Raw genomic sequence first — 72089 nt, 5'->3', positions numbered from 1 at the left:
GTATCTTCATAGTCCGGGAGTCCGGCCAAAGGTCATAGTCCGGCCATCCGGACACCCCCTAATCCAGGACTCCCTCAGTGACCGTTATGTAACGAAGTTGGAGCATGAGGTATTTATTGGTTGTCTTCCTTATGAGTGGTGGTCGGGGACGAGCGATGGTCTTTTCCTACCATCTATCCCCCTAGGGGCATGCGTAGTAGTACTTTGCTTCGAGGGCTAATAAACTTTTGCAATAAGTATATGAGTTCTTTATGACTAATGTGAGTCCATGGATTATACGCACTCTCACCCTTCCATCATTGCTAGCCTCTTCGGTGTCGTGCATTGCCCTTTATCACCTCGAGAGTTGGTGCAAACTTCGCCGGTGCATCCAAACCCCGTGATATGATACGCCCTATCACACATAAGCCTCATTATATCTTCTTCAAAACAGCCACCATACCTACCTATCATGGCATTTCCATAGCCATTCCGAGATATATTGCCATGCAACTTCCATCATCGTCATATACATAACTTGAGCATTTATTGTCATATTGCTTTGCATGATCGTAAGATAGCTAGCATGATGTTTTCATGGCTTGTCCGTTTTTCGATGTCATTGCTATGCTAGATCATTGCACATCCCGGTACACCGGCGGAGGCATTCATATAGAGTCATATCTTTGTTGTAGTATCGAGTTGTAATATTGAGTTGTAAGTAAATAAAAGTGTGATGATCATCATTATTAGAGCATTGCCCCAAGAAAAAACAAGGCCAAAGAAGCCTAAATAAAAAAGGGGGCCAAAGAAGCCCGGCAAAAAAAGGAGAAAAAAGGGGCAATGTTACTATCCTTTTACCACACTTGTGCTTCAAAGTAGCACCATGTTCTTCATATAGAGAGTCTCTTGAGTTATCACTGAGGGAGTCCTGGATTAGGGAGTGTCCGGATGGCCGGACTATGACCTTTGGCCGGACTCCCGGACTATGAAGATACAAGATTGAAGACTTCGTCCCGTGTCCGGATAGGACTTTCCTTGGCGTGGAAGGCAAGCTTGGTGATACGATATGTAGATCTCCTCCCATTGTAACCGACTCTGTGTAACCCTAGCCCTCTCCGGTGTCTATATAAACCGGAGAGGTTTAGTCCGTAGGACGAACAACAATCATACCATAGGCTAGCTTCTAGGGTTTAGCCTCTCTGATCTCGTGGTAGACCAACTCTTGTACTACCCATATCATCAATATTAATAAAGCAGGAGCAGGGTTTTACCTCCATCGAGAGGGCCCGAACCTGGGTAAAAACATCGTGTCCCTTGTCTCCTGTTACCATCCGCCTAGACGCACAGTTCGGGACCCCCTACCCGAGATCCGCCGGTTTTGACACCGACATTGGTGCTTTCATTGAGAGTTCCTCTGTGTCGTCACCTTTAGGCCCGATGGCTTCTTCGATCATCAACAACGATGCGGTCCAGGGTGAGACCTTTCTTCCCGGATAGATCTTCGTATTCGGCGGCTTTGCACTGCGTGCCAATTCGCTTGGCCATGTGGAGCAGATCGAAAGCTATGCCCCTGGCCATCAGGTCAGATTTGGAAGTTTGAACTACACGACTGACATCCGCGGAGACTTGATCTTCTACGGATTCGAGCCACAGCCGAGCGTGCCGCACTATCGCGATGGGCATGATCTAGCTCTACCGCCCGACAGTGCCCAGAAGGCTGCTCAGGTGTCCGCTCTGACCCCTAGCTCGCAGCTGACTGCACCAATCGGGGATGGATGGTTGGACACCGCCTCGGGGGCTGCAATATCTACGGCGATCGAGATGAATACCAGCCTTGTCCTTTGCGAAGCTCGTGACTCCAAGGTGTCGGACTCCTTTCCGGACTCCGAATCTTCCGCACCCCTTCCGATCGAACCAGATTGGGCTCCGATCATGGAGTTCACCACCGCGGACATCTTTCAGCACGCGCCCTTTGGCGACATCCTGAATTCACTAAAGTCTCTCTCTTTATCAGGAGAGCCCTGGCCGGACTATGGTCAGCAAGGTTGGGATGCGGACGACGAAGAAATTCGAAACCCACCCACCACCCACTTCGTAGCCACTGTCGATGATTTAACCGACATGCTCGACTTTGACTCTGAAGACATCGATGGTATGGACGCCGATGAAGAAGACAAACAAGAACCAGCGCCTATAGGGCACTGGAAAGCCACCTCGTCATATGACATATACATGGTGGAACCCCAAAAGAAGGGAATGGCGATGGAACAACGGAGGATGACCCCTCCAAGAAACAGCCTAAGCGTCGGCGTCAGCGGCGCCACTCTAAATCCCGCCAAAGCAAAAACAGCGAGTCCGGCACCGGAGACAATAACACCCCGGACAGTGCCGAAGACAACCCCCTCCAGCAGGATTCAGCGCAGGAGGATGGAGAAGCCAGCCCTCATGAGAGAGCGGCAGACAGAGAGGTCGAGGACGACAATTATATGCCTCCCTCCGAAGACGAGGCAAGCCTCGACGACGATGAATTTGTCGTGCCTGAGGATCCCGTCGAACAAGAGTGTTTCAAACGCAGGCTTATGGCCACGGCAAGCAGCCTCAAGAAAAAATAGCAGCAGCTTAGGGATGACCAAGATTTGCTAGCCGACAGATGGACCGAAGTCCTGGCAGCCAAAGAGTACAAACTCGAACGCCCCTCCAAGAGCTACCCAAAGTGTAGGCTGCTACCCCAACTAGAGGAGGAAGCAACTAAACCTACATCACCAGCGTATGATGCGGCCGGTCGGCCACCCCGTGGCCACGATAGAGAGGCCTTTCGGCCCTCAACTCAAGCCGCACCCCGGCGCCGCTCAAAAAGTACCAAGGCACGGGGAAACGCGCCAGACCTGCGAGACATATTGGAGGACAAGGCAAGGCAAACAAGATCGATCTACGGATCGCGTGGGCGCTCCACGACACGTGACGATAATCGTCACGCCGGATATGGCAAATACGGCCAGGCCAAACACAACAGACAAAGCTCATCCGAGCTACGTCGTGATATAGCCCAGTACAGAGGCGCCGCACACCCACTATGCTTCACAGATGAAGTAATGGATCATCAAATCCCCGAAGGGTTTAAACCCGTAAACATCGAATCATACGATGGTACAACAGATCATGTGGTATGGATCGAGGATTATCTCCTTCATATCCTAATGGCCCGCGGCGATGATCTACACGCTATCAAATACCTCCCGCTCAAGCTTAAAGGACCAGCTCGGCATTGGCTTAACAGCTTGCCAGCAAAGTTAATTGGTTGCTGGGAGGACCTGGAATCTGCATTCCTTGACAACTTCCAGGGCACTTATGTGTGACCACCAGACGCCGACGACCTAAGCCACATAATTCAGCAGCCAGAGGAATCGGCCAGACAATTCTGGACACGGTTCCTAACCAAGAAAACTCAAATAGTCGACTGTCCGAACGCAGAGGCCCTTGCAGCCTTCAAACATAACATCCGTGACGAATGGCTTGCCCGGCACCTAGGACAGGAAAAGCCGAAATCCATGGCAGCCCTCACGACACTCATGACCCGCTTCTGCGCGGGAGAAGATAGCTGGCTAGCTCGTAGCGATAACATGACTAAGAGCCCTGGTAATTCGGATACCAAGGACAACAATGGCAGGTCACGTCGCAACAAGCACAAGCGCCGCATTAACGGCGACAATACTGAGGATACGGAAGTTAATGCCGGATTCAGAGGCTCTAAACCCGGTCAACGGAAAAAGCCATTTAAAATAAGTACTCTGGACCAGTCCAGTTTAGACCGGATACTCGATCGCTCGTGCCAGATACACGGCACCCCCGAACAACCAGCCAATCACACCAACAGGGATTGTTGAGTGTTCAAGCAGGCAGGCAAGTTAAGTGCCGAAAACAGAGACAAGGGGCTGCATAGCGATGACGAGGAGGAGCCCCGGCCGTCAAACAATAGAGGACAGAAGGGCTTTCCCCCACAAGTGCGGACGGTGAACATGATATACGCAACCCACATCCCCAAAAGGGAACGGAAGCGTGCGCTCAGGGACGTATATGCATTGGAGCCAGTCGCCCCAAAGTTCAACCCATGGTCCTCCTGCCCGATCACTTTTGATTGAAGGGACCACCCCACTAGCATTCGTCACGGCGGATTCTCCGCATTGGTCCTAGACCCAATCATTGACTGATTTCACCTCACTAGAGTCCTCAAGGATGGCGGCAACAGCCTGAACCTGCTTTATCAGGATACAGTGCGGAAAATGGGCATAGATCCCTCAAGGATTAAACCCACAAAGACGACCTTTAAAAGCGTCATACCAGGTGTAGAGGCCAGCTGTACAGGCTCAGTTACACTCGAAGTGGTCTTTGGATCCCCGGATAATTTCCGAAGCGAGGAGTTAATCTTCGACATAGTCCCGTTCCGCAGTGGCTATCATGCCCTGCTCGGACGAACCGCATTTGCAAAGTTCAATGCAGTGCCGCACTACGCATATCTCAAGTGCAATATGCCAGGCCCTCGCGGAGTCATTACGATCAATGGAAACACCGAACGCTCTCTCCGAACAGAGGAGCACACGGCGGCCCTCGCGGCGGAAGTACAAAGTAGCCTCTCAAGGCAATTCTCAAGTCCGGCTGTTAACCGTCCGGACACCGTCAAGCGCGCCCGGAGTAGCCTACAACAAGACCGTCTGGCACGTTCCAAGCTAGCATAGCAGTGCAGCCCCAACCCCAGCCCTCGCGAGATTGCGAAACCAGTACCACGCGTACATAATTACGCTCTGGAAATACCGTGGGCATAAGGGGAGGGGCACAACCACGGCATGCCCAGAATGCGGCTCAACCGCACTAGGGGCTCCCGATTTTTGCGATTTTTCTTTTTTTCCTTTCAGGACTCCACTATTCGGAAGACCTGTCCGGCAATACAATCGCTGAACACACGATGCAACAGCCAGGGAGACAGCAAGCCACGTCGAACGTCCAGGTGGTCTCTATAACGAGCTAAATACCTGTCTTACTTAAAGTCTCGCAGCTTGCCCCTGGAGGGGGACATGTCAAATAATCCCATCTCTTGCCTATCGCACTATTTGTATCGTTCTGCTTCCATAGCAGCCCTCTAATAAACAATACATAGCTCTTGTTTATTATTGCATTCATTTTTTTGTACATATGTTCAGCTATGACATTATGCAACCGTACACTTTGATACGGCCAATACACCAGGGGCTTAAGTTCCCCAAAATACGGTGTGAGAAGACCGAACACTCTCATGAGTGCGGCACCCTGAACTTATAGCATTATATGCATCGGCTCTGAATCATGTCTTGGGTCAATAGTTGGGTTTGCCCGGCTCCCCTGTTTTGGTACCTTACATTCCGCTATATCGGCTAAGGTAGCGCTGGGAGAACTACTTCTATTGTGCCCCAGTTGAGCTGGGTTAACACCTCAGTAGAGAAAGCTAAAACTGACTGTCATGATAAGGCGAGAGCCGGTCGCTATTTGCGAGGTTTTTCGAGTCCTTAAAGACTTATGCCGCTTAGAGCGAGGAGCTGGCTTTGTCCGGCCTAGGCGTGGATAGCGCCCCGAACTCGGTCTTCCGAATACTAGGGGCTTCACCAAAATTTAAAATTATAGAATTCTATGGCTAATTGAGAGTGATAAAGCATTATAAGTCTGATTGCCTTGTACGTTGTGCTGAGCGCCTCCCTCGATGGACCCAAGAATGGGAACAAGAGCGCTCAGGTTTATCCCGAACACCCCAGCACTCGTGGCATGGGGGTAGAAGCCGACGACTTGCATCTCTCAGATTTAATAAACGGCCTCACAGAAGGTAATATTTTAAATTCAAAAAGCGTTGCTTAGCGCATATGAACAAGTTTTCAGTGCACAGGATAAACATGATAGAGTTTACTCAAAAATTACATCCCTGGTACATTCATTCGCCACAAGACGGGCACCCTTCAGGACACCCTCATAATACATCTCGGGCCTGCGATGCTCCTTCCCCTCCAGTGGCCCTTCTGTCACCAGTTTCTCAGCATCCAGCTTGCCCCAGTGCACTTTAGCACGGGCAAGGGCCCTACGGGCGCCTTCGATGCATACGGAGCGCTTGATGACTTCAAGCCGTGGAAAGGCATCCACCAGCCGCCGCACCAACCCAAAGTAGCTCCCACGCATGACCTCCCCAGGCCACAGCCGGCCTATCAGGCCCTTCATGGCCTGTTCGGCTGCCTTATGAAGCTCGACCATCTGCTTCAGCTAGTCGCTCAGGGGCACCGGGTGTCCGTCCTCAGCATACTGGGACCAGAACACCTTCTCCGTCGAGCTCCCTTCCTCGGCCCGGTAGAATGCAGCGGCATCGGATACACTGCGGGGCAGATCTGCGAATGCTCCTGGAGAGCTCCGAATTCGGGTAAGTAATAGGTAATTTACTTTCACATGTTTGCTTTGCATAAAGAATGCCTTACCCGCCGCAATCTTTTTCATTGCCTCAATTTCCTGGAGGGATTTTTGGGCTTCGGCCTTGGCAGATTTGGCGCTTTCAAGTGCCGAGGCAAGCTCGGACTCTTGAGTCTTCGAGTCAAGCTCTAAACTCTCATGTTTTTTCACAAGAGCATTGAGCTCTTGCCGCACCTCCGCCACCTACGCCTCTTGTTTCTCTCGCTCGGTGCGCTCCACGGCCGCATTGTCTTCGGCCTTGGAAAGCGCTTCCTTCAGGGTCGCCACCTCAGTTGTGGCCCCCATAACATTCACGTTGGTCATGTCATTATTTGCAACCAGGTATTTTTATATATACTTACATAAGGTACTACATACCTTCCTTGTCCTCGAGCTGCTTCTTGGCACGGCCGAGCTCGTTCTCGGACCGCTCGAGGCTCTGCTTCAATGCATCGACCTCCGTAGTCAGTGCGGCAGAGGTCAGCAACGCAGCCTGCATTCCCATATTGACATATTTATGTTAGACTCCTGCTTATATCTTTTTAGATCCTTAGTCCGGCTTTTCTTTCCGAACACCAAACTGAGCATCAGGGGCTACTGTCTATGCGGTAACATTCTTACATGTTTTAAATACATACCTTGAAACCTGTTAGAAGGCTGGTACAGGTGAGGGAGTCCTGGATTAGGGGGTGTCCGGATAGCCGGACTACCATCATCAGCCGAACTATCATCGGCCGGACTATCATCATCGACCGGACTCCAAGACTATGAAGATACAAGATTGAAGACTTCGTCCCGTGTCCGGATGGGACTTTCCTTGGCGTGGAAGGAAAGCTTGGCGATACGGATATGTAGATCTCCTACCATTGTAACCGACTCTATGTAACCCTAACCCTCTCCGGTGTCTATATAAACCGGATGGCTCTAGTCCGTAGGACACAACAACAACAACCATTACAATCATACCATAGGCTAGCTTCTAGGGTTTAGCCTCCTTGATCTCGTGGTAGATCCACTCTTGTAAACATCCACAATATCAATATCAATCAAGCAGGACGTAGGGTTTTACCTCCATCAAGAGGGCCCGAACCTGGGTAAAACATCGTGTCCCTTGTCTCCTGTTACCATCCGCCTAGACGCACAGTTCGGGACCCCCTACCCGAGATCCGCCGGTTTTGACACCGACATTGGTGCTTTCATTGAGAGTTCCTCTGTGTCGTCACCGATAGGCTTGATGGCCTCTTCAATCGACAACGACGCAGTCCTGGGTGAGACTTTTCTCCCCGGACAGATCTTCGTATTCGGCGGCTTCGCACTGCGGGCCAACTCACTTGGCCATCTGGAGCAGATCGAAAGCTACGCCCCTGGCCGTCAGGTCAGGTTTGGAAGCCTAAACTTCACGGCCGATATCCGCGGGGACTTGATCTTCGATGGATCTGAGCCACAGCCGAGCGTGCCGCGCTGTCACGATGGGCACGACCTAACTCTGCCGCCGGACAGCACCTTGGAGGCCGCACACGAATCCGCTCCGACCCATAGTCCGGAGCCGATCGCTCAGATCGAGGACGGATGGCTGGACACCGCCTCGGGAGCTGCAACTTCTACGGCGATGGAGCCGAACACTTACCTTGTCCCGCATAAAGCTCATGACTCCGAGGTGCCGGACTCTCTGCCGGACTCCGAACCTCCTGCGCCCCTGCCAGTCGAATCCGATTGGGCGCCGATCATGGAATTCACCGCTGCGGACATCTTTCAGCACTCACCCTTCGGCGATATCTTAAATTCGCTGAAGCATCTCTCGCTATCCGGAGAGCCCTGGCCGAACTACGGCCAGGATGGTTGGGACGCGGACGACGAAGAAATTCAGAGCCCACCCACCACCCACTTCGTAGCCACCGTCGACGATCTAACCGACGTACTCGACTACGACTCCGAAGACATCGACGGTATGGACGACGATGCCGGAGACTATCAAGAACCAGTGCCTACAGGACACTGGAAGACCACCTCGTCATACGACATATACATGGTGGACACCCCAAAAGATGGGGACGGCGAAGAAGCAACGGAGGCCGATTCCTTAAAGAAACAGCCCAAGCGCCGACGTCAGCGGCGCCGCTCTAAATCCCGCCACAGCAAGAATGGAGATTCCGGCACAGGAGATAATAACACCCCAGAAAGTGCCGAAGACAACCCCCTCCAGCACGATCCAGCGCAGGAGGAGGCAGAAGCAAGCCCTCACGAGAGGGCGGCAGACGAAGAGGTCGAGGATGATAATTACTTACCTCCCTCCGGAGACGAGGCAAGCCTCGACGACGACGAATTCGTCGTGCCTGAGGATCCCGTCGAACAAGAGCGTTTCAGACGCAGGCTAATGGCCACGGCAAACAGCCTAAAGAAAAAGCAGCAACAGCTTCAAGCTGATCAAGACCTACTGGCCGACAGATGGACCGAGGTCCTCGCGGCCGAAGAGTATGAACTCGAACGCCCCTCCAAAAGTTACCCAAAACGCAAGTTGCTCCCCCGACTAGAGGAGGAAGCATACAAACCTGCATCACCAGCGCACAATACGGCAGACCGACCACCTCGTGGCCGCGACAGAGAGGCGTGCAAGCCCTCCACCAAAACCGTACCCCGGCATCGCTCAAAAAGCATGAAGCCACGGGGGAACGCGCCGGACTTGCGGGATATATTGGAGGACAAGGCAAGACAATCCAGATCTATCTATGGATCACGTGGGCGCCCCAAGACCCACGACGAATACCGTCGCGCCGGATACAACTACTCCGGCCGGGCCGAACACAGCAGACAACGCTCTCTCGAGCTACGTCGCGATATTGCTCAATACAGAGGCGCCGCGCACCCACTATGCTTCACTGACGAAGTAATGGATCATCAAATCCCTGAAGGGTTTAAACCCGTTAATATCGAATCCTACGATGGCACAACAGACCCCGCGGTTTGGATTGAGGATTATCTCCTCCATATACATATGGCCCGCGGCGACGATCTTCACGCCATCAAATATCTCCCGCTCAAGCTTAAAGGACCAGCTCGGCATTGGCTTAACAGCCTGCCCGCAGAGTCAATTGGATGCTGGGAAGACCTGGAAGCCGCATTCCTCGACAACTTCCAGGGCACGTATGTGCGACCACCGGACGCAGATGACCTAAGCCACATAATCCAGCAGCCAGACGAATCGGCCAGGCAATTCTGGACACGGTTCTTAACAAAGAAAAATCAAATCGTCGACTGTCCGGATGCAGAGGCCCTCGCTGCCTTCAAACATAACATCCGCGACGAGTGGCTGGCCCGGCACCTAGGACAGGAAAAGCCGAAATCCATGGCAGCCCTCACATCACTCATGACCCGCTTCTGTGCGGGAGAGGATAGCTGGCTAGCTCGCAGCAACAACCTCAGCAAAAACGCTGGCAGTCCGGATACCAAGGACCGCAATGGCAGGTCGCGTCGAAACAAAAACAAACGCCGCATTAACGGCGATAGCAATGAGGATACGGCAGTCAACGCCGGATTCCGAGGCTCCAAGCCCGGTCAACGGAAGAAGCCATTCAAAAGAACCACTCCGGGCCCGTCCAATTTGGACCGAATACTCGACCGCTCCTGTCAAATACATGGAACCCCCGAAAAGCCAGCTAACCACACCAACAGAGATTGTTGGGTATTCAAGCAGGCAGGCAAATTAATCGCCGAAAACAATGACAAGGGGCTACACAGCGATGACGAGGAAGAGACCCGGCCGCCGAACAACAGAGGACAAAAGGGATTCCCCCCTCAAGTTCGGACGGTAAACATGATATACGCAACGCATATACCCAAGAGGGAGCGGAAGCGTGCACTAAGGGACGTATACGCGATGGAGCCAGTCGCCCCAAAATTCAACCCATGGTCCTCTTGCCCGATCACTTTCGATCGAAGAGACCATCCGACCAGTATCCGCCATGGCGGATTCGCCGCATTGGTTTTAGACCCAATCGTCGATGGATTTCACCTCACGAGAGTCCTGATGGACGGCGGCAGTAGCCTGAACCTGCTTTATCAGGATACAGTGCGCAAGATGGGCATAGACCCTTCAAGGATTAAACCTACAAAGACAACCTTCAAAGGCGTCATACCAGGTGTCGAGGCCAGTTGTACAGGCTCAGTTACACTGGAAGTGGTCTTCGGATCCCCGGATAATTTCCGAAGCGAGGAGTTAATCTTCGACATAGTCCCATTCCGCAGTGGCTATCACGCTCTGCTCGGACGAACCGCGTTCGCAAAATTCAACGCGGTGCCGCATTATGCATACCTTAAGCTCAAGATGCCAGGCCCTCGTGGAGTCATCACGGTCAATGGAAACACGGAACGCTCCCTCCGAACGGAGGAACATACAGCGGCTCTCGCGGCAGAAGTACAGAGCAGCCTTTTAAGGCAATTTTCGAGTCCGGCCGTTAAACGACCGGACACGGCCAAACGCGCCCGGAGCAACATCAACCAAGACCACCTGGCACGTTCCGAGCACGCGTAGCAATGCGGCCTCAACCCCAGCCCTCGCACAATTGTAAGACAAACTCTCCGCGTACATAATTACGCCCTGGAGATACCATGGGCATAGGGGGAGAGGCACAACCACAACAGACCCAGAGTGCGGTTCGACCACACCAGGGGCTCCCAAGTGTGTCGCTCTTTTTATCTTTTATTTCTCTCTTTTTTATACAGAACTCTGTCCGGCGGCGAACCTGCCGAACTCATGATGCAACAGCCAGGGAGGGACAAAGGCTGCGACGAACACTCAGGTGGTCTCCATTACGAGCATTAAATTTGTTAAATACACCATTCCGCGGCCTACCCCTGGAGGGAGACGCCTTTAATTCGTCCAATCCCTTGCTTTCCGCACTATTTGTATCATTCCGCACTCATAGCATATCTTCTCGAATAAAATGCAGCACTTTTTGCCCATAATTGCATTACCTTATATATATGTTCATTTACGACATGTTGCATCCGTACATTTTGGTACGGCCAAATACACCAGGGGCTTATGTTCCCCGCATTATGGTGTGATAAAGTCCGAACACTTTCACAAGTGCGGCACCCCGAACTTATAGCATTATATGAATCGGCTCCGAATCATGTCTTGGGTCAATAGTTGGGTTTGCCCGGCTCCCATGTTTGGCACCTTACGTTCCGTTCTATCGGCTAAGGTAGCACTGGGAGAACCACTGCGATTGCGCCCCGGTTGAGCCGGGTTAACGCCTCAGTGGAGAAAGCTAAAACTGACTGTCATGATAAGGCGAGAGACTGGTCGCTGTTCGAGAGGTCTTTTCGGGTCCTTAAAGACCTACGCCGCTTCGAGCGAAGTACCGGATAATGTCCGACGAAGGCGTGGATAGCGCCCCGAATTCGGTCTTCCGAATACTAGGGGCTTCGCCGAAATTTAAAATTATAGAATTCTATGGCTAAGTGAGAGTGTTCAAGCACTATAAGTCCGGTTGCCTTGTTCGTTGTGTTGAGCGCCTCCCTAGATGGACCCAAAAATGGGAACAAGAGTGCTCAAGTTTATCCCGAACACCCCAGCACTCGTGGCATGGGGGCTGAAGCCGACGACTTGCCATCTCTCAGATTTAATAAACGGCCGCACAGAAGGTAATATTTTAAATTAACAAGCGTTGCTTAGCGCATATGAACAAAGTTTTCAGCGCACAGGATAACACATTGCGAATTTACTCAATAATTACATCCCTGGGGCACTCATCCGCAATCTTGCGGGCACCCTTCAGGACAGTCTTATAGTACATCTCGGGCGTACGATATTCCTTGCCCGCTGGTGGCGCGTCAGTGATTAGCTTCTCCGCATCCAGCTTGCCCCAATGCACCTTTGTGCGGGCAAGGGCCCGACGAGCACCTTCAATACAGGCGGAGCGCTTGATAACCTCCACCCAGGGGCACGCATCCACCAACCGTCGCACGAGGCCGAAATAGCTCCCAGGCATGGCCTCTCCAGGCCACAGCCGGACTATGAGGCCCTTCATGGCCTGCTCGGCCACCTTGTGGAGCTCGACCAGCTGCTTCAGCTGGTCGCTAGGGGGCACCGGATGGCCGGCCTCAGCATACTGAGACCAGAAGACCTTCTCCGTTGAGCTCCCCTCCTCGGCTCGGTAGAATGCGGCGGCATCAGACACGCTGCGAGGCAGATCTGCAAACGCCCCTGGAGAGCTCCGAATTCGGGTAAGTAACACGTAATTTACATTCACATGCTTGCTTTGCATGAAAAATGCCTTACCCGCCGCTATCTTCCTCACCAACTCAATCTCCTGAAGGGACTTATGGGCATCGGCCTTGGCAGTTTTGGCACTTTCGAGAGCCGAGGCAAGCTCGGACTCTCGAGTCTTTGAGTCACGCTCCAAACTCTCATGCTTTTCCATGAGAGCCTGGAGCTCTTGCCGAACCACCGCCACCCGCGCCTCCTGCTTTTCTCGCTCTGCCCGTTCCGCGGCCGCATTGCGTTCGGCCGCGGACACGGCCTCCTTCAGGGTCGCCACCTCGTTCGTGGCCCCTGCAGTACCCATGTTATCCTTGTTATTTTTTGTTGCAACCTAAATCCTTTTCTGTAAGGTACAAGTTCAAAGTGGTGTTACTCACCTTCTTTGTCCTGGAGCTGCTTCTTGGCGCGGCCGAGCTCTTGCTCGGACCGCTCGAGCTCCTGCTTCAAAGCACCGACCTCCGCAGTCAGTGCGGCAGAGGTCAGCAGCGCAGCCTGCAACCCATATTGACATAATTTTTTAGCAACCCTGCGTATATCTTCTTTTTTTCAGATCCTCAGTCCGGCTTTTCTTTCCGAACACCGAACCGAGCATCAGGGGCTACTGTCTATGCGGTATTACATTGCATATTTTTAACTTCTTACCTCAAAGCCTGATAGAAGGCTACTGCAGGCTTCGGTCAGCCCGCTCTTGGCAAGCTGTACCTTCTGAATCACCGCACTCATAATAGTGCGGTGTTCTTCCTCGATGGAAGCGCTCTGCAGCGCCTCCAACAAATTGTCCGGCGCCTCCGGTTCGACGGAAGCCACCGGCGTCACGGTCTTGCCCTTCGTGCGAAGGGGCCGCTGGCCGGACTCCGGAACCACTGCGGGTTCTGATGTGGAGTCCGGCGCAAAGTCCGGGAGGCCGCCTTGTGGCGCCTCCGGAGCCTCCCCCTGATGGGTCCCTTCTTGGGATCCCACCTCGGCGTCCTCGGTGTCGCGAGGGGTGGAGGCGGTCGGGATGGAGTCTACATCCGACGGAGCCAACGACCCGCTCGATGAAGCGGGGAGATCATCATTGGCCGGACTACAGGCAGCATGCGGCATCAGAATGACACTATGTGACGCAAAAAAAGAAATTATAAATCATTCAGGAATCCGGATACTTATGATCTCGCCAGAGGCCTGGCCCTTGAAGGACATTCTTCCTCGCTAACGTTGATGTTGGCGGAGCTGTCCGGGGGAATAGTCCTTCCCCTCTTGGACCCTTCGGCCTCCCCTGTTGGGGAAGCCTTCCTCTTCCTCTCTCCCTCCTCTGGGAGAGAGTCCTCTTTCTCCTCCTCGTTTTCGCGGGAGGAGTCCGCCCCGGAGTCGTTGAACACCTGAAAACGGGAACTCTTTCGAGCACCCGTGGCCTCCTTCTTGGCCTTCTTCTCCGGCACCATGTGCGGTGCTGGAACCAGCAGCCTCGCTAGATGGGCGTCTACTGGGTTTTCTGGCATGGGAGCCGGGCAGATAATCTGCTCCGCCTTCCTCATCCAGTCCTGTCAAAGGAAAAGGGGAAATTAAAACCCGCATAGAGTCAAACTATGAAAAGCAAGTGTCCCGTAAAGGGGTAGAATCACTTACCTCGTCGGCTTGGCGCTGCGAGCGAAATCCGCGATCTTCAGTCGCGGATGCGGGGGCTTCGGCGCCCTTAAACAGCACCCTCCAGGCGCCTTCGTACGTCGTGTCGAAGAGCCCGCTCAGCGCCTGGTGCTGTTCCGGATTGAACTCCCACAGATTGAATGCCCGCTCTTGGCATGGGAGAATCCGGCGGACGAGCATGACTTGGACCACGTTAACCAGCCTGAGCTTCTTCACCAGCTTCTGGATACAGGCTTGGAGTCCCGTCAGCTCCTCCGAACTACCCCACAGCAAGCCCTTCTCTTTCTAGGAGGTGAGCTGCATGGGGATACCAGATCTGAACTCGGGGGCCGCCGCCCACGTAGGGTCGCGCGGCTCGGTGATATAGAACCACCCCGATTGCCACCCCTTGACGGATTCCACGAAGGCCCCTTCGAACCAAAGGACGTTGGGCATCTTGCCCAACATGGCGCCTCCGCACTCCGCTTGAGTGCCCTTCACTACCTTCGGCTTGACATTGAAGGTCTTGAGCCACAAGCCGAAGTGGGGCTGGATGCAGAGGAAGGCCTCGCACACGACGATAAACGCCGAGATGTTGAGGATGAAGTTCGGCGCCAGATCATAGAAATCCAGGCCGTAGTAGAACATGAGCCCCCGGACAAAGGGGTGAAGTGGAAAACCCAGTCCGCGGAGGAAGTGGGGAAGAAAAACGACCCTCTCATGGGGCCTAGGGGTGGGGATGAGCTGCCCCTCGTCGGGCAGCCGGTGCGCGATGTCGCCGGACAGGTAGCCGGCGCTGCGCAGTCTTTCGATGTGCTCCTCCGTAACGGAGGAGGTCATCCACTTGCCTCCCGCTCTAGACATGACCGGGGAAGGTTGAGACGAGATGTGCGTGCTTGGGCGCTGGAGCTCGAGTGCGCGGAGATGGATAAGCAAAGGAGGAAGAAGGCGTAGGTGAAAAGGTGAATCCTTATCCTTTATATGGGCGGGCGAAGTCTACGCGCCCCCACCGGCCTGGTAAAACTCGCTTATCCCCCAAGCGTCACCATCAATGGCACGGTTGGGTTACCCACGTCCGTATTGATGAGAATCCCGGATTAAGGGGGAACACGATCTCTGCTTCGACAAGACGTGCCAAGGAAACCGCTTCGCTAAATGCGCTGAGGTGGTAGAGTAAAAAACGATTCAAGTAATGGCTTGGTAGTGGCGTGACGTCATGCCGCAAAAAACGTCAGCAGATTGAACTTGTGTATATATTATTCTCTCTACGGTGGAATGTGGAATTTATTTTGCAGAGCCGGACACTATCCTGGTGTTCACAATCTTCTATCATTCGGAGGAGGAACCCGCCTTGCAATGCCAAGCAATATACGCGCCGGACTTATCGTCATTGAAGCCTGGTTCAGGGGCTACTGAGGGAGTCCTGGATTAGGGGGTGTCCGGATAGCCGGACTACCATCATCAGCCGAACTATCATCGGTCGGACTATCATCATCGACCGAACTCCAAGACTATGAAGATACAAGATTGAAGACTTCGTCCCGTGTCCGGATGGGACTTTCCTTGGCGTGGAAGGCAAGCTTGGCGATACGGATATGTAGATCTCCTACCATTGTAACCGACTCTATGTAACCCTAGCCCTCTCCGGTGTCTATATAAACCGGATGGCTCTAGTCCGTAGGATACAACAACAACAACAACCATTACAATCATACCATAGGCTAGCTTCTAGGGTTTAGCCTCCTTGATCTCGTGGTAGATCCACTCTTGTAAACATCCACAATATCAATATCAATCAAGCAGGACGTAGGGTTTTACCTCCATCAAGAGGGCCCGAACCTGGGTAAAACATCGTGTCCCCTGTCTCCTATTACCATCCGCCTAGACGCACAGTTCGGGACCCCCTACCCGAGATCCGCCTTTTTTGACACCGACAACAGGCTTCTGTCAGCCCGCTCTTGGCGGACCGAACCTTCTGGATCACTGCACTCATAACAGTGCGGTGCTCCTCGTTGATGGAGGCGCCGTTAAGCACCTCCAGCAAATTGTCCGGCGCCTCCAGTTGGACGGAGGCCGCAGGCGTCGTAGGCTTGCCCTTCTTGCGAGGGGGCCGCCTGCCGGACTGCGGAATCACTGAAGGTTCCGGAGTGGTGTCCGGCCCAAGGCCGGACTTAGATCCCTCTTGGGCTTCATCCCCTTTGGGCCTGGAGTCCAGGAGGTCGCCTTGCGGTGCCTCCAAGACCACCTCCTCCTGGTTTATCCCCTTTTGGGACTCCACCTCGGCATCGTCCGTAGGGTGAGGGGAGGTAGTAGTCGGGAGTGAAGCGCTATTCACATCCGACGAATCCAGGGAGCCGCTCAACGAATCGCTAAGCTGAGCCTTGGGCAGACTGCATGATTGAATTCGGCGTCAGAAGGTACTGTACAATAGAGGAACGCCATGAGTTATTCTGGTATCAGGATACTTATGATTTTGCCAAGGGCATGGCCCTGGATAGCCATTCCTCTCCACTGTCGTCGGCTTCGGAGGCGTAGTCCGGAAGAAGGGTCTTCCCCTTCTTGGACCCTCCGGCCTCCCCAGTTGGGGCGTCCTTCCTGTTCTTTCCTCCCCCCGCTGGAGGGGGAGAGGCTTCTTCTTCCTCCTCCTCGTCTTCGGAGGTGGAGTGCGCTTCGGGGTCGTCGGGCGATGAATCCGACACCACCAGGCGCCGGGAACTCTTTCGAGTCCCCGTGGCCTTCTTCTTGGCCTTCTTCTCCGGCACGACATGAGGTGTCGGGGCCAGCAGCTTCGTCAAGCGTGCATCTGTTGGGCCTTCGGGCAAAGGGGCCGGACAGTCAAACTGTTCGGACGTCCTCTTCCAGTTCTGTCAAAGGAGCGGGAGTTTAGATCCTGCATAGAGTCAAACTATGAAAATCAAGTGTCCTGTAAAGGATAAAAACAAGCTTACTTCGGTGGCTTGGCGCTTTGCGCAGAATCCGCGATCCTCGGTGATGGGAGGGGAAACCTTGGAGCTCTTGAATAGCACCTTCTAGGCATCCTCGTGCTTTGTATCGAAGAGCCTGGACAAAATCTGGTGCTGGGCCCCGGGTCGAACTCCCACAAGTTGAAAGCCCGTCGTTGACACAGGAGGATCCGGCGAAAGAGCACGACCTGGACTACGTTGACAAGTTTAACCTTCTTGTTCACTAGCTCTTGGACGCAGGTTTGGAGTCCGGTCACCTCTTCCGGATTACCCCACAACAGGCCCGTCTCTTTCCAGGATGTGAGTCGTGTGGGGATGCCAGATTGGAATTCGGGGGCCGCTGCCCATTCAGGGTCATGCGGCTCGGTGATGTAGAACCACCCCGATTGCCACCCTTTGATGGTTTCCACGAAGGATCCCTCGAGCCATGTGACGTTGGGCATCTTGCCCACCATGGCACCTCCGCACTCTGCTTGCTGGCCGCCCACGACCTTCGGCTTGACGCTGAAGATCTTCAGCCATAGGCCGAAGCGAGGCTTGATGCGGAGGAAGGAGTCGCACACGGCGATAAATGCCGAGATGTTGAGGATGAAGTTCGGGGCCAAATCATGGAAATCCAGGCCGTAGTAGAACATGAGCCCCCGGACAAATGGGTGAAGTGGGACGCCCAGTCTGTGGAGGAAATGGGTGAGAAACACCACCCTCTCATGGGGCCTAGGGGTGGGGATGAGTTGCCCCTCATCTGGGAGCCGGTGCGCGATGTCGTTAGACAAGTATCCGGCCTTCCTCAACTTTTTGATGTGCCCCTCCGTGACGGTGGAGGCCATCCATCTACCTCCCGCTCTGGACATGATTGGAGAAGGTTGAGGTGGGAAGTGCGGACTTGGGCGCTGGAGCTCGAGTGCATGGAAATGGATAAGCAAAGGAGGAAGAAGGCATAGATTGAAAGGGCGGATCCTTATTCCCTTATATTGGCGGCTGAAACTATGTGCCCCCGCCAGCCTGGTAAAACTCGCTTATCTCCCAAGCGCCGCGATTAGTGGTGCGGTTGGGTTACCCACGCTCGTATTGATGAGAATCCCGGAATAAGGGGACATGATCTCTGCTTTGACAAGACGTGCCAAGGAAACCGCCTCGCTAAACGCACTGAGGTGGGACAGTAAAACGATTCGAATAAAGGCTTGGCCGTAGCATGACATGCTACGGAATACGTCAGCAGATTAGATTTGTGTAAATATTATTCTCTCTACGGTGGTATGTGGAACTTATTTTGCAGAGCCAGACACTATCCTTGTGTTCAACATCTTCTATGAAGTATTCGGAGGAGGAACCCGCCTTGCAATGCCGAAGACAATTTGCGCGCCGGACTTGTCGTCATTGAAGCCTGGTTCAGGGGCTATTGAGGGAGTCCTGGATTAGGGGGTGTCCGGATGGCCGGACTATGACCTTTGGCCGGACTCCCAGACTATGAAGATACAAGATTGAAGACTTCGTCCCATGTCCGGATAGGACTTTAATTGGCGTGGAAGGCAAGCTTGGCGATAGGATATGTAGATCTCCTCCCATTGTAACCGACTCTGTGTAACCCTAGCCCTCTCCGGTGTCTATATAAACCGGAGAGGTTTAGTCCGTAGGACGAACAACAATCATATCATACGCTAGCTTCTAGGGTTTAGCCTCTCTGATCTCGTGGTAGACCAACTCTTGTACTACCCATATCATCAATATTAATTAAGCAGGAGTAGGGTTTTACCTCCATCGAGAGGGCCCGAACCTGGGTAAAAACATCTTGTCCCTTGTCTCCTGTTACCATCCGACTAGACGCACAGTTCGGGACCCCCTACCCGAGATCCGCCGGTTTTGACACCGACAATCACTTTCTTATACTAGTGGGAATTTTCATTATAGAACTTGGCTTGTATATTCCGATGATGGGCTTCCTCAAATGCCTGAGGTCTTCATGAGCAAGCAAGTTGGATGCACACACACTTAGTTTCTAGTTTGAGCTTTCATACACTTATAGCTCTTAGTGCATCCATTGCATGGCAATCCCTACTCCTCACATTGACATCAATTGATGGGCATCTCCATAGCCCGTTGATTAGCCGCGTCAATGTGAGACTTTCTCCTTTTTTTTCTCCACACAACCTCCATCATCATATTCTATTCCACCCATAGTGCTCTGTCCATGGCTTGCGCTCATGTATTGCGTGAGGGTTGAAAAGGCTGAAGCACCTTAAAAAGTATGAACCAATTGCTCGGCTTGTCAACGGCGATGTGCATGATGTGAATATTTTGTGTGGTGAAGATGGATCATAGCCAGACTATATGATTTTGTAGGGATAACTTTCTTTGGCAATGTTATTTTGAAAAGACATGATTGCTTTATTAGTATGCTTGAAGTATTTTTGTCTTAATGTCAAATGATAGAATATTGCTTTGAATCACTCATGTCTTAATATTCATGCCATGATTAGATTACATGATCAAGATTATGCTAGGTAGCATTCCACATCAAAAATTATCTTTTTTATCATTTACCTACTCGAGGACGATCGGGAATTAAGCTTGGGGATGCTGATATATCTCCGTCGTATCTATAATTTTTGATTGTTCCATGCCAATATTATACAACTTTCATATACTTTTGGCAACTTTTTATACTATTTTTGGGACTAACATATTGATCCAGTGCCCAGTGCTAGTTCCTGTTTGTTGCATGTTTTTTGTTTCGCAGAAAATCCATATCAAACGGAGTCCAAGCGGGATAAAAACTGATCGAGATTTTTTTGGAATATATGTGATTTTTTGGAAGAAGAATCAACGTGATACGATGCCCGAGGGGGCCACGCGGCTGGGGGGCGCACCCAGGGGGTCAGGCATGCCCTGGACCCTCGTGGCCACCCCATAAGGCGGTTGGAGCTCTTCTTTCGCCGAAAGAAAGCTAATTTTCGGATAGAGATTGTATCCAAAATTCAGCCCAATCGGAGTTACGGATCTCCGGTTATAAAAGAAACGGTGAAAGGCCAGATCTGGGAACGCAGAAACAGAGAGAGTAAGAGAGACAGATCCAATCTCGGAGGGGCTCTCGCCCCTCCCACACCATGGAGACCATGGACCAGAGGGGAAACCCTTCTCCCATCTAGGGAGAAGGTCAAGGAAGAAGAAGAAGGAGGGGCGCTCTCTCCCCCTCGCTTCCGGTGGCGCCGGAGTGCCATCGGGGGCCATTCATCAGTGCAATCTACACAACACCTCTGTCATCTTCACCAACATCTCCATCACCTTCCCCCATCTATCTACAACGGTCCACTCTCCCGCAACCCGTTGTACCCTCTACTTGAACATGGTGCTTTATGCTTCATATTATTATCCAATGATGTGTTGCCATCCTATGATGTTTGAGTAGATTTTCATTGTCCTATCGGTGATTGGTGAATTGCTATGATTGGTTTAATTTGCTTGTGGTTATGTTGTTGTCCTTTAGTGCCCATCATATGAGCGCGCGTGTTGATCACACCATAGTGTTGATAGGACTATGTATTGGAGGGCAAGAGTGACAGAAGCTTCAACCTACCATAGAAATTGATGCATACGATATTGAAGGGGGACCAATATCTCTTAATGCTATGGTTGGGTTTTACCTTAATGAACGTTAGTAGTTGCGGATGCTTGCTAATAGTTCCAATCATAAGTGCATATAATTCCAAGTCAGGGATGACATGCTAGCAGTGGCCTCTCCCACATAAAACTTGCTATCGGTCTGGTAACATGGTCAATTGCTTAGGGGCAATTTTGCAACTCCCACCACCACTTTTCCACACTCACTATACTAACTTTATTGTGTCTTTATCTAAACAGCCCCTAATTTTTTTACGTGCTCTTTATATTCTTGCAAGCCTATCTAACAACTCCTACAAAGTACTTCTAGTTTCATACTTGTTTTAGGTAAAGCGAACATTAAGCATGTGTAGAGTTGTATCGGTGGTCGATAGAACTTGAGGGAATATTTGTTCTACCTTTAGCTCCTCGTTGGGTTCGACACTCTTACTTATCGAAAGAGGCTACAATTGATCCCCTATACTTGTGGGTTATCAGTTGTCGGCTCTGTTGCAAAACTTTTCACTGTCGTCCGATTCCAGAAGGCTATGATATTGTGATGGTAGATGAAATAACGGAGGGATTTGAGGAGCTCGAGCTAGACCACCCTACAGGTGAAGGGGAGACTATGACGGGTCTTGTTCTGAAGACTCCATGTCTATGGCTGTCGTGGTTTTGTCACGGCAGATGTCCTAGTGTGAGGACTTAGTCATGGAGCCATCACAACGTAGTTAGCTTAAAGGGGTTAAAGCGGGACAAAGGACGCAAGGAGTTTATACTGGTTCGTCCCCTTGTGGTGAAGGTAAAAGCCTAATCCAGTTGTGGTGGAATTGACTGGGTTTCGATGACCAGGGAGTGAATCCGCTTTGCCTGGCTCTCAATCTGTTGTTTCTTGTCCTTGAACCGCCGTCGGGTCGTCCCTTATATACAGGTTGACACCCGGCGGTTTACAGAATCCCAGCCGGCTAATAAACATGTCCGGCTCGGTTTCTATCCTTTCCTATCTTACAATACAAGTTACACATTATATGGTGGTTTATGTCTACGGGTCCTAATCCGCATTTGGGCCCTGGGCCTTCAGATTTCTATAGTAAAGCACCATACTCCTTGTCTTCATGGGCTTCAATGTGGATAACTCATTACGGGTATAACCCGGCCCCTCCTAGGCGGTTTATACTCAGCAGTTATATCCCCAACAATAGGCCCCAGATTGATTTGAACCTGTTCATCTCAATCTTCAACACTTAAGAAAAATTCCTTCTCCGCTTTGTCAGCAATGGCCGGAGACAATCGCCGCCGCTCCAGCTGCTCCCGCGTGTCGTAGCACTCTGCCTCCTTCTCCGCCTCGTAAGCAACAAAGGAAGATAGCCGCCGCAGCTCCGGCTGCACCGGCGTCTAGCAGTAGAGCCAGAGGCGGGAGGCAATACAGATTCAGTCCATCTGTCAAGCCTCTAGAGAAGCTACCATACGAGATGAACGTGGAGGAAAACATGAAGATCTGTGAAGCCCAAGTGAAGGACTTCTTTGAATGTGAAGAGCTATGAAACATCCACCTCCGGAGGAGAAGATAGATCCAGTGAAAGTTCAGCGCACTATCAATGCCCTGAAGCGACCACCACCGCCTCTGTCGGATGACAACCATGTCCATTGTCTTAAAAATACATTGCAAGAAGCGCGCCGGTCGGGAACTACTTTAGTTGACAAAACATTAGTAGAACGAAGAAGTGGGAAAAAATTCCCCAACTCAGAGAACAGGAGAACCAATTGTGCCCCCCGCTCAAGGTGTCTAGCGATATCGTCACAAATCTTCTGGGGATGGTGCCTGGTACCAATCCTAGTGATTACCTGCCCGACGATGCACATTTTGATGCAATGGAGGTGGACGAATTCAGACACCAGTACGGGAAGCCTCTCATAAAAGATGGAAGTCCTCCTCTAACAACGATGATGCGAAGATTCCATCAATGGTACATGAAAACCTGCAGCGAGTCTGGGAAGGATGCTTTGACGATGAGAATTAAAGATGACCACGACTTCATTGGACAAGATGTGTTAACTGTTGATTTTGATGAGTTTTTCCAGTTCTACAATATAAAGGCCCTCGACAAATCAATCGTGGCTTGCTACTGTCTGTAAGTACTACTTTCTGTAATTAAGCCTCTCTATATAGATCAGCTCTTTCATTGCATGTATATATAATTATGCTCACTATATTATGCAGATTGAACATCATCGAATGGAGGAAAGCACAAATCTATGACATTCGGTTCATTAACCCAAATATCATACATGAATTTACGGTTAAACACAATGTCTCAGAAACCAAGGACAACTTGCTACAATCGTTGCTAAAAAGTCAAAGCAATGATAAACTACTCTTTCCTTACAACTTCAAGTGAGTGTTACTGTCTTGTGCACATTTGGTTTCCCTTATTACTCAAGGTTATAGTAATGTAACTGATGAGTTATGCATGTGTGTGCAGGTTCCACTTCATTCTCCTAGAGATTAAGCTTGAGCAGGGAGAAGTAACCGTCTTAGACTCCAGATGAAAAGATCCTGAGGAGTCTGTAGACATGACTCGAATGCTCGAGAAGTAAGTTCAATCGATCATTATCGCACCATATCGGCAACTTTGTTCATTTCCTGATATCAAGTAATTATTTTCTTTGTTTGGCAGGGTTTGGAAAGAGTTCACCACAATTTCTCCGGGACTACCGACCAAGCTGCGATTCAAACACCCGAAAGTAAGTACTACTACCTAGTTCCGCACATCTCCCATTGATTCTAGATAGTTTCATCAATACCATTTAGCATGCCTGCTTATCACTTTGATTAACCTCTATTTCTCGTAAAGTGCTTGTGGCAGGAAGCCGTGAGTGATTTCTGTGGATACTACGTTTGCGAGTTCATCTACAACGCGCCGGCCTCTAATAAGCGGGGCTACTCTCTAAAGGAATATGAAGTGCGTAAGAAAAAATATTCATAATTTTATTTTATTACCATCATTTGTGTTGATGAGTTTCATTCATACACATGTATTGACCCTCTTCTTCAATTTAGCTCCGACAGATGCGGGATGACCTTCTGTTGGAAATATGCCCTAGAGGCAATTATAAAATGGTTATTATTATATTTCCTTGTTCATGATAATTGTCTATTGTTCATGCTATAATTGTATTAACTGGAAACCGTAATACATGTGTGAATACATAGACCACAACATGTCCCTAGTGAGCCCCTAGTTGACTAGCTCGTTGATCAATAGATGGTTATGGTTTCCTGACCATGGACATTGGATGTCATTGATAACGGGATCACATCATTAGGAGAATGATGTGATGGACGAGACCCAATCCTAAGCCTAGCACAAGATCGTGTAGTTCGTATGCTAAAGCTTTTCTAAATGTCAAGTATCTTTTCCTTAGACCATGAGATTGTGCAACTCCCGGATACTGTAGGAATGCTTTGGGTGTACCAAACGTCACAACGTAACTGAGTGGCTATAAAGGTGCACTACGGGTATCTCCGAAAGTGTCTGTTGGGTTGGCACGAATCGAGACTGGGATTTGTCACTCCGTGTGACGGAGAGGTATCTACAGGCCCACTCGGTAGGACATCATTATAATGTGCACAATGTGATCAAGGAGTTGATCGCGGGATGATGTGTTACGGAACGAGTAAAGAGACTTGCCGGTAACGAGATTGAACAAGGTATCGAGATACCGACGATCGAATCTCGGGCAAGTACTATACCGGTAGACAAAGGGAATTGTATACGGGATTGATTGAATCCTTGACATCGTGGTTCATCCGATGAGATCATCGTGGAACATGTGGGAGCCAACATGGGTATCCAGATCCCGCTGTTGGTTATTGGCCAGAGAGCTGTCTCGGTCATGTCTGCATGATTCCCGAACCCGTAGGGTCTACACACTTAAGGTTCGGTGACGCTAGAGTTGTTATGGGAATTAGTGTGCAGTTACCAAATGTTGTTCGGAGTCCCGGATGAGATCCCGGACATCACGAGGAGTTCCGAAATGGTCCGGAGGTAAAGATTTATATATGGGAAGTCCTATTTTGGCCACCGGAAATTGTTCGGGATTTTTTGGTATTGTACCGGAAAGGTTCTAGAAGGTTCCGGAGTGGGGCCCACCTGCATGGGGGACCCACATGAACGTGGGTAGTGGGGGCAAGGCCCCACATCCCTGGTCAAGGCGCACCAAGATCCCCCCTTAGAAGGAATAAGATCATATCCTGAAGGGATAAGATCAAGATCCCTAAAAAGGGGGATAACAATCGATGGGGAAGGAAATGATGGGATTTCTTTCCTCCCACCTTTGCCAACGCCCCAATGGAATTGGAGGGCAAGAAACCAGCCCCCTCCACCCCTATATATAGTGGGGAGGCGCATGGGAGCTTCACCCCTTTCCCCTGGCGCAGCCCTCCCCCTCTCCAACTCCAACTCCTCCTCAGTAGTGCTTGGCGAAGCCCTGCCAGAGAACTGCAAGCTCCACCACCACGCCGTCGTGCTGCCGGAGCTCTCCCTCAACTTCTCCTCTCCCCTTGCTGGATCAAGGAGGAGACGTCCCCGGGCTGTACGTGTGTTGAATGCGGAGGCGCCGTCCGTTCAGCGTTAGATCGGATCTTCCGCGATTTGAATCGCCACGAGTATGACTCCCTCATCTGCGTTCTTGTAACGCTTCCGCATCGCGATCTTCAAGGGTATGAAGATGCACTCCCCTCTCTCTCGTTGCTAGTATCTCCATAGATTGATCTTGGTGATGCGTTGAATTTTTTTTAATTTCTGCAACGATCCCCAACACCTCCTACCACATCATCGCATAAAAGCAATTCAAGAGGAATTGGCGGGATTCTTTCTTGACCATGTCATCAATAAAACCGGAGAATACCATGTGGAACTTGACTTCAAATGTTAGGGATTGTAAGAGATCTTATATTGTATATATGTAGCTAGTAGCGTCCGATAGATATAAGAAAACTTGTTGTTCGACCAATCTCTCGGAGAAGGAGGAGGTCAATCACTTCTCTCTGTATATGTTCATGATGATCTTGTATACTTAATGGTTTCCTTCATTTGCTTACTAGCTAGCATGTCGCGAGTTCTCTCTATGCGTATAGTACGTAGCGTCGACCAAGCACGGAGATAAGAGAGGTCACTTCTCTCTATTAGCTAGCTAACACAATATATGAAACCCCTAAATTAACCCTCCAAAACCCCCAACCCCCCCCCCCTCTTAAAAAAATAAAAACCTCAGCCCCTGAACTAATGACGCGTGGATGTTTTTTTGTCCCGGTTGGTGTTACCAACCGGGACTAAAGGCGCTCCTGCCTGGGCAAGCCGCAGCGGCCACGTGGAGCCTCATTTGTCCCGGTTTTAGTCCCGACCCTTTAGTCCCGGTTCCAGAACCGGGACAAATGAGCCTATGGAACTGTGACAAATGGGCTTTTTTCTACTAGTGATTGCTGCCAGCTGGCAGGCCAGCAGGTAGCCAGAGGCGGACGTCCCAATGAAACACGCGGCCGACGACGTGCCGGCACCATGCTCCTTGTCGGTCCATGCCAGCATTACCATGGACGAGGCTCGTGCTCACTACAATGACAAGAAGTTGGCTGAGTGGGAGGCCCCGTTCTGGCAGATGCAGGCAGACCAGGAGTACAACCTTTTTGCCTCTTTAATGAGCACCGGCGTGCGGAGGAGCAACTCACCGCTAGCACGACCATCGTGCCGGACGTGGACCTGGTCGACTCCTATCATAGCGCCCAGAAAATCCGCCATGACTGCTGGCGGTACCGCCGCCATCAGGCAGAGCTAGAAGTCGCTTTCAAGGAGGTCAACGATGCGGAGAATGGAGGCTATGACAAGAGCGAGGATGAGGACAATGTCGCCAGCTCCGACACGCCCGTGCCCTGCCATCACGACCTCGAAACCGACACATGTACAGGCACTGGCGACACGAGGAAGAGTAGAGCATGGGAGGTCCCCGGCGCTCGGGTCCCAGGAAGGCCATCGCTCTTTCACTCCCGCTGAAGCCAAGCTTGGTGGGCTCATTATCGCCGGCTAAGTAGCCGGTTGCAGGCTGCAAAGGTGGAGCTTCAGTTCCCGAGGCCCATGGCCTGCCGGACATGGGGAACTAGTGTTGGTGGCTATTTTGTCTAGGTTTGGAGTCCGGTCTAGGTCCAATATGTCAAAAAATTAAGGTTTTATGTAAAAATATTTTTTATTGAGATTCATCTAGTTTGTTTAAATATGCATGTATGCAGCGAACTTTGGATGGTTGGCTTTCGCATCAATGTTTGTTGACTGCCCCCCCCCCCCTCCCGGTCTGTTGAGAGATGCGGTGTCTGGTTTGCGGGGCAGTCTTGGAGACACCATGAGTCTTGGGCCAGATGGCGGTGGCGCCTGGAGCCTTCACCCTTTTGATGGCATCGTCGCGGAATTTCAGTCCCTCTCGGTGTACAATGGCCTACGACGTCGGGTTTGCCTCCCCCTAGAGTATCACGTCCAAGTCTGTGGAGTGGGTTGCATCTGTTTATCTCCTATGCTGTAGATGGGTCATGTGGTCCTTGTTCTCAGTCCTTGTTGTCCCTTGGCAGGAGCGGTTGCCCATGACCCGAAGTGTGGGGGCTATCGCTACGGTGAGACGGCCCCTCTTGGAGGTGGCTCGGTGTGTTCGAATCCTAGTTGTTCGGTGGGTTCTCATGGGGACTCAACTTCAATCCTCTTTAATAGTCTTGGTTGTAGTTTGTTAGGGGTGGACTCTCCTGTTTCTATTGCTGGGTGTTGGGTTTGTGGTACTTGTGCCACTCGCCCATCGTCATTATATTTCTTTCGACCTGGTTGTTGGAAGGTATCCTCACCACTTTGTATGTATGTGTCTTTATCTTTAAATGGAAGTACTATATGAAGTAGTGAGAACCTAAGTTTATATTGGATGATCAAAATTCCTATTAAATTAGTTCCAAACCTTCTTTTTCATTTTGTATATTCTTTTCAGAGACTAATAGTGTTTACATTTCGATCGGGGAAATTGCTTTGGGTATGCTATGTGTCCGACCGGCATACGACACTAGGATCCTACGTTCGTGCATTCAAGTGGTGATTTCATCTCATGGTTGTTTGCCAGTGTTAGACATCAGTCCTGCAGGAAATCTTCGTACGCCCAGCACTGCTCATCAATCTACCGTGTCTTTTGTTCCTCTACTGTTTATCTTCTATATCTAAATAGCTAGCCCCACTAAACTATTTCTCTCAACATGCAAACATGTCACCTCATCATGTAACATGCATGAAAAAATCCCACACACACTAACCTATTTCTCTAAACATGCAAGCATGCCACATCATGCAACATGCATGGAAAAGACTCACCTCCACATGCAAATATGCATGGGAAATTCCTTTCTATTGTGATATTTATATTTAATAAATATTATGCAACTATACAAAAATAAAACATATTTTCAGTTCTACCCCTTATATTATTACTCAAAATATTTTTGTCTCATACAAGGAATCTCATTGAAATGTGTTGCAAACTCTCTCGCAACAACGTGCGGGGTATCACCTAATTAATACTACGAGCAGAGAAACTATAATACCCGAGATATTTCATAATGTTGTGCTTTTTTTTTGAAATATCAATTCTCATAAACTTTGTCCAAATTTACGGAGAAATATCATCTACATCTAGAATGCCAAGATTATATGATTATAATGCATCAGCCCAAGGAAAAGGAGGTGGTGAGAAATTACAGGTTTCGTTCTTGATATCTTGGGCCCACTATCCGCCGGCTATTTAAACTCCAGCACCGGGCATAGCCGCATCCATTCTCCTTCGTTCCATTTCTCCTCTCCGCATCTCACCCTCCATGGCCTTCTCGAACTCCAAAGCCATTTAGGAAAACCTCTCGTCCGAGCAAAAGACGGAGATCGGCGCCATTACTGCCGGCTGGCAGGCCGGCAGGTAGCCGGAGGCGGACGTCCCAATGAAAGACATGGCCGACGACGTGCCAGCACCGTCCTCCTCGCCGATCCATGCCTATATTACCATGGACGAGACCCATGCTCACCACAACGACAAGATGTTGGCCGAGCGGGATGCCATGTTCTGGCAGGCGCATGCCGACTAGGAGTACGACACGTGCCGGCATTACCTTTGCCTCCTCGATGAGCACCGGCGCGCGAAGGAGCAACTCGTCACCAGCACGACCATCACACTATACCTGGACCTAGTCGACTCCTATCGTACCGCCCGCGAAATCCACCATGACCGCTAGCGGTACCGCCACCATCAGGCTGAGCTAGAAGCCTCCTTCAAGGAGATCAACGAGGCGGAGGATGAAGTCTATGACAAGAGCGAGGACGAGGACAACGTCACCAGCTCCACCACGCTCGTGCCCCGTTGCCACGACCACGAAGCTGGCACATCTACGGGTGTCGGTGGCAGCGAGGAAGAGTAGGGCATGGGAACTCACCGGCGCTCGGGTCCTAGGAAGGCCATCCCCTTCTCGCTCCCGCTAAAGCCAAGCTTTGTGGGCTCATCATCGTTCGTTGATTAGCCGCTTGCATGTTGCAAAGGCGGAGCCTCAGTTTCGGGGCCCATGGCTTGCCGGACATGGGGAATATGTGTTGGCGGTCATTTTAGCTAGGTTTAGAGTCCGGTCTAGGTCAAATATTCCAAAAATCATAAGGTTTTATGTACACCAAAGTTTTGATGAGATTCATCTGGTTTGTTTAAATATGCATGTATGCGGCTAGCTTTGGATGGCCGGCTTCCGCATCAGTATCGGTGAACTGCCCCCCCCCCCCCCCCCCGCACGGTCTGTTGACAGATGCGGTGTATGGTTTGCGGGTCAGCCTTGGAGACACCCTGAGTCTTGGGCCTGATGGCGGTTGCGCCCGAAGCCTTCACCCTTTTGATGGTATCGTCGCGGAATCTCGGTCCCTCTCGGTGGCAGATGGCCTACGACATCGGCTTTGCCTCCCCCTAGAGTATCACGTCATAGTCTGTGGAGTGGGTTGCATCTGTTTATCTCCTATCATGTAGATGGGTCCCCTGGTCCTTGTTCTCAGTCCTGGTTGTCCCTTGGCAGGAGAGGTTGTCCATGACCCGAAGTGAGGGGGCTATCGCTACGGTGAGATGGCCCCTTCCGGAGGTGGCTCGGTGTGTCCGAATCCTAGGTGTTCGGTAGGTTCTCATGGGGACTCGGCTTCAATCCTCTTTAATAGTCTTGGTTGTAGTTTGTTAGGGGTGGACTCTTCTGTTTTTGTTGTTGGGTGTTGGGTTTGTGGTACTTGTGTCACTCCCATGTCATCATTATATTTTTTTCAACCTGCTCTTTGGAAGGTATCCTCAACACTTTGTATGTTTGTGTCTTTATCTTGAGGGCGGAAGTTGGCAATGAAGAAGTGAGAACCTAAGGTTAGATTGGATGATGAAAATTCCTATTGAATTAGATCCAAACCTTCTTTTTCATTTTGTGTTAATTTTTTATAGACTAATAGTGTTTACATTTCGATCAACGAAGTTGCTTTGGGTATGATATGTGTCCGACCCGCATACGACACTAGGATCCTACACTCGTGGTTCAAGTGGCGTTGTCGTCCTGGGAATCTTCGTACGGCCAGCAATGTTCATCAATCTACCGTGTCTTTTGTTCCTCTACTTTTTATCTTCTATACCTAAATAGCTAGCCCCACTAAACTATTTCTCTCAACATACAAGCAGGCCACCACATCATGCAACATGCATGGAAAAAAGGCTCATCCCCACTAATCTATTTCTCTAAGCATGCAAGCATGCCACATCATGCAACATACATGAGAAAAGACTCACCTCAACATGCAAATATGAATGAGAATTTCCTTTCTATTGTGATATTTATATTTAATAAATATTATGCAACTATACAAAAAAAACATATTTTCAGTTGTAGCTCTTATATTATTACTCAAAATATTCATGTTTCATACAAGGAATCTCATCGAAATGTGTTGCAAACTATCTCGCATAGAGTTAATACTACGAGCAGAGAAACTATAATACCCTTTCTATTTCATAATGTTGTGTTTTTTTTTTGAAATGTCAAATCTCATAAACTTTGTCCAAATTTATGGATAAAAAACATCTACATCTAGAATGCCAAGATTATATGATTAGATTCATTATAAGATGCAGTTTTATACTATATATTTGGTATTACAGATATAAATAATTATCTCTGTAAACTAAATTTACAAAGTTTGATTGTTAATAAAAATCTACGCGTACTAGTGCATTATTACACAGAGGGAGTATAGAGCTTCGGCTTCAAAACACTTTAGTTTGTTCACTGTAGTATCTTCCCCACCTGCCAAGGACCAAGCAGGCTACACCAAATCTATGGTGCTTCGTTTTGCTCTTTGACTGTTGCAACTTTGGGCGTCACATTAACTCAGCTGCTTGCTCGTTTACTGTGCCGTGCGCTTGCTGCCTTTTTTCCTCTAGTCTCTCTGTCTCATCCTTTCTCCTCTAGTCTTCTCTTGCAGCCCTTCACCAGACACCAGAGAGAGAGAGAGAGAGAGAGAGATCCAGAGAGGTTTGTTCCAGGCGAACGCAGGCTGCTAGTTCGGCCATGGAGATGGAGATGGAGCTGCCCAATCTCAATGTCCCGGTGAAGAAAGAAATCGTTGTGCATAATCCAGGGGCCCAAGGAAGAGGAGGTGGTGGCGGCGCCATCACGGAGGCGTCGGAACACGGCACGAGGAGGACGGAGGCCACCGTGAGGATTGAAGCCAGCATGCTTGACTGCCCCATCTGCTTCTCCCCCTTCAAGCCTCCCGTCTTCCAGGTTGGTGTACTAGAGCAATTTCTGAGGTTTGGCTACTCAACATCCCATGAACTGAATCGAGTCTAGCAGCAGCTGCACGCACCGATTTTAGTAGTATTTTCTTACTTCCCTCCCTCAATCTGTCTAGTGCAAAGGCGGCCACCTGGCTTGCGGCAGCTGCGTCGCGAAGCTCCCCTGGAAGCAGTGCCAGAGGTGTGACCTCGGCGGCGACTTCCACGGCTGCCCCTTTGTGGACGCCTTCGTCTCCTCGGCCAGGATGAAGTGCGACCACCACGGCTGCGGCCGCCAGGTCACCTACCACAAGCTCGACGACCACAAGAGCGCGTGCCCGCTCGCGCCCTGCAAGTGCCCGGTGTCCGGCTGCGGCTTCGAAGGCCCGCCGCCGGCGCTCCGCCACCACCTCAGCGCCGTCCATTCCATGCCGGTGCACGCGGTTCAGTACGGCAAGGTGCTCCAGCTCGAGGTGCCCGTGTCGGAGCCGCGCCGCCTGCTGTTCGCGGAGGAGGACGGCCGTGCGTTCCTCGTGGTCGGCGGCTCGCTCGGCCTGGGCGTGCCCATCGCCTTGTCGGTGGTGTGCATCAGGGCGGGGGCGTCCCCGCCGCCGCACTACGTGGCCAAGGTGTGGGCGAACGGGCCGCCGGCGGCCGCCAACGACAGGACCGACACGGTCCGGGCGGACATCCAGGTGACGAGCAGCAAGGAGCCCGGCGCCGTCGCCGTGGAGGAGCTGACCTTCTTGACGGTGCCGCACAAGCTGCTTGCCGGGGCTGGCCCGTCCAGGACGGTGTCCCTCCACCTTCGCATTGACAAGATCACCTACTAAATGATTCTGCTATGCCTAGGGTTCTACTAATCTTGATACTAATAAGGCTTAGTCTAGTTTGGTTTAATTTAGCTTAACCGATGATGGATTTTGGTAGCATGCATCGATTCGTTCAACATCAGATGAGTACTTGTTAGTTCCCACATGATTAGTACAAGGAAGAGGTATCTTGTGGCTGTTTTTTTTTTTTTTTGACGTTAGTATCTTGTGGCTGTTGGATGTAAGATATTTGGGTAGCATGTAAACCAAATATATGCTGACTATATGTTTGTTAAGAAATTGTCCCTCCACGTTCGCATTGACAAGATCACCATAGTCTGACCCGCATGTCAATCTCAGCGCCACCACCGTTCAACTTGACCGAGTTCGACTAAATTAGATTAGTTGTGTGGTTTGGTGAATTATATGTTTGTGAACTACTTCCACCGTTCGGAATTATTTGTCTCGAAAATAGATGTATCTAGAACTAAAATACGTCTAGATACATCCATTTTCGCGACAAGTAATTCCGAACGGAGGGAGTATATGACTAAGAATGCAGTTTGTCAGCACACGTTAAGCCAACTCCACCGCGCGACCCCGTCCTGTCCGGAGCCCTCCGTTTGGGGTAAAACGGATAAACCGGGCGGCCCAGCGCGCGGGAGCAAACGGATTTTTGTCCGTTTTGTGTCTGTTTTCGATCCATCCGCGGCTCAAGTTTGCGCCGCTTTTGGGGTGAAACAGACACCACGTGGATGCGACGGCCGTCTGCGCGTGTCCTCCCCTGGCCCGCCCGTCGGTGGCAAAGGACGGGCCTTTTCTATCCGCCTCCCTCCCTCCCTCCGGCCGCATCCCACTCCACTCTTCTCCACTCTTCCCCACTCTTCCCCTCCCCGCCGCCGCCGCCGCTGCCATTGCAGCCGTGCAACTCGGACGCGCGCTCACCCAGCCCCTTCTCCTCGTCGCCGCCGAGCTACCCAACCACGGCCACCTGGTTTGCGCACCCGCCGGCCGGATTTGGGGCGGATCCGGTCGGTCTTGAGCTCGCCCGGCTGCGGGAGGCCGGGCCGCGCCATGGACTGACCGGGCACCTCGCCGGAAGGCCCTGGCAGGGCCGCAAGGCCACATGCAGGCAGTGGCTCGTCCTCTAGCCGCTCGGATCTGCACCGTCGGTGGTCCGCCGGCAGATACACGAATGGCGGCCGGCCGGGCTCGGTGCTTGCCCAAAAGCTCGTCGGCACACCGTTGCCCCTCATCAAGTGCGACCACTGCCCAAGGATGGTCATGCGCCGCGTGTCTACAACGCCGGAACATCCCGGATGGGTGTTCATCAAGTGCCTAAACGATGGGGTATGTGCTCTTTTTAGCTTCGGTTTGTGCTTTCGGATTAGACTAGTTGTGCTAACTTTAAGTTTTATTATGTAGAATGGATGCAAGTTTTGGTATTGGGGAGAAGAGTACATCGATATATTGATAGAGCCAAATTTAGTACATGTTCGTGCACTTTTAGCTAGCCTAGAGGATGTAGATGAGACAAGTGTACTTGTTGCTAGATTAGAGGCTAGGCACGATACTACGTATGAGGAAGCAAACATCGACTTCTGGCTTGAAGAAGAAAGGAGGGTGCAACGTCGAGCCTCCTCCACAGATCAATAATGAGTGCATCGAGAAGGCCCTAACCCAACTCAAGGGAGCAGTTATAAAAGTTGGATATCTTCTCAAATGTATTCTTGTGATTCTTGTTTTCTTTGACCTTGCTTTACTAGTCAAAATGTGATGATGTATTGTCATGTATCAAAAATGAATGATGAAAAAAAGTTTAAGGACTTGCAAAGAAATGTGCACGCGGACAAGATGCGGCCCGGATGCGTCCGAGCGCTGGACGCACGGCCACCGCATCCCGGAAATTGCCCGGACACGACCCCATTGCCCTACCCAAATGGACAGAATCCGGACAAAACGGACGTCCGTTTGGGGTCATGCGGTGGATTTGGCCTTACATCTGTTAAGTTTAGTAAGATCATATCCCACATTGTGTGTTTTGTAAAGCAATAATTACTTGTCAACTGGACCATCACACCCTCTCATCCGAAGAGGCACATCTTAATCTCAAGCGTTGGTTTTATTAGAGGGGTTGTACGTGAAGTGGAACCCAAAGTTATATTATCCCAAATAAAAACTCCACCTACATAGAAATACTTTAAAGATTAAAAAAAAGATCAGTTCTTTGAAAAGTTAAAACAAACATTATCGGCATGCTAAAATTATTGGCACCTATCTTTCCTTTTGGGGTATGCTCTGCTGGCTCCAACATTTGCCGCAATGGCCGCCCCAGTTTTCCTCTTAGGTCTTCACCCTCCCCTCTCTTTCATTATTTCCCCACTAAAACACACGGTGTGACCAGAAATAACCATGAAGGAAGGGGAGAGTCGTGCAACAAGGGTGAGTGCCAAGGAGGTGAAGTCGGAGTCGGAGAAAGGGGAGGTGACGATGCAGGACGAAGGCGAAGCAGGGGATGCGTTGGTGGCGGCGGAATCCATGGCACCGACGCAGATCGACGTGAGGATGGACGTGACACTCCTCCACTGCCAGGGCTGCCTCCTCCCACTCAAGCCCCCCGTGTTCAAGGTTATCTCTCCTCTCACACCAAAGCGACCAATTTTTTTGAAAGAACAAAAAAAACCTCTTTCTATATCTTTTTGAGAGGATTCCTTTGAGATCTTCGGAAGATGACACATTTATTTTATTTTCACGTGGATGCAAGACATTTGTTATCTTCTTCATCTATATTGTGTGCATCGCAGTGATGCAGAGACCAAACATTATACTCCTTTTGTTAAAACAAACTTGCGTGTGGTTGCGTTTACTGTGGCAGTGCGATGCCGTAGGGCACGTAGTATGCTACTACTGCCGTGCCGGGCACCGCGTGGTCTGCAGCCGTGCCAACACCCACTGCTGCCAGCTGGACAAGGTGGTCGGCGCCGCCAAGGTGCCATGCCCCTACAAGGCGTTCGGCTGCGAGCGCTACGTGGTGTTCCATGAGGCCGCGGACCACCAGCGCGTGTGCCAGTGCGCGCCCTGCACCTGCCCGGAGTCTGCATGCACCTTCGTGGGCTCCCGTGCGATGCTGGTCGGCCACTTCGCCACCCATCACCAGCGCCCCGCCGTCACGGTCCGCTATGGCCGGTCTTGGAGCCTGAGCTTCTCCCTGTCGCACAGCTGGCACCTGCTCGTCGGGGAGGAGGACCGCAGCGTGTTCCTCGTCTCCCTCTGCCCGCTCGGTGCGGGCACCGCCGTGTCACTGTTGTGCATCAGGCCGGACAGCGAGGCTGAGACGGGGCCCTGGTTCTGGTGCAAGCTCTCCATTGAGCGCCGTGGCGGCGACAAGGACTACGACCTAGTCCTCATGACCTCGCCGGTGATCAGCAACGCGCTATCCACGGGCGCTCCGCCGTCGTGCCAGGGGATGTTCTTGGTGGTGCCCCGGGAGCTACTCTCTGGCGACACACTCACGCTCACCGTTCGGATCGATCTGACCCCACCTGCCGTCGTCGCTCCCAAGTCAACTACTACACCGCAGGCCAGGGCGCCGAGGAGGATGCAGTGAAGTAAGTGTTTGATCTCCTTCATGTTATGGATGATTAGTGCAGCTAAGTTAGATGATTAGTATGAATGTATGACTAGAGGCTAAACCACACATGTGCAAGCTAATCAACCCAATCAATCAAGATTATGGTACAAGTTCAGTACTAATGCAACTAAGGAGCTGGGAAGGATTACTACTGGCTATGGATGATTAGTGTGAATGTATGATTATTCTGGCATCTGATGGTTAAGCTGTGTTTAGGCAATATCAGTACTAGATCAGTTTTGACTCGGCAGCAATGCAGCCAATATTTTAAATAGCGCGCTACAAAATATAGCGAGGCCCTTCTCTAAATGCTACACAAGTTATAGCGCGTTAATAGCGTGCTATATTTCAAAATAGCGTTTGCAAAAAAAATTCAAATATATCTAAAAATAAAGTATTTAAGTAACTAAATTTTTCATAGGAGCAAGCAATATATACATAAGGGCCAAATCCAGCACATAAAAAGGAGTGACAAAGGGATGAGAAGTGAGAACTAGGGTTAGCCGGTTAGGTCTCGTGGGAGAATCTGATAAAAGGAGTGAGAAAGCTAGTGGTCGTGGGTTGATTTTGGCCTGGTGGGCCTGCTGGGCTGTGCTTATTTCAGTTTTGCATGGTAACATTACAATGTTACAACGTCATAGCGTGTGTAGCGCGCTAATTACGCGATTAACGCCGTAGCGTCTGATTTTGCCAAAATGTAACGTCTCCCTTCCAAATATGATATAACTGTGTTATAACGGCAAAATAGCATGCTATTTAAAATATTGAATGCAGCTAAGCAATGGTAGCAGCAATATGTAGCTAAGCAAGGGTAGGAATGCTTCGCCCTTTGTTCTGAACAAATGGCCTAAATAGTGGTAATGCAGCTACTAGTTTGTATTTGATCTGAGTGTAGTGCAACCAATTGAAGTTAATCTGAAGATCCTGCACCAGAATTTATTCTGTTCTTTATAACCTGCAGCAGAGTTTGTATGGCAAATTATACATATTGTGAACCGTATTGTTCATGTTCAGATTCTTCAATTTTTTGTTCACATGAAAGGAGCTTCTATAAATCATTTTTTTCAGTTTGGCATGAATAAGATGCATGTAAATGTATCCTTCTGAAAAACTAACATTATTTTTTTCATTTTTATATCTGAGATATCTTTTCTTTTGTCTGTGAGCAAGCTGGACCTTATGCTCAAAGAACCTTAAAGTTCAACCGAAGATGCCATTGTGGACAGAGTCACATTTCAAAGAGTTTTCCCCCCTCCCGGGTCAAGTTGTGTGTTATTATCCATAAAACTGGGGACAGAGAATCATGCTTATTTTCAAGTTTGTATTCATGCTTCACATAAATCCTGGTGTGTTTTGATGTAAACCTTTTGGCATTCGGTGACTTGGAACTTTTATGTTTAATAAAGTGGTTGTGTGCATCACATGATGCAGAGGCCGGGGTTACCCCTTTCTGAAGAAAAAGAAAAGATGAACAACAGCTGTGTCCATTGTCCAACATAGTGTCGGATATAAGCTTTGATTTTTTTGTTGTAATTCATTTGTGAACACAAGTAAAATGTAGCTTTCGCACACCAAACCATAAGATTATTTTTGATTTTTTTCACAATGCAATGGGCCTCACAAATTCAGTCCAACCTCCAACCTGTTGGTTACATTGCAGCTACTACTTAGGGTGTGTTTGGCAGCCTGCACGAAGGGTGCATGAGCCCAAAAGTTCTCCATCGAACCCACTTTTCGCTGTTTGGTAGGGTGCATGGGCTCTATTGAGCTATGCTCAACTGATGCAAAAAAGCACCTCAGCTATGCTCAACCCAGCACCCCCAGCGAGGCAAGCCGGGGTCAGCGAGGCTGCCTTCGACCCACCGCTCCCTCGAACAACCACTCCTCCCGAACCCCACCTCTCTCCCTTGACCTCATTTTCTCTCGTGACCCCAACCCCCTCTCTCTCTCGCACAACCCGATGGCGGCGCCGCCGCCGCTTGTCTACCCCGCCGTTCGCCGGTCTATGCCGCCGCCGCCGCCGCCCAAGATCTTCCGATCTACCTTCCCCTTCCCCCGCCCCTGTTGCTCAGTCAACTCGCCGTCGCCCCTCTTCAACGTCGCCAGAGGTAGCACGCCGCCGCCGCTGTGAGGGGTAGCACCTCCACCCGCCGCCCCGTCTCCCCCCCCCCCCCTCCCCGCGTCCGCCCTTCTCCCTCCTCACTTCCTTCCTCTAACCCCCTCCATCCATCCTTCCTGCCATGTCTACCTTGTAGATCTTTGCAGTATTCCTCTCTTCCCTTCTGATTATGATGTTTAGGTGGTAAGAACGAGCACAGTAGATGTTTCCCTTTCATATGTTGTAGCTATTGTGCTCAGACTTAATTTTGTTGATTGCTTGTCATGCTGAAAAAATTTGCATGTGATAACTTTTATTTGTTTTTGTTTTTTTAGATGAATGAATTGGCAAGAAAACAAAGAAAATTCATTGTGAGAGGAGCTTGGTCTAGTTGATCTAGTGATGTTATATTGCTGAGATTTTGTTTCTAAGATGTTTTATTTCCCAATCATGCTGAGATATGACCAGTAATTTTTTCTTCATATTCATATATAGCCGAAATGATTTTTATTGTTCAGATTATGTTGAAACGGAGATGTTTATTGTTCGAATTATTAATGAAGTGTCGAAGTGTTGTTCGAAATTGTATTGGCGCAAAAAAATTGTTGATGCATCCTACCTCGTATACAGGCTACCAAACACAATCTCGACTCAGCATGTCTCAACACATACATCACTACCAAACAACTGCACATGCATGTACACAGCATGTCTATACTTGGCATGTCTCAAATGGGAACAACTATGCTAGGGTGGGAACAGCTACCAAACACACCCTTAGTTTCTCAAGTCCCAAACTGCATAAACTGTGTGCATTTCCCAAGTTTATTAAAAATATCACCTCATAATGCACATCCGAAACAGGTAGGCAATCTTTTTGTGACATTTAACAAGAAGCAGTAGCTTGGAAAGAGATTCTATTGCAGAAATGGAAACACAAATCGGGAGTAGTTTAAGCAAAAATCACCCACATTGTATGCAACACAAAGATGTTTGTCATCTTCCTACATCATGAAACCTACATTACTCCTCAAGTAAATAAAAAGATTCCCCAATTTTTCTACAATCTGTAAAAGCTTAAAGATTCTGTCAAGCAAATATTTCTCATCTGCCGTATGTTATTGAACGATCACTTCATCAGATTTTTTTTTAGTAAATTATCGCTTCATGAACGGTAGAGCGTTTATAACAAACCTTGATTGCATTTTCCAGCGGAAAAGCACTGAGTTTCCAAAGTTTTAATTTGGAATGGGCTCATTGATGTTAAATTATCAGAAAGTATCGAAAAATAAATAAATCAAGCATGTACAAGGCCTGCTACTCTTACATGGTAAACTGAACTTCATAACCTCAAGAGAAAGCCAAGTGAGGAACAGCACACATAGTAAAACCATAATACCGGAGATACCCAAGTGGGTCAGGACAAGTGCAAACATTGTTTGGATCTAGACTGGGCAAAGTATGCAAACTAGGCCAACAACATCAAAATGGTTTCATGGGGAGAACACATGCAGGTAATCAGGGGTGTAGGCAGAGCTAGCTAGAGGGTTTTTGATGATTCTGCATTGCTTGCAGAGGCAGTTGATTCTTCTGCAATCGACTCCCAGCTCTACAACAGCTTTTTGTTACACTTATGCTTATCTTCGAACCTAGGACTTCTCCTAGGGATTTCGGTATGGTAGTCCTTCTTCTTCCTAGGACGTCTCCCATACATCCTCAGCAGCCTTCCATTATCTCCTTCAAATGTCAGACCCTTCGGAGTCGTGAAAGTGGGACCTGCAGCGATAACCACTTATCTCTATCAGGCTGTCTTTGTTAATTCAAAAGAGGGATCAATGTTGCAATGATTGGTTGATATGGAACATTTTCATGATAAGCACACAACTTAAGAAACAGTGTGATAGAGAAGAGTGTAATTACTTGGGAATGGCACTGATGTTGGAGGAAAATTCTGTGTTGCAGTGGCATCAAGAGGCCCTTTCTCTGCAACCGAGAACGGTGTTGCAGTGGTACCTGTCATAGTATCTCTGGACCGAGTAGAGGACCATTCTTCAGTTTGGTCTGGCTGTGATGAGGGATGAGCCTCCGGAGCGGCCAAAGCGGGGCCTGCAGCCATGTAACAACTTTTTATCTCTATCATGGTGCTACTGTTAACTGAAAACAGGGATTGGCATTGCAATGGTTGTTTGATATGTGTACTATTATTATGATAAACACAAGAGGTTTTTGAACATAAAATGGGATAGAGAAGAATGTAATTACTTGGGAGTGGTACTGTCATTGAAGTGCAATTCTGTTTTGCAGTTGTATCAAGAGGCCCTTCCTCCATAAACATGGACCATGTGGTAGCTTGGATAGTATCTCTGGACTCGGCAGCCTCTTGCCTTCCATCACCAGCTTCGACAAACACCTCCTGCCTATCAAGCATCGTAGCCGGGGGCTGAGTCGGGATTTCATCCTGTTCAACATTCTCCTCGTCACTGCTCAAGTCAATGATATCATCAATCACGTCTATGAAGTCTATTATTGTCATTGTGCTGCTGAAATAGGTAAAAAAAAAGTGTGAGCAATGAATTAAGATATGAATGCATAGCATATTAAAGGTAAGCAACTAAGCACATATATCTAACTTACCTTCTACCGTGAAGTCTCTTAGTGCAAAAGAACATATAAGAACAGCATGAACCATTGACGACAAAATCTAGTGACACGATTTTCATACGGCTAATGTCAAACATTCTCATAATTTAGTCTTCAGATTCTAGAATGTTTGATTCCGCGAATGCTAGGCCCTTGTTTGGTTCCCACATGTCCGATCAATTTTACTGTGTAGATGCGGCTGTCAACTTCTTTGCTATACACTTTACGCAAAAAGAAAAGAAAAAGAACGTGATTGCCATATACACGAATAAAATAATTTCAGAGAGTTTCAGATCTGATCCGAGTCATAGGATAGGTTAACTTAAATCGAATGGTAGAATGGGAGTAAATAAATAAATAAAGAATGCAGGTTTAGTCTCAAAGAATTTATCTAAAAAGAACGAATCAGCAACAGATGAGATGCAGGAAAGCTTACTCTCTTCACCTCCTCCCGGACTAAAATCTGGCCTGCCTGCTTCGTCCGTCTGGCCAGTACGCTCTAGCGGAAGAGGCGGGGAGAATATATGCGGTCATGTGGGAAGAAGAAGAGGCGGCCGTGCTCTAGGAAAGAGGAGTCTAGACGTTTTGGGAACATATGCACGTATAAATGAAAGGTATTAATGGTTGGTCAAATCTGAATTTTGAAAAAAAAGTTGAAGTGTTTTGCCACCCGAGACAGCCGATTGATTTGCCTTTTCCCCACGCCATCATGATGCCCTCTCTTCTCCCAAGAGTCTTACAATTCACATGCATACTCCAACATTCAAGCATAACACACAGTTTTTTTTTTGCGAAATAGCATAACACACAGTTTAAGTTACCTGTTAGTCAAACTTTATTTTTAAAATGGTACTCCCTCCGTTTTTTTAGTCTGCATATAAGGTTTCGTCAAAGTCAAGCTTTGTAAAATTTAACTAACTTTATATTAAAAAGTATCATCATTCACCATATAAAATCACTATTATCAGATGCACCATGAAATGTATTTTCATACTATATAGTTTTAGTATTATAAAAGCTCATTTTTTTATATAAATTTGGTCAAACTTTATGTAGTTTGACTTTGACCAAATTTTATACGCGGAGTAAAAAGAAATGGAGGAGTATGTTGTCATCTTTATCTATTAAAATCACTTTATTATTATTAAAAACATCTGACAGGTTAATCCAAATAGAGATATGCATACCAGAAAAGTAAGCGTTGTGAGAATAACTAATCTTACGATCAAACTTTTGTTGTCTATCCAAACAAACTTTTGTTGACTAACCATGTTTGGATAGACGATTAAATAAAACAGTTAAGTCCAAATAGTAGAGAACAACCTGGATCGGTGTCGAGGAAGAGAAGTTTGGATAGGGTGTTGAAGTAATCTGAGAACGGCTTGACTATACGACAAACCTTCCTCAACACCGTCATAACTTATTGCAATCTACAGTGGTAAATCCTCACCAAGTGTAAAGTCGTGAATCGGTGATGCTAAATCCTCAACAAGTTTCGGCCGAAGTAAAATACAAGTGATGTAAAGAGCGCTGCCTGCAAAAGGTGAAAAGCTCATCGATGTCGCGGCGACCCTTGCCTTCGCTAGCTTGGAGTTAAGCTGATCCTCGACGCCGCACGCCTTTGCCAACTCGGAAGTCATTCAAATCCCCGATGTCATGATGCGTGTCGCCATCATAAAGCTCAGACTAATCACACATCATGGTTAGATCGCAAACAAGAGGCACTGCAAAAAGGTTTCTTTAAGATGAATGAGTAAACCGTCTTATTATTTCTTCGGGTCATTAAGGAATGTCGTGTAGAAGAATAAAAATATGGAGACATTGCTATGGTGGTGGCGGCAATGTTGGCTCTATAGGAGGAACTTGGCGGGTGGAGCGAAGCAGAACAGGATCCTCTGTCGTGGGAGTTCTCCCTCTCCTTTTCATAGTGCAAACTCTATGGGATAGGGCTTCGGGTTACAACACCTCAAATTCGACCGGGCCCCCTTCACGATTGTTCCTTGGTCTCACGTTGTGGGTGCGTCATGCGCTCATACCGGTGCTTGGCTAGCCATTTGGAAAGGTTGTCAACGGCCTTTTGTACACGGATGGAAACGATCTCCTCAATTTCTATATCTTGTATATGCCTCAAAAGTATATTTTTTGTGTGCCATGTAATTTTGTATATGAATCTAATGGTTTATTTTTCTTAAATATGTGAGTCATATTTTTTATCACAAATATAGGCTCGAAGTAGAGGCAGCCTAAAGTGCCTGGTCGGACTTTTGCTAGCGATTTGGTGATCCTTGTTGGAGTCGCCCTAGGATGCTAGGGTTGACATGTGGAATAGGGTGACATGCAAATTGCACTGCACACCACCAAACAAGAAGCTTGTGAACACATGGTGGCAGCTCACCTGGAGCGCCACAACATCATAACAGGAATTCACCACTCAAACTCAGACTAGCCACAATGGGAGTAACTTCAGCAGTAACATCGAGTCCAACTCAGCAAATTTGCTTATGTGGCAATGAGTTAATGAGGAGAGAGGTAGTTACAGTAACTTAGCTAGTTACTGTAACATCACATGTCCCAATGCAATATGAGTCTATAACCTAATAAATGAAGCTTTGCATGTTACCACATTTATGTTACTAGCCACTATGAAGGTAGTAACATAGTCTAGGGATATGTGTATGTTACTAGTGTATGTTACTATGCATTGTGGCTAGTCTCAAAGCATATGGAGAGAAAGAATCTCAACACATCAGAGGCATGCAAAACGATAGATTCGAACTAGCACTAGTTGCACAATAACTAGCAACCAGCACCAAACTCATAACCAAGTTCAAGAGTGCAGCAAAATACTACTCCCTCCGTAAAGAAATATAAGAGCGTTTAGATCACTAAAATAGTGATCTAAACACTCTTATATTTGTTTACAGTGGGACTAGCAAACAAAAGATAACAAGTCAACCAAATGGTAAACCTCCCAGATTGACCGGAACCAGAACAATGTACTTATAGCTTATTACTAGCATAGTTTCCGGTTAATACAATTCTAGCATGAATAATAAACATTTATCATGAATAAAAAAAATATAAAATAACAACTTTATTATTGCCTCTAGGGCATATTTCCTTCATAATCACCTATTGTTTTTAGTACTACAACAACTTGGCAATCTACGGTGGTAAATCCTCACCAAGGGGAAGCCGTGAATTGATGAAGCTAGATGGCTTGATCTAAACAATTTTCAGTCGAAGTAAAAAACATGTAAAGCAAAGAGCGTTTCCTGCAAATGGTGAAAGGCTCATCGGTGTCGTGACGCCCCTTGCCTTCGCTAGCTTAGAGTTACACCGATCATCGATGCCACATGCCTTTGCCAAGTCGAAATTCATTCAAATCCTCGATGTCACGATGCCGATCGCCATCACCAAGATCGGACCCACACAGATCATTGACGCTAGGAAGCTGCTCACCTTTGCTAAGCTCAGAGTCACGTGATCCTTGGGACAATGCCGTGAATCACCTGTACCAAAGCTTGGAGTCACGCGAATTTGTGACTGCATCACCCCCCCCCCCCCCCACACACACACACAAATGAATTTTATCGGACTACCGTAGTAAACCCTACAGTCACCATTCTTCGATGTGACCTTCCATGCCCCTGAAATGTGCCTCCTCTCTGGCGCACCTTCGGTGGATTGGGTATCATTGTCCTAGGACTAAGAAGAGACAAAAATACCAACTCATAGCATAAACATGCTACATATTCCGTATGAAGCACACATGTGGGCTGTGAGGACTACTTACAAATCTTGGTTAGTTCACAAACAAGAGGCATTGCAAAAAGGTTTCTTTTAGATGATTGAATAAACCGTCTTATTATTTCTTCGGCAATGAAGAAATCTCAAGTACAAGAACAGAGTTTCGGGGTTGCAACACCTCAAATTCGATCGGGCCCCTTCACAAATGTTCCTTGGTTTGACATCATGGGCCCGTCACGCGCTCATACCGGTGGTTAGCTAGCCACATAACAGAAAAACGACGAAAGACCTGATACTAGAGCAAGTTACGGATGGTAAAATAAATATATCAACTGCACCCGAGGTGAGCATACACATGGAAAAGAAAAGATTGCTGTATAGTGAGCTGCGGCCCACTAGCTAATACGTGAAGGCGAGTGATAGTTCAAACTCGCCCTAGTTGATAAATAGCCTGCTCGGTTTTGTTTGGGATATGCATACAAATTGGCCCCCTAATAAAGTTGCAGGGTACTGCCTTTGAGTAAGGATACCTAGTCGGGGGAGGGGACTTGTCGGTGAGTAAGGATGTCTAGTTGGAGGGTACTGCCTTGCGGGTGTATTTGGACCAACTCAACCAAAAGATAGTGTCTCCTAAGGGCGATGGCCCCATGTTCATTGTGCCACACATAGACAAACTGAGTGTGCCATGACATCAGAAGCTATCAACTTGTAAGCTAGCTCTTCATAGATTAGATCTACTCTAATCATCTTGTTTTTTTTTCTGGAATACTAATCATCTTGTTTATCAACAAAGATACGTAGGCAGAACATATAATTTCTACCCATCCAGGATGGACCTGTGTAAACACATTGATTGAAAAAACACTCACAACTTTCAACACGGACACAAAAGCAACACACCAGTCCTTTTTTGCGAGGGAACATTATAATTAATCTTGATCAGACACGACATAAGAATTGTTGATCACTGCTTCCATTCGAAAATGCAACCCAAAAGACATGCATCGCGTGCCTAGCAGTTCATGACCTGACATTTTCTGCTAGTACTACCATACCAGTACCAACTACTAGAGTAAAAGGCGGATGGATTACGGTTATCATGGATCATTCCTATAATAAGGTTATAATGAGACTTGGCGCCGTGGATGGATCAGAGCTTGTCAATGCGAACACCGAGGAAGAGGTCTTCGCTCTCGCTCCCAAAGTCCGGTGGCACCAGGAGGCACACCGGCGGCCTTTCACCGGGAATATTGCCGCTGCTGCTGCTCGGCACCGTGGACAGACGACGAAACAAATTTTCCTCCGTGTTGCTCGCAACCTCAGCCCAGACCGTGGACCTGAAGCGGGGCGCCGCCGCCGCCGTGCCCTCCCGCACGCACACCACCGACACAGCGGTGGCCTCGCCGAACTCGGACAGGGTGACGAGGAACAGGCGCGGGTCGTTCCGCTCGACGAGGAGGTGCGTGCCGCCGCCGCGCCACGGAGGCGGCACGGCGATCCTGAACGGGGTCCCGTAGCTGACCTCCGTGACCGGCCAGGAGTGGGCGGCGGCGATGTGGTCGAGGAGGGCCGGCGGGGAGGCCCACATGCTGCAGCCGTGCCCCGGGCAGTGGCAGGGCGCGAAGGCGCACTGCAGCGCGTGGTCGGCGGCCTCGTGGTACATGAGCTTCCTCCCGCAGCCGTCCGCCTTGTAGCAGCACGGCAGCTGCACGGCGCCGAGCGCGTCGTCCATGAAGGGGAAGGGGATGTAGGCCGCCGGCGGGTCGCACGCCGTGCAGCGGTCGCCATGGCACCTGCCGCACACCCTGTGGCCACCCTCGCACTGCACGCAGTCAGTCACAAATCAAGCTATTGTATCGATGGAGAAGAATCGCCGACTAGCTGCTAGACATGCATTACCTGGTGCACAGGAGGCCTGAGGGGAAGTTGGCATGCAAAGCAGAGATAGAAGAGCGGGTTCACCTCCGCGGCCACCCATGGAACCTGCATGGCTTCCTCCACCGCCAACAGCGCACCTTCGCCGCCTTGGCTCTGCCTCCTCTCTAGCCCTTCCTGCTTCACCGCCATGGGCTGCTCCTCCTGCAACCTCGATTTCTTGTTACTCGGCTCGCCGCCGTTCTCCATGGTTGGCAAAGGTGGAAGGCCAAGCAGAAAATGCAACACGGCTCAACTTATGCACGCAGTACTAGTAGAAGCCAAAGGGGTAAACGATGTGGCGTGTGAAAACAGCACAAAACACTTCGTGGGGACTTGCTCCACACAATTACTACTATGCGCCCATCAGCCACCCGCGTGATAGGCATTAACTCGCCTAGTACTACTGCATGCATACTCTTCTGAACACAGCACACTTTGTGAGGATTGACTTCAAATGCAAGGCTGCCTCGTACTCTGAGTCCAATTTTTGTGATCAACAAATGTGTGTTTTATACTAAAATATAAACCATTAGATTCATATTCAACATTGTAGTATACATTTTATGTGTCATGTAATTTATATTTTTTGGGTGAAATAGGCGATCAAAATTAGAGCAAATCTAGCAGACTCACCAAAAGCCATATGGAGCATGCTTTATAATTTTTTGGAGGTTTGTGTTGGGTCCGTGAGCAAACACAAATTCGTCAAATATAATATCTTTCTCAATGGGGCATAATGGGCCTGGGTTGCAAGAATAGCCGAAGAATCAAACCTTCAAGGAGACAAAGCTATTCCAGACGAAGTCGGCGAAGGGCGCATCAACCCGTCCAAGATAGCAGAATTCGAGGTCAGGTGCGTCTAGTGCACCAGTAGGTGCACCTAGACATAAGAGCAAATATAATAAGGTGAAGTAGGTGTATTACAAAACTACAAACAATATACTTCCTTCTTTTCTTTTTAGTTTGCATATAAAATTTGTTTGAAGTTAAAGTTTGTAAATTTTGACCAACTATATAAGAAAAAAATATCAACATTAACAATATGAGATCAATATCATGAGATGTGTCATGAAATTATTTTTCATACTATATAACTAAATGTTAATATCTTTTAACATAAATTTGGTCAAACTTTATGTAGTTTGACTTCAAACAAAATTTATATGCAGAATAAAAATAAACGGATTGATGAGTTGGAGAAGAGAGAAGAGAAGCGGGCTACAGATTAACAACCTGCTTCAACACGTGCTCATAGAGATTTTGTGAAAGAGAGAGGTGGGTCATGTAAATAAGTAGTACATATTTATATCTAAGTATTATACTTGCCGGCTATAGGTTTTGCTATAGATGATGTTGCAACATCATATGGCCATCAGTTGTTGAATAATTAACTATGCTCATCATTGCCAAACCACTGATGAATTTATTTCACACCAATACTTTCTTAAATTTAAACTTAATATTCTCAGATATTTTCTATAATAATAAATTCAAGCTTCATACTGATCACTAATAAATGTAAAATATGTAAGTGTAAATCTTCTTATTTTTTTCAAGTTGTTGTTGATATGAACATAAGAATGGAAATCTGGAGGCATACAAGATATACACTTCGAGGAGATCATTTCAATGCAAAAAATGTCATCGCCCAACTTTCTACGGTTTTTTTCTTCCAGTATATTGGGTATCTTGCCAATCATAGAGTCCCTTAGTTTTGTAGTATGTATATCCATACTTTGGTTAACCCATCATATGTTGAAAGATTACCCCGGCCTCTGCATCCAGCAATGCACACAATCATTTATTAAAATGAAATGAGTATCAAAGTAGGAGTACAATTAATATCTCCAGTAGCTAATCAAGATCAAGAAAGTAAACTGATAGCCACACCCGCGAAAATAGGACACCATGCATAAACACCTACCCTATAGTTACACCGCAATCCAAACTGTTTGTATGTAGTCCGTGTTACTGTCTCCCATAGGTTGCACCCAAAGACCATAAGCTCTTTCATTTTTGCATGGTATAGTAATGATCACATACGGATTCATCCACACGTTGGTAGATAACCTGTAAAAAGTACTCCCTCCATTCCAAAATAGATGACCCAAAGGACACATGTATTTTGGAGTACAAAGTAAGGCATCTATTTTGAAACGGAGGGAGTAATGGTATTTGTCCTGTTAAACACACAATCATTCCGAAAATTCTAGATAGCCCAAAGTAATGCACAAACTTCCATGCGAATTTGTGCCACTATATTAGGCTCAACCCCACCTAACCAGTTACCAAACAGATTGGGAATACTATTAGTTGGAGGTACATTAAAGGACACATGCATTTTTTTGCCACAATAGCTTGGCTAGTTGGAATGCGAGAAATAAATGTTGAATCGTTCCCTTGTGGTCATAAGCACAACACCGTTTACTCCCCTCTCACCTATTCCTTCCGTCCGGGTTTATTAGGCCTCTCAACATCACAAGCATGTCCCCTTTTATAAGGCCCCGCTTTGGAAAGGTGCATGCATGCAACTATTTTATTGGTTGCATTGAAAGTCATTGTTATTGGTGACATGACTGGAAAATCAATACATTTCATGTGTTATTTTTCATTGGTTGCATGCATGTGAGAGAGTGCATTGGGAGTGGAGTAGAAGAATTAATGTGAACAAATTACTATGTGCCTTGGTCTAAGAGAAGTTGTCTTTAGGCCTAATAAATCCGGACGGAGGGAGTATGTTTTACCAAGTTTAACTTCGTTGGTATCACAAGGCACATAAAAATCTTGTTTTTTAAAGGAACCTCTGTTTTCTAGATATGGATAGACCGGATTGGTCCATTATTAAGCAAGTTCACATACAAAGATTTAACAGAAAGCATGCCCGTATCAGAAAGGGACCGTCGGAATACATCTGGCTCATTAGAAAAGTTGACCTCTATCAACCTACAAACTTGCAACCATCGATCCATCATTTCCCAACTAGTGCCCGCCTGAATTGTATATTTAAGGGAACCGAACATAATATTGTACTCACAAATATGCGTCTTTACACTGCACAATATTATAAAGCGTTTGATAATGCAGATCTAGAGGCATCTCCCCAAATCAAGTATCCTTAAAAAATCTAGTTGTGTGCCCATTCCTAGTAATAATTTTACCATTGTTGAAGATTGTTATCTTAGTTGTCATCAAACCCTTCCAAAAGGGGGAATCATTTGGCTGTGCCATTACTTGCACTAAAGTTTTGGAGTGTCGATATCTTTTAAACCATAACTATAGCAACACCCCCTTCTCCCTAGAGGATAACCGATAAAACCATTTACTAAGTAGGCACTTATCTTCCACTTCTAGATTTTCAATCCCCAAACCTCCTTAGTCTTTTGGCCTACACAATATGCTCCACTTAACTAGACTGTATTTTATTTTATTCTCGTCACTTCGTCAAAAGAACCACAACCTATAGAAGTCCAATCTCTTCCGTACCTTAAGGGTATTTCAAAGAAAGATAACATGAACATCGATATGCTCATAAGCACATATATAGCTGATAAGTACGAGCATACCCCATAAGATATAAGTTTTCCCTTCCAACAACTTAGTTTTTCTTAAAACAATCTTCAATACATTTTTATTCTTTATTTGTTATCTTTATGTCATGAATTGGAATCCCAAGATAATTAAATGGAGGGACCCAATCTCATAGGCAAACAACTGTCTGTAGTTTTCATGTTCCTCCTTATCGCATCCAAAGCAAAACAGTTCACATTTATGGAATTTTATTTTCAGCCCAGACAGTTGTTCAAAGAGACATAAAAATAGCTTCGTATTTCTCGCTTTGGACATATCATGCTCCCTGAAAATTATAGTATCATCATCATAGTGTAGGATGGAGACACTCCCGTCCACGAGAAGTGGGATGAGCCCCCCTACCAGATCGTCCTCTTTGGCTCTACCAAATAGGATTGCCTTGCAACAATATTGAATAGAGTAAGGGACATCGGATCACCCTGATGCAATCCCTTTTATGTCTGGAAATCATGACCTGCATTCTCATTTACCTTGACCCCGACACTGCCTCCTTGTATGAAGGACTCGACCTGCTTCCTCTAGGCCGAGTTGAAACCCTTCCTACGCAAATCTTGTTGTAGAAATGGCCACTTAACTTTATTAGTAAGCCTTCTTAAAATCCATTCTGGAAACAACTCCATCCAATTTTTTTGAAATGAATTTGGTGTAAGGTTTCATGTTGAACCACAACACCCTTTAGAATGTGTTGCCCATGCTTGAAAGCAGTCTGAGTCGGCTAAACCATAGAATGTGCAACCTGCGTGAGATCATTAGTTCCCACTTAGGTAGAAATCTTAAAGCTAACTTTGATCAAACAAATCGGTCTGAAATGCTCAATGCAAACTGCTACATCCTTCTTAGGTAGCAATGTAATAGTCCAAAAGTTAAGCTGAAGCTGGCCATTAAAAAGATCATGCATCATGGGCATCAAGTCACCCTTAATAATCTCCCAACACTTCCAACATGGCACCTTATTATTCTTCATTTGTGCGATAGCCTCAAACACCTCCTTTTTCATAAAAGGAGTATTGTGCACCTCATTCTTCTTCGCACAAAGCTGTGGGATATCCTCCATTGGCCCCTCATCTAAAAACACAAAATTCTCTACCGAAGCCCCAAAGAGCTTTTCATAATAGAAATTCAATATATACAACTTAAGGTTCTTGGACCTACTATTGTACCCTCATCTTGTTCAAGTTAGACAATTTTTTCCTGTGTTTTTCATTGGCAATCGGATGGAGAAACTAAGTATTATTATCCCTTTGTACTACTTATCGTACCTTACCTCTTAGTGCCGCTTCTATCTCCTTTTTTCTGAGGATTTGTTTAATCTTTTATCAAACTCGTTGATGAGATTGAAAGGTCTTTTCTTTTCCACTTTATAAATCCCACTAGCATTTTTAGCCCAACCCTGTAAAAAATTTCTTAAATGCCAGATCTTATACTGCCACTTTTCGACATTAGACTCCTCCTCGGTTTTCTTTACCCCACTCCCTGGCTACCAATTCTAGGAAGTCCTCCCTTTCAAACCATGAGGCTGGCCATAGTGGGAGTAACATAAGGCTGGTTGTAATGGAGAGTATCATATACTAGTATCATGCATATGATACTAGTGTATGATACTACCTCCCTAATGCATAGTATCATATATTAGTATTATGTAGTACTTTATTTATTATCATGCATGACACATAGTAACATAACATTTATTATGATACGGTATCATGATATGATACTCTACTCTCTCTTTCTTCACTTAATTCTATGACACATCATCAAAATTGCCTAGTTGACATGCATGATACTCCCTCCTTTCCGGTTTATAGGGCTCAATTCAAAAATCTCACCAATCAAGGTAGATGGTGAGTGGTGGAATACTTTTTATAGTTTTGCAAAAGCACCTAATTAATGCTCTTGTTTTCCTCAAAAAATTATGTTTATCAATGCATTAATTACAATGCATGCATGCATGCATAAAGTACATGCATTGGTCAATTTCCTCTTAATGCTTGCATGTAATAATTTAATGCACCTGGAATCTGAACATGTGATGGAAAACAACCAAATTGAGCCTTATAAAATGAAAAAACTAAAATTTTGAGATAAGCCCTATAAACCGGAAAGGAGGGAGTACTAGGTATGATGCTAGCATTAGAACCAGCCTAAGACTACCCACAATGGGAGTAACATAGGTAGTAACATCACACATATCTAGATAAAATAGATGATGTGGCAAACAATAAATGAAGAAAGAGTCATGTGGTAACATAGCTAGTTACTACTAGTATGAGTAACATCACACATATCAAGGCAAGATGAGTCTATAGCCTAATAAATGAAGTGTTGCATGTTACCACACATATGTTACTCCCTATAGAGGTAGTAACATACTCATGTTACTACTCTATGTTCCTACCCATTGTGGCTAGTCTAAGTAGTATCATGCACTTGGGACTCACAAACATGCTTATATGGCAGGCAATTAAAGAAGAGAGATATGGTTATAGTAACATAGGTAGATACCATAACATAATAAATGTGATGCTACTATCTGTCATGCATAACAATAAATGAGACCATCTATGATACTAGTCTATGTTGATATGCACTATAGAGGTAGTAACATAGACTAGTAACATTTGCATGTTACTAGTCTAAGTTACTTCCCACTATGACCAGCCTGATAGTTTTTTTAAACCACAATAGTTTGAACGGCTTTTGTTGCCAATGTGAGTCGCGTCGCCGGAGTCAACAAGAAGGGTGGTATGATCGGGCAGACCCCTTTGTAATGCTCGCATTGCTTCGCGACGGAATCAGAAAGTCGGTTAATACGGTCACTATATACAAGTTAAGGTGATTATACGGTCACTGACCTGCCGTATAGCGTCGTATTTTATCCATGTTGACCGGGCAAACATGCTACGTGACCATGTTCTCTCTCTTCTCCCACGTGAGACCCACCTGTCAATGGGTGGAGGAAAGAATCAAATAGGAGAATAAAATTCTGACGGAGCGGGGGATTCGAACCGGTACACAACGTGCATGCGATAGCCAACTGAACACCGGATGTTTTGTATCTTAATGCAGAGCGACAGTTTTTTTATACAAATAAGAACGCACGCACGCACGCAACACATGACGTACACGCAATATATTTTGCTTTGCTCGCTGTGGTTGCCGTGGTTCACAGATATAAAAAAATGCAATTTTTGTCGGAGATGGAAGATGATTTTGAGATGAAATTCGAGCATGTAGTTCTTTTTTTCGTTCAAATGTTTGTCTTTAGAATGTATGTACATATTTATACACACAAAACAAATTTTCATGAAGAAACATGAGAATTGTATATACATACAAAACAAATGTATAATAGTTTGTAAGGCATCTGCGAAAAAAATGTGAGAAAATATTTATTGACGCAAAACAATTTTTTTCTGCAAAAAAAAGCACACAAAACAATTTTCCAAGAAGAACTAATTGCAATGGGAAAATAATTGCAACTACAGTATATAATTTTAGTATCCATAAAAAAATTAATTTTATGTGCACAAAAGCACCGCTTCTATATTATCTGGTAAGTGCAACGATGCAGGAGCTCTATGTGCTCCCTCAAGAAAAAAAGGAGCTCGATCTATGTGGTTTCTCAAAAAAAAATGAAAAAAAAAGAGCTCTATGCGCGCCGTGCGTCGTCCGTGTGCATGCATGCATGTGACCATTATTGTATAAAAATTGCTCACACTGTTTGCAGCGGCCAACTATTCTGTGTTCGGGCGGCTAGCGCGGGGTAACTTTAGTGTGAAGCTCGAGGTTCAAATCCCCACTTCCCTAGAATTTTATTCTCCTCATTTCTCCTTCATTCACTGACAAGTAGGTCCCACATGAGGAAAAGAGGGCGTGTTTGACCAGTCAGCACAAATACGAAGCTATATGGCGGGTCAGTGACCGTATAATCACCTTAACTTGTATATAGTGACCGTATTGACCGACTTTCTATGTAGGATAACCAAAGTGAACTCGCAGTACAAGTTCGAGTACCGTGAGTGAATTTTACTCTATTCTAAAAGTAATGTTTGACTAACAATTAACTTAACTGCTTGTCTCACAGCCAAAAAAAAAGTTAACTTCTTTGTCAAGCTTGAATTTTGAAATAGCTGCATGTAGTAGATGTATTGGGAACATAAAAAGTAGTACTAGTATAAAAGATATTAATGGTCGGTCAAATTTGTGCTGTGTTTTTTGGGAGTCTCACTAGTTGAAAGCTTTGCCACCCGAGACAGCTGAGTGGGTGCTGATTGGTACTCCTATGCATTGTCGAAGGTGCTGGTGATGGAATGCTAGAAGCTGCCGAGTATGGAAATACTAGTATGCAAGCTACTACATTGTCCACGTTGAAGGAGAACGGGCCTCTTGATACAACTACGATGCAGAATTGCACTACAATGGCAGTACCATTCCCAAGTAATTACATTCTTCTCTATCCCATTTTCTGTTAAGTTGTGTGTTGAAAATAGTACATATTAAACCACCATTGCAACATCAATCGCTGTTTTCAATTAACAATGGCACCATGATAGAGATAAGAAGTTGATACATTGCTGCAGGCCCCACTTCGACGGCTCATCCACCTTCATTACAGCCAGACCAGATTGAAAAAGGGCCCTCTACTCAGTCCAGAAATACTATGACAGGTACCACTGCAACACCATCCTCGGTTGCGGAAAAGGGTCTTGTTGATATCACTGCAACACAGAATTCCCCAACAACAACACTACCATTCCCAAGTAATTACTCTCTTCTCTATCACATTCTTTGTTAAGTTGTGTGATCATCATGAAAATGTTGCATATCAACCAATTATTGCATCATCAATCCCTATTGTGAATTAACAAAGACAGCATGATAGAGATAAGTTGATATCACTACAGGTCCCACTTTGATGACTACGAAGGCTCTCACATTTAAAAGAGATAATGGAATGCCGCTAAGGAAGTACGGGAGACGTCCTACGAAGAAGAAGAACTACCATACCGAAACACCTAGGAGAAGTCCTAGGCTCGACCAGACTCGTAAAGGTAGTAAAAAGCTGTTGTAGAGCTTGCAGTCGAGTGCAAGAGGTCCCGTAGCATCGAGCCAGCAGAAGAATCAACTGCCTCAACAAGCAATAACGAGTCTTCAAAAAAGCCTATCGGTTGGCGTTGCAAACTAAGCTAGGTTGTCAACTGGTCACTGGATATGATCCCCCATGAAACTATTTTGATGTTGTTGGTCTAGTTTGCCTCCTGTGTCCTTATAAACCACTGTTGTCGCGTTTTTAGTGAACACAATTTGTATGTGTGACGCTGCTAGCGCTGCGCCGTCTATCTCAGGAATATTTTTCCTTTTGTCCTGGACAACTTGGGTACCTCGTGAAGTTATGGTATTAAGGTTTTACCTATGTGTGTTAGTCATTAAACTTTTAGAGATTGTAGAAATGTAGGTTATCAGATAATGTAGGCAGATGACATCCATCTTTCTGTTGCATACAATGCAAGTGATGGTTTGGTTAAGCTGCTCTTGATTTGCATGTCCATTTCTGCAATAGAATCTCTTTCCAAGCTGATACTTCCAGTAAATGTCACAAAAAAGAGTGCGAACATGTTTTGGATGCGCATTATCAGGTGGTATTTTCAATAAACTTTGGGAAAGGCACAAAGCCTCCGCAGTTCGAAAAAAAACCTCTGTAGTTTGGGACTTCAGAAACTAAGTAGCTGAAAATTGTCGCAACCTGTGACGTAACCAATTAACAGGTTGGAGGTTGAAACTAATGGACTGAATGTGTGAGGCCCACTGCATTGTGAAAAACTTCAAAAAAAATTATGTTTTCGTATGTCAAAGCTACATTTTACTTGTGTTCACAGATGAATTTACAACCAAAGTCGAAGCTTATATCTTACGCTATGCTGGACACAAATGTTGTTGATACATCGTGTGATACAAACAACCACTTTATTAACACAAAGTTTCTTCCTAGCCCGACCTCCACGGTACCTACTATCTGGCCCGTTGGCCTGCTTCGAGATTTGTGCTGAAAAGGAGCATCACGGGCGCCAGCTGTTCCCTGTAGTGTCATTAGCAGGTGCGGACTGCATGCAGTTACTGACCTGTGCTCTCTGTGTGGACCAGCCCTCTCTCTGCTGTCCGCATGCAGGCACTGTAGCCACGTGAGGTTGCCAGTAATTGAAGTAGAGAGAGAGAGTCTGCGCAGGCAAAATTGAGAGAGAGAGAACGTTGTTGTGCAATTGTTTTTTCAGAAGATTTTAACTCCAGCGTGCCAAACCAAACGGACGTCTGGTTTGGTCGGATTTTGTCCCTTTGGGGCGCCGATGGGTTCGCCCATGTCCGCGTTTGTCCGACGGGTCGTGGGTGCGCCCAACGCGCGGCCGCACCCCAAAACCTGTCTGGGGTGGACGTGAATAAAAAAGTTTAAAAACTAAATGAAATGACTAAAAAAGTAAATAAACTAAGTTAAAAAAACATAAACCATATATATAGGGGTTACGGCCACAAAACGGCCCAGTTTATCAGTCCACCTAAACGGCCAAGTTCGTAATTAACATAAAACAAAAAAGAAAATGCCTCCCGTGCGCTCCTGCTCCTGCCGCGCCCATCGATGCCGTGGCCGACGCCGCTCACGGGCCGCCGGTGTCATCGTCGTCGCTGACCAGGTCGACGTAGGCCGGCAGCGTCCAGAGGTGGGCCGGCGGTGCGTGGTAGATGGGGGCGGGCTGGACGGCGGGAGGTGCCTGCACCACCTCCACCCGCGGCGACGCCTCCCGCTCCGGTGACCGCGGCGGCGTGGGGCGCCAGTTCACGCCCACGGCGTCGGCCATCTCTTCTGCCGTGCACGACCAGCCCCACCCCTGGCCAACCAGGGCCGGGTGGAACGCGGCCACCGGCGGCTCCTCCACCACCTCCTCCTTCGCCACCATCTCGAGCTCGGGGATGGCGACCTCGCCGGCGGCGGAGCGGGCCATCATCTCCTCGAGGCCCTCCCACTGGCGCTCGCCGTGCGTGCGCATGGAGTCCTCCATGACGCGCGCAACGAGACGGGCCTCCTCCTCCTCCGTCATGCGAGGAGGTGGTGGTGGCGATGGAGACGGCGAAGGCGACGGCGTGGGCGTGACGTCGCGCACCCGCCTACGCCCGCGCTCCAGGGAGCAGGCGCTGCGCGCTCCTGTCGTGGCCGCCGCGTCCCCGTCGAGGTGCCAGAGAAGAACGACGCGCGCCTGGTGTCGTGCTCGTCATGAAACCAGGTGTCCCAGAGCCCGGAGTCGGGGGCGTACCTGGCGTCGTAGAAGAGGTCGTAGGGGAGGAGGCGGCGGCGGCGCTCGATCTCCTCGTCGCGCGCACGACCGCTCGTCGGGACCGGCGGGATGGGGACCCGGTCGGCGGAGAGATGTCTGTTATTGGGGAGATGGACGTCACTCCAGGGGAGCGGCGTCCTCGTCTCCCAATAACGGCGGCACACCGACGCGCGGATGTAATGCCGGTCGCGCTCGCCGGCGGACGTGGGCGCGATGGAGAAGGCGGGCGGCGCGGGGGCCCGGCATGGTGGCGATGGCGACGCGGGCTCCTCTTTCTTCACCGGGCCGCGGCGGCGCCCCGGCGAGGAACCAGCCTCGCCGTCGCGCTTGCCTTTCCGGCCGTAGTTCCAGAGGCCCATGGTTGCGGACGCCCGGCCGGCGAGTTTCTTGGCTAGGGTTTGGGAGCAGGCGCTGTCGGGTTTCGAGGAAGCCGCGGGGTGGCGTGGGGCAGTGTGGACGACGACCCATCCACGCTTCCCACTTAAAGAAGGACGGCGACCGTTCGACGTGCGGATGACAGGTGGGGCCGCCCGCTCGTGCGCATTGATGTTGGCGGGTGGGAGGTAGGTGGCCGCCTGCCACGCGGCCCCGGCGCGGACGAGGCGCGCGTCCGTTTGGTGTCCGCCGCGACCCAAACCCGATGCAAGTTTGCGCTCAAAATGGGTCGGCCCGGACACAAAACGAACAGGATGGGTCCCGTCCGTCGCGCGCTGGGCCGCCTCGTTTGTCCCTTTTGCCCCAAACGGACAGGGCCGGACAGGATAGGGTCGCGCGGTGGAGTTGGCCTTAAAGAGAGAGAGGGGTATGCACGGGATGACAGAGAAAGGAGAGCATAAAGGCAGAGAGAAAAGATGGGCATGTAAGGGATGACACAGGAACAGTCTGTGAAAGTCAGAGGCATATGCAAATGCAATGTCATAAACAGTAGCCCCAAACGAGGCATGGCAGCGATGCAACTAAGCTAACACATGCAAGATATATATTCTTCTTCTCTTTAATCTTGTTTGTTTAGGCAGAGGAACAGTATCCAACAATATATGTTATAGGACGTACGCTCCTGCTAATTTATTCCCGAAATAGTACGTCGCTTTCCGTCAACGACAACCATATATTGACAAATTGACAAAAGGAGAAGAGCTTCGTTTGTGTGAGAGAGAAGTATGAGAATTTTTTATCTGGCATGTACTGTAGCCATGCAATTGCGGTGTCAGAATCGATACTGAGCTAGCCAGCCATTCAGTTTTTTACTCATGTGGTTACTGTTGAGGTAGGCCTGCAATCCTTGTTGTAGTTGTATCTGGCACGAATCTTCACGCACCGGAGCCTCATTTGGACGGTTATGATAGTGGGTGCCGTGTAGCTCGTCCTACAAAAAAACTTTTATTAAACATAACAGATTAAAGTCACCGAGTACCAAAAGGTTTACATCAAAACGTACGACGATTTATGTGAACCATGAATACAAACTTTGAAAGAAGGATGATCCTCTGTCCCCAGTTTGATACACAATAACATACAACTTGGCCCGTCTCTGATGACTCTTTGAAATGTGACTTTGTCCACATTATCACCTTCGGTCTGAATTTTAGGGTTCTTTGAGCATCGGGTCCGGCCTGCTCACAGAAAAAAAATGATCTCAGATACAAAAATGAAAAATGATGTTAGTTTTTCAGAAGGATACATTTACATGCATCTTACTCACGGAATTCTAAGAAAAATGATTTACGGAAGCTCCTTTCATATGGACAAAACAGTGAACAATCTGAACATGAACAATACGATTCACAAAATGAATAATTTGCCATACATACTCGGCTGCAGGTTATAAAGAAAAGAATAAATCCTGGTGCAGGATCTTCAGATTTCAATTGGTTGCACTTCACTCGGATCAAATACAAACCAGGTTCTGCGTTACTACTATTTAGGCCTTTGTTCAGAACAAAAGGTGAAGGTATATTCATATTAATCATCCATACCCAGTAGTAATCCTTCCCTGCTTAGCTGCATTACTAGTTTACTACTGAACTTGTTACCATAATCTTGATTGGTTAGGTTGATTGGCTTGTACATGTGTGGTTTGGACTTGCAGCGTGTGTCCATGATCTAGTAGGTTTGCTACTTTCTAACCATACATTCATACTAATCATCTAGTTTAGCATGCACTAATCATACATTAAATATGGATAACATTTCCACAAAAGAAATATGGATAATAGGAACGAGATCAAACACATACTTCACTGCATCCTCCTCGGCACCCTAGCATGTGGTGTAGTTGACTTGGGAGCGACGGCGGCGGGTGGGATCAAATCGATCCGGACACTGAGTGTGACCGTGTCGCCGGAGAGCAGCTGCTGGGGCGCCACCAAGAACATTACCTGGCCCAACCCCGGTGCACCCATGGACAGCGCGTTGCTGCTCACTGGCGAGAGGTCATGAGGACTAGGTTGTAGTCTTTGTCGCCGCCACGGCGCTCCATGGAGAGCTTGCACCAGAACCGGGGCCCCGTCTCGGCCTCGCCGTCCGGCCTGATGCACATCAATGACACGGCGGTGCCCTCACCGAGCGGGCGGAGGGAGACGAGGAACACGTTGCAGTCCTCCTCCTCGACGAGCAGGTGCCAGCCGTGCGACAGGGAGAAGCTCAGGCTCCAAGACCGGCCGTAACGGACCGTGACGGCCGGGCGCTGGTGGTCGGTGGCGAAGTGGTCGACCAGCATCAGCATTGCGCGGGAGCCCACGAAGGCACCTGCAGACTCCGGGCAGGTGCAGGGTGCGCACTGGCACACGCGCGCGGATGGTCCGCGGCCTCATGGAACACCACGTAGCGCTTGCAGCCGAACGCCTTGTAGGGGCATGGCACCTTGGCGGCGCCAACCACCTTGTCCAGCTGGCCGCAGTGGGTGTTGGCACGACTGCAAATGGTGCGGTGCCCGGCACGACAGTAGTAGCACACTACGTGCCCTACGGCATCGGACTGTCACATTAAACACAACAGCACCCAAGTCATCAGCTTCCAGGCCTCGTTTCTCACTTGCAAGTTTGTTTTAACAGAGGGCCAATTCCATTTCCCCCTAACTTTGGCCCGACCTCATTTTTACCCCCTAATTAAAAATGATGCTCAACTATATCCCTCTTCCGTTAGATGGTGTTATGAAAATACCCCGGTCAAACAGGTTTGACAATCTTCTAGATGTTTTCTGGACATGGTTGCCCATGTGTGCATTGCCACTGACATGTGGGACTATTGTTGGAAAAAAGACTCTCCATATGTGACCTACATGTGGGACAAGCTCATAGTAGATGACAAGTGGGACCCGGCCTGAAAGTCACATGGGCCCATGTTTGGTGCTTTGATATTTTTGTAACTAGCTTAACAAATTATTTGGAGGGTGGCCCAACTGATAGAGGCTGATTGGGACAGTGTTAAGTTAATAGGTAATTAATCTAAGTTAATTAGGTCACACAGGGGTCCCACCTAGCTAATAGGAAATTAACTAGGGGAGGGTGAAATAATAGAAGAGAGGGGAGGGTGAAGACCGAAGAGGAAAACTGGGGCTGCCATTGCGGCAATGTTGGAGCCAGCAGAGCATACCCCAAAAGGAAAGATAGCTGCCAATAATTTTAGCATGCCGATAATGTTCGTTTTGACTGTTCAAAGAACTGATCTTTAAAGTATTGCTATGTAGGTGGAGTTTTTATTTGGGATAATATAACTTTGGGATCCACTTCAGTACACCCCCTCTAATAAAATCAACGCTTGAGATTAAGATGTGCCTCTTCGGAGGAGAGGGTATGATGGTCTAGTTAAAATATAATTATTGCTTTACAAAACTCACAATATGGGATATGATCTTCCTAAATTTAGCAGATGTAATGTGGCTTGACAAATTGTGTTCTTAGTCATAGAACTTGTCGTGCCGGAACAATATAGTTCACAAACATATCATTCACCAAATTTCACAACTAATCTAATTTCGTCGAACTCGGTCAAGTTGAACGGTGGTGGCGGCAAGATTGACATGCCGTTCAGACTATGGTGATCTTATGTCATACTCCCCCCTTCCAATGAATAAGGCAAGGCGTGCATGCTTTCCCAAATTCAACTTTGATCTTAAATTAAGTCAAATATATATATATACTTTCGACTTGAAAATTATACCACTGAAAACTTCTTTTTAAAACAAATTCAACGGTATAATTTGATCATATATCATCTATATTTGGTTGGTCTAATCTATGGCCAAAGTTGAATTTGGTATGCGTGCACATCTTGTTGATTGGAATGGAGGGAGTAGGATTCAGCATGTGTACCTACTAGGCTACTACCTAGGCACGGTGATACACAGGATGGGCAAAGCCGACGCAAGCAGGCAGGAGACATTAACTAAACACTCTGAAGAGCAGCGGTGGATTTTGGAATGGCCTAGTTGGAGGCTTGGACCAACGGAGAGATTTAGTACCCATGCCTGTAAAAGCTAGGCTGGAGAGTTTGCAGCTCGGACCAATCGTCAAGCCAATCACCGGGATTACAACAACCACACATGCTATGGAATACAAACTATAAAAAGTATTTCAACATCCCCTGTCAATCAGAACTTATCTAAGTTGAGATTGCCTAAATGCTTCTTACTGTCGTACTGTCAATGGTTTTGTTGTTGAAATATATTGCCCACCTCCCTCCATTAGTTCGGACTTTTGGATGAGTTGGCTGGTGCATGAATTCAATATGGTATCAGAGCCAAGAGGTCTTGAGTTCAAGACCCTGCCAACGCAGTATTAAATAAAACGATTCTGCGGCCTACATCGATCCCACGTCTAAGGACTAAAATAGCCTAGACGTGAGGGGGAGTGTTGAAATATATTGCCCACCTCCCTCCTCTCTACACCGTCTCCGCCGCCGCCAACCCATCATCTACTTTTGGACTCCTCGCATCATCCGACTCCACCGAGCTATGGCATCGTCGATTAGGTCATCCAGGTCGTGACGCTATGTCACATTTATCAAAATAGTTTGCTATTCCTTGTAATAATGCAGCTGTTTCAGTCTGCCATGCGTGTCAACTTGGCAAGCATGTTCGTTTGCCGTTTTCTAGGTCTAAAACTTTTAGTGTGGTGCCTTTTCAGTTAATTCATTGTGATTTGTGGACATCTCCTATTCTGAGTAATTATGGTTTAAAATACTATCTTGTTATTGTCGATGATTACTCCCACTACATGTGGACATTTCCTCTCCGCCATAAGTCAGATGCAACCACTGTGATTACTAACTTTGTGGCATTTGCACGCACACAGTTTGACCTTCCCGTTGTTGCCATGCAAGCCGACAATGGCACTGAGTTTGTCAACTCCACATTGTCCACCTTCTTTACTGGTCACGGCATCCATCTTCGCCTTTCATGTCCCTACACATCTCCACAAAATGGAAAAGCCGAGCGTGCTCTTCGCACCCTCAATGATATTACTCGTACACTTCTCTTCCAAGCCCACATGCCCTCCTCTTATTGGGCTGAAGCTCTTGCTGCTGCTACCTATCTTCTAAACCGACGACCTTCTCAGCCTATTGGGTTTTCCATCCCATACGAGCTTCTTTATCGCATGCCCGCTTCCTATGCCGAGCTACGTGTTTTCGGATGCCTTTGCTACCCAAACCAATCTGCCACAGCAAAACACAAATTATGCCCTCGCTCCACTGAATGTGTTTTTCTTGGATACCCCTCCTCACATCGTGGCTATCGTTGTCTTGATCTTTCAAGTCGGCGTATAATCACTTCTCGTCATGTCATTTTCGACGAACATACATTTCCGTTTGCTAGTATTAACCCTGCTCCTTCCGCTACATCTCTCGACTTTCTTCTGGATTTAGTAGCCACCGAGCCACCTCCATTCACTCCTTCCCTCACGCATGCTCCTGTTGCACCACATGCACGTACTACTGATCCACGTACTACTGCATGTCCTAGCTCAGGTGCTAGTTCCTGTCCTAGCTCGCCCATGCATCAGCCACACTCACCAGCACCTGATTCTCCTCCTATGCATGCCTCGCCTACCTCGGCCAACTCTCCCGCACCTGTCGCTTCGCCGGCGCAAGCTGCTGCACCAGAAACCCAGCCAAAAACCCAACGTGGACGTACTGTCTCTCGCACCGAACCAGCCACCAACACACACCATATGCTGACACGCCTCAAGCATGGCATTGTCCAACCGGTTGATCGCCTTAATCTTTCGGCTGTTCACACCTCCATTTCTCCTATTCCTAAAACATACCGGGGTGCCCTCCATGATCCTAACTGGCGTAGTGCAATGGCTGATGAATATAATGCACTAATTCATAATCGCACATGGACCCTGGTTCCTTGTCCGGTTGGTGCTAATGTTGTTTCAGGTAAATGGATCTTCAAGCATAAGTTCGCATCTGATGGTGGCCTTGCTCGCTACAAGGCTCGATGGATGGTTCGTGGCTTTTCTCAGCAGCCGGGCGTCGACTTCGACGAGACATTTAGCCCCGTCGTCAAGCCCGCCACCATCCGCGTCGTCCTCACCATCACGGCTTCTCGTGGCTGGCCGGTTCACCAACTCGATGTCAAAAATGCCTTTCTCCATGGCACAATTGACGAGGTGGTGTACTGTGAGCAGCCCCCTGGCTTCATCGTCTCGGCTCGTCCTCATCACGTGTGTCGTCTTCACAAGTCGCTCTACGGTCTCAAGCAGGCTCCGAGGGCATGGTACCAACGCTTCGCCCACTATGCTCATCGCCTCGGCTTCGTCGCATCTCTTTGTGATGCTTCTCTCTTCATACTTCGACAAGGCGATGAGCTTGCGTACCTACTGTTGTACGTTGATGACATCATCCTCACAGCTTCGAGTTCGGATCTACTACAGCACATCACCGACCTGCTTCACCGCGAGTTCTCTATGACGGATCTCGGGGATCTATCCTATTTCCTCGGGATTTCAGTCTCTCGCTCGTCATCGGGGATGTTTTTATCCCAACGCCGTACGCCATCGACCTTCTTCACCGTGCCGGCATGCTTGATTGCAACCCGTGTGCCACCCCCATCGACACTCGTTGCAAGCTCTCCACCGATGAGGGTCCTCTCGTTGACGATCCCACAAAGTACCGCAGTTTTGCCGGTGCACTCCAGTACTTGACACTGACACGTCCTGACATAGCTCACGCTGTGCAACAGGCATGTTTGTACATGCATGCACCATGGGAGCCGCATCTAAACCTTGTAAAGAGGATTCTTCACTATGTCAAGGGCACATTGGATCTTGGTCTTCGCCTCCACTCAACACCGGCTACGTCTCTCACGGCCTACTCCGACGCTGACTGGGCAGGTTGTCCCGACACTCGTCGCTCCACTTCTGGCTACTGTGTTTACCTTGGGGATAACCTTGTGTCATGGTCTTCCAAGCGCCAGGCTACAGTCTCCCGCTCCAGTGCCGAGGCGGAGTATCGCGCAGTGGCCCATGCTGTAGCTGAGTGTTGTTGGCTCCGTCAGCTTCTTCATGAGCTTCATCGACCCCTCCACTCCGCGACCATCGTCTTTTGCGACAATGTCAGTGCTGTCTACATGGCCTCCAACCCTGTGCAACATCGCCGCACGAAGCATATTGAGATTGACATCCATTTTGTTCGTGAAAAGGTGTCTGTCGGGCAGATTCGGGTTCTTCATGTGCCATCGTCTCAACAATTCGCTGACATCATGACGAAGGGTCTACCGTCTCAGCTCTTTTTGGACTTTCGGTACAGCCTGTGCGTTCGTCCTCCCGACGCACTGCCTGAGGGGGGATGTTAAAGTAAATATCCTGTATATTTGGCATGTAATCAGCCCTTGCCGTATTATCGGATTGTATTCTGTCTATGATTGATACGGCTGGGTCAAGTCCTTGTTTCCCAAGGCATCTGTACATGATGGATATATATACTAATATGAGCTGATCGCCCAAGCGTGGCGTTTCCCTCAATTCTCCCTGTCTCTCTTGTTTACATTTGTAAACCTACAACTTGATCTCTTGTAGGTATACAACGAATGTTGAGCAACTTGTTTGCTACTCTTTCGCTGACAACGTGGTAATCCACTTCAATATGCTCAGTACCTGCATGAAACACATGATTAGCTGACAGATAAATGGTACCAAAATTATCACCATAATGTTGCTGCTTTGGGTATCAAGCTCTTGCAATAATGACTGAACCCAGATTACTTCTGTTGTTGCATTCTTAAGGGACTTGTACTCTGCTTCGGTGCTGGATCTTGACACTGTAGGTTGTTTTCTTGCACTTGTACCCGGCATCACCTCGCCACCGACAAGGCGGAGGCCATATAGGACGGCCCGATTATATCCCGTTTGGTTGGTGTGGTAACTAAGGTTGAATTGGATGAGTCTATACTGGGTCCATGTTTTATAACTTTACAGCGTCTTCAGGCAAATCAAAGTCCCATTTCTCTAAAAAAAACGTCCAAGAAGACAGAGATTACCAAAATAGCACGTGTAGAATATTTACAGGATACCTGGTCTTAAAAACTGTCCATGGCCACTACTCCCAGGATTACCTTGTACTCCCTCCGTCCCATAATGTAAGACGCTTTTTGACACTACCGTAGTGTCAAAAAACGTCTTACATTATGGAATGGAGGGAGTATCTTTTTGGGTTTTGTTCGATTGAGTTTCATTTGTGCCTACTCTTAACTATAGGAGCGAGTGTAAGCAAGACCTTCTACTACGCATCTTGGAAGCACCGTGTTATCATTTAAAGATTGGGACACACCTTAGTGTACATCATTTTTCCTGTTCCTCCCCACGAATCATCTTTAGCGTTACTGTTGTTAGTTTATTTGGTTAGTGTACAGTCATGCTTTGGATGCTTCTAGCCAGGACTTGTTCGATTCAATATGTGATGAATTAGTTTGCAACATTTCAGGAAAAAGAAAAAATAGTATGCAATGTTGCCGCCATAGGGTCTATAAAACAATAACAACCTGGTCTAGCTGTAGCAAAGTGTAGTCTACAAACTCAATGATTATCGAGTATTTGTAAAATAATCCTCATGTGTTTATATAAAACAATTCATCATGTACTCCCTATGTCTTATAATATAATATGTTATAACATTCAATATGCTCACATATTAGATATAATAACATCTTATATTATAGACCGGAGGGAGTATTTGTTAATTCATCACATGCTTGAAAATAGTTCATGCACAGAAAATATAGGATGGAAAAAGATGAACAAAAAATGAACGAAATAAAACTAATAAGAGAAATAAAAAAGAAAACCAGCGGAAAATCTGGAAGAACAAAGACAAGAACCAGTGGAAAACTGAGGAAAAGAAAAAACTCAGGTTCCAAGATCCCTACCCGTTCTTTTTTCGAAAAGGGGCACTTTATTACTTAAAAGATTTAAGCATTACACCCGGCCTCTGCATACCTAAGATGCACACGGCCAAAAAATATCCTCTCATACAAATGAAAATAAAAAGGCAAAATACAAAGAAACGTAATTCATATAACGCCTAAAGCGGAGGGGGGCCAGTCCTAAGATCAAGCTGCCACTCATCACTACTAGGAAAAACCTTATACACAGAATCTTACCAGCAGCGCTCTTCAAAATACGACGCTACTGCTATATAGCAGCAGCGCGTGCCAGAAAAACGCGCTGCTGAAAGAAAAATAGCAGTAGCGCGTCCTCTCTAAACCGTGCTACTGTTCTAATTGGCATGACCTCGCCGTCAAGCTAGTTATAGCAGTAGCGCCCTATTCCGTACCGCACTACTGCTATAGATGTTAGCAGTAGTGCATTTCTATAAAGCTCGCTACTGCTATAGATGTTAGCAGTAGTGCATTTCTATAAAGCTCGCTACTGCTAAGTTCAGTCCACAAGTTTAGTCACACCTCGCTCCGCGAACACGATGTTTACCACCTTAAATATGTTACTTCTCAAACTATCACAACCACTTGGTCTTCAGTGAACTCTATGTGTAGAATTTATGGCCGCAATATGAGTCTTCTCCGGTTCCTACCGGAGAGGACTCATATTGACAATTCAGATCATTGATGGCCAATATATTTTTGCATTGACACACAATGTATTTTTGCATGCTTACACTTAGCAGCAGCGCTTTTTATAGTAAGGCGCTACTGCTAGCTCAACTTAGCAGTAGCGTGTATCCTCAACCAGTGCTACTACTATTCTCCTTAGCTGCAGCGCTTTTTCAGACACGCGCTACTACTAACCCTACCTTATCCCCCCACACGGCCGACCCTCTTTCCCACTCACTCTCCCTCTCAGTCACTCTCTCCCACGTCGATACCCTTCGTCGTACGTCGCCGCCGCCGCTGTTGTCCGCCCGCCACCGAGGTACTCCTTCCTTCCATCCCTCCTCCTCCCACCGCGCCCTCCTCCCTCCGCCTGCGGCCGCCCCCTCCTCCCTCCTCCATCGACAGCCCTCCTCCCACCGCCCCTTCCTCCTCCTCCCACCGCCCCTCCCTCCTCCTCCGGCCGGCCCCTCCCCCTCCTCTCTCCTCCCTCCCTCCCTTGTCTCTGTTCTTGCAAATCGTAGGTAATTTAAATGTAGATTTTAGAACGTAAACTGTAGGCTTTTTAACAGAATATCTTTTTGACTATTTTAGGTGTTTTGAATAAAATAGAAGTAAGAAAATTTAGGGTAGAACTAGGGTAGTAGAATTTTTAGCAAGTGTTTAATAGAAATAGTTTATTTAGTAAGTGATTAATATGACTAGTTTATTTATATTAAGTTCTTAATAGAACTAGTTTATTTAGTAAGTGCTTAATAGAACTAGTTTATTTATAGTAAGTGCTTAACAGAACTAGTTTATTTAGTAAGTAGTTAATAAAACTACTTTATTTAGTTAGTAGTTAATAAAACTAGTTTATTTAGTGTTAGGATTATATATAAGATATTTTCAAATGTTTTTTTTTCATATTTTCAACCATTGAAATGCAATGACCATCGATAAGTGGCCTATGTTTTGCCGGAGTGTTGATTAATTTCCGTTCTGGCAAATTTCAGGCGCTCGATATGTCCTTTTTTTAGCAAAGGTCATGCCGGATTTTTTGGGTTTTGTCGTCGAGTTATAATCTTTGAATTTTAAACACAGGAGATGTCTGATGACGATGGGATCCCAGAGTGTGGGTACTGCTACGATGACCGGGGTGTGTGCGATAGGTTTCCTCACCTGCAAAACGATAGGTTTTTCACCGTGAAGCTAGAAAAGACCTTCGATGTTTGTACGGTATGCAACGACAAGCATTTCATCATAATTAATATCATCACTTGTGCTTCTTTTGTTCAACGTGTAATTTATGGATTTTTTTTCAATTCGACTAGTACATCCCATGCCATGCTAGACCATATGTATTGGAGAAGCTTGGTTTAGGTTTAGATGACTTTGAGAATGTGGAGACAAGGAGGGCTCACTTAAGAACTAAACATGGTTATGAGTTTCTGGTTAAGCTGTACAATGCGGTTGATCGCTCCCATTTCGGTTGCTCTAATTGGGAAGCTCTCTGCAAGGCATATGGATTTGAGGAGGGAATGCGAGTAAGATTTGATATTCGTCCCGAAGATTATGATGATGATGATAATATCGACATCTGGGTGGATGTGGATATGCCTCCAGTTTTACCTAGATGTGAGTTTGTCAAACTAATTTGTTAAGTTCAGTAATTTATGTTGTTAATTTAAAAATATTTGGTGTTCTTCTGTACTAAACTTATTTATTTATAATTGTCAGCTTATTTCTTATCTTCAAGAAATGCTCGGAAGGTAGTAGACAACACATACTACAACTATGACTCCAAGCTTAATTGTGAGGAGAAAGGTTATCTTGTCTCGTTCATAGAAGATGTTGAGGCCTGCAAAACCAGCCACTCTATCAGCCCAAATTATACTAGATACGTGCCACTAGTCCATAAATTTCTTGATGGTAACTTCATTGCCAAAAACTTGGTAAGATTTTGTTAATGATGGTAACTTCATTGCATACATTATTCTTAAGTAAACTACATTGCTAACTATATATGTTACTATTTCGTTTTTGAACAGAGGCTCCCGAAGCAGGTTGTGCCTGACATGCTATTTACCGAAGGTGATATGCATATGGTTAGCTTACGACCAACTCCTTCGAAGGCTTACTATACTGCATTACTCGATTTCTTCAAATGATGGAAGGCTCAGAATCAAAGAACGGAGCAAAGTGATGAATGCGCACATGCAAATAATTGTAGACAAAATGAATGTGCACAAGCCACAAGTTGGAGATAGGTTTATGTCCATTCTCCATTATGCTGAAGGACTGGTTTATCCGTTTTATGGTATTTTATCTAGGAGAGAGGAGTAGGTCCTAAGTATTAAGAACAATTAGTTAGTGTTGATTATATATGACTACAATGTCTTAGACTTGATGGTGATGCTGAGTAGGAGTAGTGATTATGAGTACTATGATGATGATGATGAGGAGTTGTTATTATAACTAGTGACGAAGTTGTTATATGATGTCTCATCATGGACAAAAATGATGATTATGAGGAGTTATATGACAATGATATATTATGATGATAAGTTGTTAATGATATGATGATGATGATGATGATGATGATGATAAGTTATTATGTCATTGGGTGAAAGAACCATGGATTAGTTTCAAATGGATGGATCCAAAGTGACCATTGGTTACTTTGGATCCATGCACTTGAAACTAATCACAAGATTCTTTCACATAGTGATTTAATAACTCATTATGATATAAAAACAATCTCTAAATTGCTACTGTATGAAAAATTGTATACAGGTGTATGAATACGACCTAAAATTCAAAATAAATGGAATACAGAATAATAGTAGTAGCGGTTGTTTTCGAAAACGCTACTACTAAGTAGATGTAGTAGTAGCGAGTGCCAGTAGACGCTACTGCTAAGCTTTACCTGTAGCGCTGTATCAATAGCGCGCTTACCCGCGCTACTGATAGGCCAAAAACCAGCGCTACTACTAGGCTTTTCCCTAGTAGTGCATGTTAGGAAAAAGTATCCCTCGCCACAGCCTTCAATCGTGTACAGACCTCTGTAAACAGGTCTCGATTCTCCAGTCGTTGTAGAGAGGACCATAAATGAATAGTCCTGATACATCTGTAGATAACCTGCATAAGAGAAGTACTTTTATCGATAAAAACCTTATCATTTCTACATAGACAAAACGACCAAATAACGGCAAGCGCTCCCACCCTAAAAAGAGTTCTAAACCTGTGATCAATCCCATGTAGCCAGTTGCCAAATACATTAGCAACACTACAATGAGGATACAAGCCAGAAGCTATTTGGATGACTGACCATACAGAACGAGCCAATTTGCATTCGAAGAATAAGTGCTTTATCGTCTCATCATGGTGACAAAAGACGCATTGCAAAATTCCATGCCAATTCCTCTTAATATGGTTATCTTTAGTAAGAATGACTCTGCGACCAAGATACCATGCAAAATTTTATTCTTAAGCGGTATCTTCATCTTCCAGATCTTCTTGTTATTATGAACTGGCACATCAAACTGGATTAATGCTCTATACATAGACTTCACTGAGAACTGTATGTTCCCATGTAGGTTCCATCGGAATACATCGGACCCATGTGACAAATGCACCATGGAAAACCGCTGGAGTAGGATGTTCCACGATTGGAGTTCGGGTCCAGTTATATCCCTTCTGAACGTCACATTTGGTGGAAATGATTCCATTAATATGGCGATAGCTAGTATCACCCTTGTGACACACAATATTGTACAGAGCCGGATATTGTTCTCGGAGAGTGGCATTTCCTAGCCACTTATCCTCCCAGAATCTAATTTTCAAGCCGTCCTTAATTGAGAAACATACATAACAGAAGAAATATTTCTTTGTAGCCAATAGACCTGCCCAAAAGTGAGAATCCCCAAGCTTCCAGTATACTTGTGATACCGCCTTGGAGACCACATATTTCCTCCTGAGGAGGTTTTGCCATACATCATCTTCCGTTAATAATTTAAACAACCATTAACCGAGTAGGCCCTATTCTTAATCTCAAGGTCATGAATGCCCAACTCGCCTTGGTCTTTGGGGCACAAACCACACCCCATTTAGCCAGTCGATATTTATTTCTCTCGCAATCTCCTTGCCAAAAGAATCTTGATCGGAAATAATCCAATCTATGTAAAACTCCTTGTGGCAACTGGAAGAAGGAAATCATATATAGTACCATATTACTTAGTACTGAATCCATGAGGACCAATCTTCTGCCTTCAGATAGCAGTTTACATTTCCAACTGCTAAGTCTTTTTTGTAGTCTCTTCTTGACGTGTTTCCATTCAGCATTTGTGAGCCTCCGATAATGTATCGGTATCCCCAAATATGTGACCGGAAACTGGCCCAACCCACATCCGAAAAGGTCGACATACATGTGAGCTTCATCTTGAGCCTCGCCAAAGCAAAACAATTCACTTTTATGAAATTGATCTTAAGACCTGAGAGTCGCTCGAATGCCGACAAAATTAATTTCAGATTTCTCGCTTTCTTGAGGTCATGATCCATGAAGAGAATCATATCGTTGATGTACTGAAGTATA

At 47.3% G+C, this 72089-nt stretch overlaps 3 protein-coding genes across 3 annotated transcripts; 2 read left to right on the top strand and 1 right to left on the bottom strand.

Moving 5' to 3' along the window:
* The first annotated feature begins 31250 nt into the window (after window positions 1-31250).
* Window positions 31251-32738, top strand: LOC123064294 (putative E3 ubiquitin-protein ligase SINA-like 6). The gene is made up of 2 exons (XM_044487801.1): window positions 31251-31720; window positions 31848-32738. The coding sequence occupies exons 1-2, from the start codon at window positions 31505-31507 to the stop codon at window positions 32541-32543; spliced, it is 912 nt and encodes a 303-aa protein (XP_044343736.1). The 5' UTR covers window positions 31251-31504; the 3' UTR covers window positions 32544-32738.
* A 2196-nt stretch (window positions 32739-34934) lies between these two features.
* On the top strand, window positions 34935-36129 carry LOC123067128 (putative E3 ubiquitin-protein ligase SINA-like 6). Its single transcript, XM_044490056.1, has 2 exons — window positions 34935-35150; window positions 35398-36129. Exons 1-2 carry the CDS (start codon window positions 34935-34937, stop codon window positions 36127-36129), a joined length of 948 nt encoding a protein of 315 aa, XP_044345991.1.
* A 9426-nt stretch (window positions 36130-45555) lies between these two features.
* On the bottom strand, window positions 45556-46735 carry LOC123064292 (putative E3 ubiquitin-protein ligase SINA-like 6). Its single transcript, XM_044487800.1, has 2 exons — window positions 46541-46735; window positions 45556-46463 (listed from the first exon to the last, which is right to left on the bottom strand). Exons 1-2 carry the CDS (start codon window positions 46706-46708, stop codon window positions 45792-45794), a joined length of 840 nt encoding a protein of 279 aa, XP_044343735.1. The 5' UTR covers window positions 46709-46735; the 3' UTR covers window positions 45556-45791.
* Between the last annotated feature and the right edge of the window lie 25354 nt (window positions 46736-72089).

This window comes from Triticum aestivum, chromosome 3B (assembly GCF_018294505.1).
Source record: "Triticum aestivum cultivar Chinese Spring chromosome 3B, IWGSC CS RefSeq v2.1, whole genome shotgun sequence".
Lineage (NCBI taxonomy): Eukaryota > Viridiplantae > Streptophyta > Magnoliopsida > Poales > Poaceae > Triticum > Triticum aestivum.
This window is presented reverse-complemented; position numbering and strand designations above follow the sequence as displayed.

Bases quoted from the DNA above. Each gene is read 5' to 3' on its own strand.
- LOC123064294 (XM_044487801.1), top strand. From the start codon at position 31,505: ATGGAGATGGAGATGGAGCTGCCCAATCTCAATGTCCCGGTGAAGAAA. The intron at 31,721-31,847 runs GTTGGTGTACTA...CAATCTGTCTAG, and splicing joins TCAAGCCTCCCGTCTTCCAG to TGCAAAGGCGGCCACCTGGC.
- LOC123067128 (XM_044490056.1), top strand. From the start codon at position 34,935: ATGAAGGAAGGGGAGAGTCGTGCAACAAGGGTGAGTGCCAAGGAGGTG. The intron at 35,151-35,397 runs GTTATCTCTCCT...TTACTGTGGCAG, and splicing joins TCAAGCCCCCCGTGTTCAAG to TGCGATGCCGTAGGGCACGT.
- LOC123064292 (XM_044487800.1), bottom strand. From the start codon at position 46,708: ATGGCGGTGAAGCAGGAAGGGCTAGAGAGGAGGCAGAGCCAAGGCGGC. The intron at 46,464-46,540 runs GTAATGCATGTC...GACTGCGTGCAG, and splicing joins TCAGGCCTCCTGTGCACCAG to TGCGAGGGTGGCCACAGGGT.